We start from the raw sequence: 71571 nt of genomic DNA on the forward strand, positions 1-71571 counted from the left end.
AATTTGCAAATTTAATTTCAAATTTTGATTTTCCTAATATTACCCTTATACTAAAAAAGAGGTGGTTAGCACGAGTCTCTAACTGGTTGGTTTTGGTGGCAATAGATAAGCTTAGACTCTTAAGACCTGGTTTGGTACTGAGGTGATTCTGAAAAAAGCTGCTATAAAAAAAAGCTGGGGGCTGTTTTTGTGTTTGGTAAACACTCAGCTTCAGTTTTTTTTCACAGTTTTGGGTGAAAAAAAGCCAAAAACAAGAAACTGCAAAACCCAGCTTTGAAAAACCGGCTTTTTTTCACATCTATTTTACATAAAAGTTTACCAAACACTCTAATACTGCTTTTTTTTTTTTTTTTTTTCAAAAGCACTTTTACAAAAAAGTTTACCAAACACTCTGCTGCTTTATTTCACAGCTGCTTATTCTCACAGCACAGCAATACCAAACCAGCCTTAAATCTGATGATTAACTATTTGCATGCATCAAAATAACTGAAAGCAAAATAATTATTAATGAGAGCGTTAATAAAAAAAATATCCTGTCAACTAATTACCGTCTCACTATTATGTTATTACAGAAGCACATTAGTATATTGCAAATATTTGATTTTCATTATTGTTGGGTGATCAACGATGCACGAACTTTTCTTAAAATGCAAATGTGGCTTAACCTCAAATGTTATGCAGATAAAAATTAACACATAAAATGATACTAAATTATATCAAAATCTGGAAAGAACATGTAACATTCTGTTTTCATATAACATTTAACATAAGGTGTTAGTACCAATCAAATAAACATAAGATGTTAGAAAATATTTTGTAAAAAGTAGAAGGTCGTCGCATGAGACTCAAATTTTATATTTAAGTCTAAACATAAATACAAACTTTTCAACGCACCCAAAAATTGTGAAATATTTTAATAAAAAAAAAATTAAAAGATTAAGTTTCTAAAACCTTCTAATCTTTTAGTGTTATTCTAAATTGAACTCAAACTTTTTTAACATTCCAAGCAAGTACCTGATCTTTTGAAAATGTAACATCTATTAAGCCTCAATTAATTTTCTTCATCAAATGTACATGTGGCAATAATATGGGTCTCACTTTTTAGCATACGTGATCACTAAAATAATTTCCAAAAAGAAACAAAGATGAAAAAAAAAAAATCACAGAGAAAATGAAAAACAAAAATGAAGATCGAGAAATATCAAACACTCGCCATTTCCTAACTCAACCTACGACCACTGAAACCCTATCCCAACCTTTATATTCAAAACCCACCAACTAGGTATATCATGGTCAATATGAATATTAGTTGTCTCCAAATTTCAAATATAGATTGTATAATATAGAACCGAATGATCAAATATGTATTGAATTGAATCATAAATTGACCCAAATTAAAATGACACCATAAGGGCAATCTTCTAACAAAGAAGAGGGTTAAGAAGTTATATAAGGCTTCAAGGAGCTTGGCTCTGTTTAATATAGAACCAAATGATCAAATGTGTATTGAATTGAATCAAAAATTGAGCCAAATCAAAATTGCACCATGAGGGCAATCTCCTAACAAAAAAGAGGGTTAAGAAGTTAGATAACGCTTCAAGGAGCTTCGTTCTGCTTATGTGATTTCCTCATTCGCCGATTTTCGACTCGTAAACCTTCCAGTTATTTTTTGTGGGTGGTAAAGATCGTGGTGGCCGCAAATGGCAATCCATACCATTTTAGCAACTTTCATGACTTTCTTTTCAATGTTGGCGGCTTGAGTTGTAGAGTGGAGTTGGTTGTTGTATGTTGGGTTTGGAGGCGATGACTTGATGGGGTGGTGGTGACTGTTTGTTGGTGGAGACCATAATTCTATGCCCTAGCGAATATAATAGAAATTGAACTGGGCTTATCTGATGTAACATTTTCAATAGATTAAGGCTTGTTTAAAATCTTTAAAAAGATCGACAACAAAAGTAAAAACAAAGGATATTACATTTTTTTTAGTGAAGTGTTATTGGCACTCCAAAAATCTCATTCTACACTCCTTACAAGTGTATTTTTCTTTCTAAATATAGAAAGTTTGGAGTGTAGAATGTGAAATTTGGAGTGCTAATAACAATTCCTTTTTTTTTATTGGAAAAATAATCTTTTGTAATGAAGAAAATGTGGTATAGAATACCCAGGAGGATCCTCCCCCGATCCTTTTTGTGAAAATTCTGAAAATTTTTCAATTATATTCGTTCATCGTACATCGTGCGGTTAAAAATCATTTTAAATTTTTTTATTTAAAATTAAATATAAACAGTATTTGACAAAAACTGGTTTCACGATGTACAATGAACTAATGTGATTTTTCAGTGTGACTGTCACACGAGATGGTACACCACGTGTTCCTATATAAATAGTGAGTTATGTGTGTTAAAAGGTTAATAACTTAAAAATTAAAATTTTGCACCACTTGCATAAAAACACATGATATAACATATGTCCATTACAACTAAAAATTTCTTCCCAAAGAGAATCATGCGAGAATTCTCTGTCATAGAATACCTTACTCCTATAAAATCTGATTCAGCAGTTCACTGTACCAACCACCAAGGGAGTGAGGTTTTTCCTCTCCCTCTTGTTCTCGCTTCTGTATCTCTCTCCCCCACCATTGTTGGCTGCACCTGTTCGCTCTCCTTTATATACATCTGTATCACCTTTTTCAGCTCCTAATTTGTTAAAGCCATAAACATGCTTCTGAGAAGCTCCTCGACACCCATCCTGAACTCATGGATGTCCCACTGCAAAGACTCCTCGCCGGAGCCGGAGCCACTCCTCTCTAGAACCAGGTCTGTCTCCCTATCATTGTGCACCTTTCACTCACCTACAACTGACGCAACAAAAACCCAAGTCTCCCTAGAATCCGACATCAAAATCCAACAGAAACCCAGAAACAAGAAGCTTAACCTCCCCATACCTCGAAGCCTCCGGGAGAAATCGAAAACCAAGGCCGAGAAACCAGAGGAACCGGAAGAGGAGATAAAACCCAGTTCGAGATTGTCGTTCGAAGCTGAAAGGCTGTTTTCTAGCTCTGGTTTGGGGGAGGAAATCATGGATGGTGAGGACTGTGGTGGGGGGAAGAAGAAAGAGAGTGTTTTGCAGACGCTGGTGATGGGGGGCGGTGTGGGGAATAATGGCGGGAAGATTTGCGGCGGCGGAGGTGGCGGGAAAGGATCGGACGGCGGAGAAGGAAGTGGGTTTGGTTTCTTTGAGGGTAATAATCGTGGGAGTGGGAGTACTGATGCTTATTATCAGAAGATGATTGAAGCTGACCCGGGAAATGCTCTCTTACTTGGAAACTATGCAAAGTTTCTAAAAGAGGTAAACTTGTAAACTAAACAACACTTTCTTGGATTATTGTTTTCTGTTTGGTTGCTGAGAAAATTTATGAAAAGAATGGAGATTGTCATCTTTAATTAATTGACTATTTTATAACGGGAAGTGATTTTCGCGCATATAAAGAAAACAACAAAGGTAGATTACTCTGCAAATTCTAGATATTCATGACACTAGGAATGTTCACACAATTGGTCTAAATATTTTACGTGAAGATTTGCTGTTTGATAAATCAGGAGTGTTTCTGATTAGTTGTGACTAATGCGAATAGGTCCGAGGAGATTATGAGAAAGCAGAGGAGTATTGTGGAAGATCAATCTTGGCGAACCCGAGTGATGCGAATACCTTATCACTATACGGTGATCTAATATGGAATGCTCACAAGGATGCTGAACGAGCTGAGAATTATTTTGATCAAGCAGTTAAAACTTCCCCAGACGACTGGTAAGAAATAGAACAAGCTCCCCTTTGATCAAACTTCCTCGCAGTGGTGGAGCCAGGATTTCGGATTAGGAAGCGCCTCTCACAAATATTAAAAAAAATTAAATCAATAGTGGTTACAAAACTATTAACCAAAACATCATAATATATATATATATATATATATATATATATATGAAATGTAACCAAAATTCAAAATAACATAGCATTAATAATATTACATATCCCCAATAATTAAAATAATTATTCTCGACAAGTTTTTATATTTTTTATATATGAAATGTAACCAAAATTCAAAATAACATAGCATTAATAATATTACATATCCCCAATAATTAAAATAATTATTCTCGACAAGTTTTTATATTTTGAAACCATTGCATAGTATTTATATGTTAATTTTACAAACTAAAACAACTTAGGCAATAGTTAAGAGAAATTGCAAGACATCAATTTAATTATAATTTATAAACAAAAAATTGTAAGAGAAATTGAGAGTAAAATACGTACTTTGGGTTGTTGACCAATTAACTAAACTTCAATGTCTTTCTTTGATGGAATGATGGAATAATGGAAATCTTTAATCTGCAAAAAAAATATTATTTGTTAAATTAATTTACAATTGTAGATGACAACATATATGAATTAGCAAATTTCAAAAAAATTGAAAATGACAACTTTGGAGATTCGAAGTTCATACCCTTGAGGATCATGGAAATTGAAGATTGATCGAAAAACGAAAAACAACCCTAACCCAAACTGGTAGACTGCAGTAAGCTAGAAACTTGGAGAATAATAAAATACTAATTTTTAGTATTGGGAAAAGGAATAGAAGTGTTCGAAATTGGAATAGGTAGGCTTTAGGGTCAGACTAGATTACATAAATATCTTTAAAATATGGGAGTTTTAATGAAAAACCAACAATACTGTTCACTTTAACGAAAAACTACATTTTTACACTAAAAATTCAATTCTAATACTATTCACTTTATCATTTATTTTGTTCTTATCATTAAAACTCAAAGTTTTCAAGTCATTTTCATTAATTTTCCTTTAAAATATTTAAAGTGGGCCGAATCTTTTGTCTATGAAATTGGAATGGTTTAAGTGAAAAAGTCTGTGGAAAAATGATTAAAAAAATAAAAAAAATAAGTAGTACTAATTTTTTTTTTTTATAAACAAAAGCAGGGTGGGCCTACGACTACTGTGATCCTATGGTCACTCCGCCCCTACTTCCTCGTTCATGTCTTAGACCAACTCCAATGATGGGCTAAAAGCCAAATTACCCCCTAAAATTTCCCTCCAAACCAAGGGGAAATTTTGGGTTAAATGCTAAATGCTAAGCCAATGCCAAATTCCCCCCAAAATTTAGCCCAGAAATCAGAGAGGACTCCACCTAATATTTATCGGAATTTAAATTTTTTTAGATTAAAATTTTTATAAAATTAATTTACGATGGTCTACATATTTTTTTTTTTTTAAATTTAATTTAACAAAAAAAAAGCCTAAGTTTATTATTTAATAATCCTGAGCTAAAATTTTAGGCTATAACGGTTTGAGCAGAAAAACTATTTATGAGCTAAAAGCTAAATTTTCTGAGCTAAAAGCTAAATTTTCTGGGCTAAAAAATTTAGTTTTTAGCCCAACCATTGGAGATGGTCTTAGTATATAATATATTGCTTGAATCGGAAAATCGGAAATAGTTACAGCTCTTATTGCAATTATCCTGTTTAGTTTGTTTTCTTCCTTGGCTTATAGTACTCGACGATTCGTGTTTGATCAAATTTGATCAAATCGTTATACAAGCACAACTTCTCCAACCATTTATACTTTTTGGGACGGTGTTCAAATAGATGCTCCTCTTTAAATCCTTGATTCTATGATCAACTGTGTTCTCATGGTTTCCGCTATGGAACAACTCAATTGGTGCTTTCGAGTATGTATTACTGCAGCATTAGCGAATCTAAGTTCGATGTTTTTGAGTTCCTAATGTTTATAATCTCGGTCGATTACAAACTAGTGTTGCATATCTCAATATGCTCGATTTGCTCAAATTTTTTCTGTCCAGATATATTTTGAGTATACTCTCTCCCTCTGTCTTTCACACACACACACATATTTTGATTAGTAATGAAATATTTATAGGAGATCTTTGTTGATCTGTTTTTCTGGGTTAATTATTGTTTAAAGTTTAAACTGATGTCTCAACTCCACTCATTTTGCAGTTATGTCCTGGCTTCATATGCTCATTTCCTTTGGGATGCTGAAGGCGACGAAGATGATGAAGAAAATCAAGGGATTCAACGTGAAACCGACCGGAGCCACACATCCTCGTCGAATTTCTTCCATGGATCTCCTCACCACTCTCCCTTAACTGCAGCCTCTTAATAAATTAATAATAGATATTAGCTGTGACTTTGTATGATAATTAAAATAACAAATTAGCTGATATATCATATGTAACTTCTACCTTTTGTCCTCTTATTCCATATATATTTACATACATATACATATATACATTATATATTACATGCTGTGGTGGTCATCTTCCTGGGTGTTGCTTTCTGTTAATATGCTCCGTCCAAATAAGAACAGTCTGGGCAGACTTTGTGAACTTCCTTTTGTATTATTATTCAAATAATTTAAGGGTTTATGTGATTAGAGAGTAAGAAAAGACTATGCATGATGTGTAAGCCTCTGTGAAATATCTATCTCCACTTTATGAGCTTAAGAAATGACAGTCCCTCTTATCCTCTGCTATGCCTGTGATTCTATTTCTAATTTCGTGCATACAAGGAAGAAAAGGAAAGAATCCCTTTTTGGGGTCTAATCATTTGTCTTTTTCATCCACTTGAGAGAAATTTGGTCTCTTTGGTTAGGAAAGTTCTCACATTGTGTAAAACTAATATGGGGTCGAGTGGAGTTGAGACGTCGCATGGATGATGTAATTGACACATCAACTCATACCAAGTTTTCTCCCCACCCCCCCGCCCTTTAGTATTTTATAACTCTAATGCATTGGGACTATAATTTTACATGGATTTTAACAGAAGGCAGCACAAGTGGATCAAACGCGTGAAAAGATTGCTCTTTACTTAATCATCCAAAATTATAGGGTGACAATTAGCAAAGAAAGTAAGGTCATTTCTTCTCCGGTTTTCATCCTATGCCTTTCAATACTTTGAGTTGTTGGATTTTGAGTACTAATGAACCGTATGCAAGTGATTCGGATCACTTATGGGAAGAAACGCATCTGATATGTTTTTTTTTTCTTTCTAAAAGTGATTATGACCTTCTCAAAATCACTTTCAAAGAGAAATTTGATCATGCGTCGAAATGAAAAAGATGAAAAACTAAAAGATTTGTAGAAGGATCAAGGTATTGTGATTTGTGATCAGGTAGATTGATCCAAAACGAAATTTATTCTCTTTGTGTGGGTATTCTGATATCTTCATTCTTCGTGGTTCGTAGGGTTTTGTATTTCAGCCTAAGTTATGTTATGTAGGTCGGCTGATAAATACAACTTTGGCTTTTCATCTGTTGGTGATAAGCTGATGTCATTCTCCACATTTTTATTTTATTGATTCATTTCATTGGTCTGCTAGTTCATGTTTTTTTCTTTGTGAATGTATTATTTTGATGTGATGTGATTTCTAAGTAATTATTGTGTGGAGCTGCACTGAGGGAATACTGTCATTATTAGGCATACTTTGGTGGTTCCATGGCCAGATAATGCTTCAAAAGTTTATTTTTACTTTATTGGTACGAAGCATTGAAAGATACAAAAGATGAACGGTTGTGAATAAAATTAGAAGATTTAAAATATTGTGAAAATCAAACAAAGAAATGTTAAAGGGATTTTCTTAAAGCGAGACTTTTCATGGATCATCTACTACCTCATAGTTTATTGTCAATTTTCATACTAATATTTATAAAATATTGTGACAAAAATATGAGATAACAAAAAATTCACAAAAAGTCTCATTTTTGAAAGAGTTTTCCCAGCATTTCTCAACCAAACGTAATAGAAAACACCCATTGGCTGTTCAGCGTTCACATCTTGCATTCTGCACTTGCTTTGTGTTAATTATTTTCATTCACAAGTTGGTTGTTCAGTGTCCACGTCTTTCAGCAATTTGGCCCATTTGGTGGGTTGGCCATTTTTTCTCGTCTCCAAGTGGGAAATATCAAAAGGTTTTGTTGGTATTGAAGCATTCCCATTGGCTGGCTATTTTGGTGCCTTGTGTTGGTTGCTGATGGTAAAGAAAAAGAAGTATAGCCATCATGAATGAAGGCAATAAGGTTTGTGGACCAGGAAAGCCTTGAATATAAACCTACACCTCAGACTTTTTAGATATTTTTGTTACATATAATCTTTTTACAAGATTATTGTATATGTGACCAGAAAAACTTTTATGCACCTATTGCATAATACACGTTTCTCACATCTATAGTCTTGCAGTAATCACATCTAGTAGCAAATGTGAGTCAGTTGTAGTTTATGATAAGCCCAAGATAGTAAAATCATGAACATTACCGATAGTCCTACAAATAAAAAAATTTGGATGCCACCGACTAAACTGGAATATATGCTTGATATCTAGTGTTGAGAATAAATCATATATTGATGCGAAAAAGACCTTACATGCCCTTATAAGTTGGGCTACTCCTTATGAGTTTATAGTGAAACCTCAACTTTCTTCGTCTGGTGATAGGACAGAGTCTCTCGTCCATCGTAAACAAGGACGTGTAGCCTGAAGTTTATCTAATATGGAATAGTTTCAAACCACTATGGCGGTATGCATTATGTTGTGAGACTTAATAAGCAAAAAAATCATTACAAAAGTATTGTTTAGAAAATCATACAGTTAGATTCAAAGGTTGGCCATGTTCAAGTGTTCAAATTCTGGTGCTAGATTCACCTTAGTTATCTCTTACTTTATATGAAATCTTCTAGCTGGACGGACTTGAGACTAATGCTGCAATTTTAGACTGCTAATTAGTTAGGCAAACTTTATAGGACTGCTTAAATTTTCCTGCAGAACAAGAGTCATTGATCTGGCATGGGGAAGAAAATGGTGATGGCTCGGTTTCTCTCGAGGCTGAAAACGAAGATTGATCCGCAGATGTTTGCCAAAACAAATGTATACTTCTGTAGATTGGTTGGTCTCTCTTCTTTCCAATAAGCCTCAGCTCTCATTAGAGGCATGGATTGCAGGGTTTCGGAAAAAGGCTGCTTTCGACTGTTTTTACACAGCTTAAAGGGTTTTGTGTTTAGGGTTTAGGGTGTATAAAACGATACTGGAACATACATTGGCTTCAGAATTTTAACTGACCATACAAAGGTTGATACACTATACCTTTTATCCTTGAAACTAAACCGCCACACGTACATCACAATTTATATAGCTTGCTTCCATCATCTTGGCCCCGAAAGTTGAATGTCCGACAGGAGTCTATCACTGTTGTAATTAGTGAGTCCTGACGACGAACTAGGTTCCTTGCCGCTCCATTGTAAGAAACTCACATGACGACCTGACAGAGAGGAGGAGGAAATCTGTGGTGGTGGTAAAGCAGAAAGATCTTCAAGCATTTGGACTACTTTCGTCATCGGAGGCCTCATATGCATCTCATCTTGAATGCACCACAATGCAACATTGATTGCAGTCACAATCCTTTCATCATTTTCATCAACATCTAGCTTTGGATCGAGGAATTGTTTCAGATTTCCCTCTTCCAACAGCTTAAATGCATAAGAAGGAAAGTGACCTTTCTCAGAGCTGTTCACTGGATCAAAATTCCTCTTCCCACCAATGATCTCAAGCAACACCATGCCGTAACTGTACACATCACTCTTCTCTGATATGGCATGATTGGTAACCCATTCCGGAGCAAGGTACCCTCTTGTACCCCTCACCGTTGTATGTACAAGGTTTTCCTCCCGGTTCATCATCTTTGCCAAACCAAAATCTGAAACTTTGGCAACAAAATTATCATCAAGAAGAACATTTTCGGGTTTTATATCGCAGTGGACAATCTTCTCTTCACATTCTTCATGTAGATACGCCAACCCCTTTGCAGTGCCCAGTGCAATATTGAATCTTGTGTTCCAATCCAAGACGGCCTCCTTTTTGTTGCTATTGAATATCCACTTATCTAAAGACCCTTTTCCCATGTACTCATAAACAAGAAGCCGGTGAGGCCCTTCTGCACAGAAACCTCTGAGCTTGACCAGATGGACGTGACGAATTTTCCCAATAATAGTGACCTCAGCCCTAAACTCTTTCTTCCCCTGGCCAACGCCCTCCAGTTTTTTCACAGCCAGTTGGATGCCGTCTGGGAGCTCGCCTATGTAGACTGAACCAAACCCTCCTTGGCCAATTTTGTTGGAGAAATTTTTAGTTGCTCTGCTAAGATCACCGTACTTGAAGCGAATAGGCATCCCAGAAAGACTGTCCAAGAACTTATCCTCTTCCAAGATTTCTTGAGAATAATCAAGTAGTCTCTTCCTGCGGTAGTACACGAATCCCACATAAACTAGACCAGCAATAACAAAAATTGTTGCAATCAAAATGACCATGATTAACAAGATGTGTTTGCTTCTGTTTCCATTTCCTTGTCCGGCATTGATTCCTCCATCACTTAAAATCTTCATATAAGAGATGTACCCGGTAGAATTTGCACCGGAGCGTTCAAAACTCCCTACCCGGTCAAACATATAACAATGTCCAGAGCTGCTTTCAAAGAAGAGCGCAAGGCAAGAACAATTGCTAATGCAAGCTTCTTTGCAGGAACTCAGATTGGATTTCAGCAGGGAGGGTTTGGTAAACTGAAGGGCAAAGTAATCAAGCTTCTCACCAACATATAAAAGCTCCGTTGAGCTTCTGGAGCTATTACAAGTTGGGAGTGCTTGAGGTCTGCAATTAAAGCGGGAAGTGAGAAGCGAAGGACATTGGCACCAATTGTCAAAGTAGCACACAAAATAAGGTTCACAAGGCTCAGGAGTGCTGCACGAATTTTGCGGGATCTTAGTTGCTTCAGAAGTAACAGACTTTCCCTTCTGAAGATCGTAAAAGGAGATCACGGCGTCAGCTCCTAAAGCCGCAGACCAGAATGCATTTGGGTCCTTGTTATCAGAGAAGACAAATTGCCAAAGCAAGGATTTATTTGCATCATAGAAATTCAACGCATTGGACACCAGAGACAAAGAGTGAATATTGCCAATGACATTGTTGTTGCGCATCCTGCTGTCAATCGCCGAGGACCAATAGATTTGAGGAGGTTCGTATCCTGTATACAAGACCAGATCCCCTGACTGAATTTCAAGATAGTGAAACACGTTATTGGGATTGCGAAAACTTTTGAGCTGCATTCCTTGCAAGAACTCCTGGCCAGGTAAGAGAGTGTCCGTGGGATGGCTAAAACTCTGCCAAAGAATGCTTCCTTTGTCTCCAAGCAACACCAGGTTTCCAGAATCCTGTAATTCCATGGCTGAAGCTACCTGTCCTGTTGTATTTGTAGACCAGGCCACGCTATCACTGCCTGTCAAGTAGGCACTCCCATTTTTATCAAAAACGAACTTATCGGACTTGGAAATCAGTTTGCCTCTGTTAGCAGTCCAGACCACTTTACCAGTACCCAAGTGAATAATCACAAGTAAATACAACTTGACATCCAGGGCTTGGTAGAACCCTAAGGCGAACGCCGAGTTGTTCGATAGCAGGAACAGCCCCACATGATTACTCCAGTCCACCTGAGATGCCTGGAACCCGGGAAAGATTCGATCTTTGTGTTGTTCGTCGGCTATGCAGGTTTTGAACACAAGTAGGAGGAGGAGACAGAAACACAAGGCTCTAATCTGAAACCGACCCATAATCGACTTCACCAATTCCCTGGACCTGGTTTCTTTACAAGAATTTCCGGGTTTTCGAGTGAACTATTTCTTTGTATTTTGCTATATGGCCTCTAAGATAGAATTTCCGGGAACTGCTACACCGGAATAGAAGGGCAAATGATGGATCGATCTCAAGTTAAAAACTGGTTCAAAAAGCTACGAACACAAAGTAGTACAATTTCATGAAGTTCATCAAACAAACTAGAAAAGTAGGAGGAAATCAGTGGTGAAATATAGTTGGTGGGGTTGTTTTTGGCCTGCCGACAGATTGAAAATCTACGGGCAGGTTAAACAAATAGTGCTTCACAAAGCAAAACAAAGCAGGAAATAAATGGAAAAGAAGAAGTGAGAGAAGAGATCACAAATTTATAAAGAAAATGACTGACCACATTTCGTTGCGAATGGATTCGCAGATTCTTGGAAGGAACAAGATTGCTTGAATCTATGTGCTTCTACTGATCTGCAAGAGAATGGAGGAAGGAGGAAATGACAGGCCAGATTGTACCATAAATTTGTCCAAAAGTTGTAAAGGAGGGCCGCGGATTCATGATAGAGTGCATGTGTTCAACGTCTTTATTCGTGTGAACACTTATGTAAAATGGTCTCCGCTCTCGTGGGGGAAGAGATCTGGTCCGGATCTCTCCTGTTAAAGGTTTAGGATCAAGTGATCCGGACCGTTGAAATTTGATTCAACAGTTATAATTAATGTAATTTTAGAGGGATCATCTACTTGTAACCGTTGGATCAAATTTCAACAGCTCAAACCACTTAATTTTAGGTCTTTGATAGAAGAGATCAGGACCGGATCTCTTCCCCACTCGTGGAAATATGAACAAAAATTGTCTTTGTATTGGTGTCCTCACGTGTTGTGTGTTTTTGTCTAAAGTTGTGATTCCGTGTTCACCAAAAAAAAGTTGTGATTAGGTTATGTAGGTACACTCTTTTTGTTTTATTTTATTTGTTTTTGTTTTACTGGATGGAGTGATATTTTTATTTTAGAAGGAAGGAGATTGACTTAAACCACACAATCGGCCAACTATAATTAGGTGTTGAGCCACATAAATATCATATGTCTCAATCCATGAGAATCAAACTTGAGGATTCTCACTTACAAGTGAAGATGAATATACTACTAAATTATAGTAATAGTTGGTTATATGGTTTTATCTTTAAATGTTAGTGTTATTCTTTACGGAAATGATTTTAAATAGCGTTACTATGGTAGTAGCAATGTCCTCACATATCACTATTATTTAACAAATCCACAATATCAACATTTTATCAAACCTTTAAGGAAACTTAAAAAATTCAAGGAGTCAATCCCAAAACCTTCAATGGAGGACTTTACAAATCCTTTTACCTCCTAATGGATCCGTCCCTGAAAATCGATAAAGAATGGTGTTATTCAAGAATGCTACAATAATGCAGTTGTTCGAACACATTTTCCTATTTCTGTATTTAGAAGAGGAAAAATGAGAGAAGATAGTAATATTTTTCTTCACTTGTAAGTGAGAAGTTTTAGGTTCAAATTTCGTGGATGGCAAGTTGAAAAGCAATTTATTCTCCCACTCATTTAATGTAAATATATCGTTGTATTAAAATTAAAAAAAAAAAAAAAAACTAGATACCCTTTGAAACAAGTTTTAACTTTTATTTTAAACCATTTCAACTTATGTCACCTCTCATCTAGCCTAAGTCATTTTTATGCGAAATTGGAGCATTAATCTCTAGACCTTTGCATAATTGGAGATTTGGCCACTAAACTAAAAGTTCGTAATTGGTGTCTGAACTTGTCACAATCTTGGATTAATTGTTCTTTTGGGAATCTCAATTTCTCAAAAAAGGACAAATAAATGATGAAAGTTTTAATGGAATTATACAAAAATGACCATTTCTCTGTATTACAATAAATCTAAATACCAATACTCGTAGGATTTTTAATTCTAATACTAAAGCTCCAATTGTCTCTTACCTTCTTACCCTCACCTCCTCTCTTCTCTCTTTCTTTAATTTTTTTTTTGAAAAGAATAAGAACAGATGATAAAAATTACCCTTCCCTCTCTTTCTCTCCGTTTACATTTTGAAAGGAACAAGATAAAAAAAAAATAAAACCAGGACCTATATTCATCCATTGTCCCTTTACTTTTCTTTTTCCTTTTCCTTTTCCTTTTCTTTTCTTTTCCATGGCGGATGCGGCTGTTAATTATTTGGATTATTACCGTAGCAGTTTTTGTGTTTTGTTAGATAAGAGTAATTAGCATGTTGATAGAGTTGTTTAGTGTAAATTATAACTTAATAAAAACAAGGGTCCAACATGTTACAAGAGAAAGAGATGGTAACAATTAAAGTAAAAAACAATGAAGTACAACTGGCATTGATTTTTAGACGAGAGTATGATTCTCTTTCTTTTTATTCTTATTATTTTCTCTCCCCTCCTGTCACACTTTATTTTCTATCTTTTTGTCCTTATAAAGAAAACAATTTAAAATATTGACGTAACTTAATCGTAACTGTTTAAGTAGGATGAAAATAAAAATGAGAGAAAATCCTCCTCCTTTTAGAGGACTATCCTCCTCTCTCTCTCTCTCTCTCTCTCTCTCTCTCTCTCTCTCTCTCTCTCTCTCTCTCTCTCTCTTCTTTTTGGCTATGAGATTATCATCTTCCATTAATTTGCTTCAAGCTTTAACAATACTATTAAGACATTTTTATACAATTATATTTATCCTGCATTTCCATCCGTAGAGTACTTTTGAAAGATGTGCTAATTACATGAGTTATATAAAGAAGGGAAACATATTGTATAATCTTAATAAGTTGAAACCTTTTGGCAAAGTGTAATACTCAATTGGCGGAGCAGGTAGTAGTTAAAGTTGAAGAAATCAATTATTGGCAATGTGTAGAGTGTGTGGATTAATCAACCTCCAAATATATCTTATGAGATTCGAATTTAAAATCTTTCATATAATGTGTGCCTCAACAAATGAATTTTTTTATAAGTCAATCTTGAGCCTGTGCAAAATGTCCAGACGTACACCTATCTATCTATTTATATATACATGCCCTTTATTTAAAGGAATTCTCATTTTTAGGTTAAAAAATGGGACTAGTTGTAGGTCCACTTCACGTCGAATTTCAACGATCCGAACCGTTTATTTTGTAATTCTCGATTCATAGATCATTTTTACAAAAATTCAATTAAATCCAAAATCATTTGCCTATTTAATTATCACAATGAAATTTCATTATTTCTTATAGAACAAAGTGTTCATCAATTTCTTTGAACTCAATTAGATGTCTCCAATATCTTCGATTTGGCTAATATTTAGCAAGGATGATCTATGATGTCCAACTTGAAAAATAGACGATTCGGATCGTTGAAGTTCGATGTGATGTGGGTCCAACAACTAATCCCTATTTTTAAGCAACAACTAATCCCCATTTATAAAAAAATTGGAATCGCTTCCCTTTTTTTCTTGAAAAAAATGATATTATTTACACTAAGGAGGAGAGGGTGGACTTAGTCTCACAATGAGGTAGCAATAATGTGGTTCAAATTCGTTTTTTGAGATAATCGAACTTAAGATTTCTGACTTACAAGTGAAAAACAATATCACTAAATCATAATACTAAATGGTGGAATCTATTTCTTTAAACAATCTATACATAGACATATATATGGACTTTAAAGAGTGATGTTAGTTGAAAATGACAAAGAGGTCAATCTAGCATCGCCGACTGTTGAAAGAATTCGTATTGGAGTTGTATTACGTAACTGTCTTTGAAATTTGGCTGAAATGTTTCCCACATCAATGCCGCCTTATTCTCTTTAGGCTTCTGCTGTTCTATTTTATTCCCACATTGGAAAATTACACTTACGACAGTTGAGTTAGGTAGGTCGCCATTACCAGTACGTAAGCGGTGCCTAAATCAGCTCCACATGAGTCGAGGTGAATGATTGAGCGAGTTCGTAGCCTTCCATGTGAGACCATGTAGTTTTAATTTTGTTTCTATTTAGTGTTTGGTTTAGTAAAGTTGAAAGGAGCAAACTTTGAATTCAAAACGTTTACTAGGTATCACTCAGTACTATGGTCTAGTGATATTTCTCTTTACTTGTAAATGAGAGGTATTAGGTTTGATTCATGTTAAAGAAGAATTCGAACCACATTATTGCTAACCTATTGTGAGACTAACTCACTTCTCCACCTCCTTAGTGTAAATCGTTTGTTAAAAAAAAAAAAAAAAAAAAAACGTTTACCAGGTATTCTGAGTGCCATACTTAGAGTTAGATCTTTACCTTCACCATTTGTTTCCACACACATCACTTGATCGTCTCTGAAGTTTTCTTTGTTCTGTGTCCTTTAGTTGGCAAGAGAAAATTGACTATAGGGATGCACCCACAATCCAGCTGCTAATCAAGTTTATCATTTATTTACGTAATGTGGTGTTAGGTTAAAAGTTTCAATGACTTGCATCCCATACCCTTTTTGGTAGTTGGTAAACAATAATATTAGAGGCACTCCACCACCAACTCTATTTAACAAGCGATTTTTATCCCCAATTGTCCTTAAAATTGACTCCATCAATCATGATGGTTCCTAAAATTAAAAATCAATCAATGTAGTCCTTGAATTTTAACCTCACGAATCAATATTGTCATTCCATCAGTGTTCCGTCCAAATTAACTTTAAAAAAAATGAGACAACCAATTTTTCATGGTAAAATGACCAAAATAACCCTGTTACTTATAATTTGACTTGCTACTTCTCTTTTCCTTTCTCCATCTTCACTTTTTCCTCCATTTTTTTCATGGATTTGGCGATAAACCTAATTAAAAAAAATTAAAATTAAAAAAGTGGGAAATATTAGTTTTTTTTAATATCAAGTAAAAAGAATTCTAACTAAAACTAAAAGAATAAAATAATCAACAGATGAACTCGTCATTTCCAACAGAAATTGAAGCTACAACTTTAATGTTATTCTTTCATTATATTGGAAGACTTTTCTCTTTTGAAATCTTCGTCAATTCATTTACAATCTTATCCATCCCCTTTTTTTTTTTTTTTTTTTTTTTTTAAAAAAAAAAAAAAAAGAAATTGGGTTAGCTCCAAAAGCTACTGCCAAAGTCCACCTTTGATCATTTTTCTTGTCAAAGAAATTGGGTACCATCACCTGCCAATTTCTTCATTTCCTTGTTTTTTCTATGTGTGAAAAAACTGAAAGTAATAAATGATAGTGTAACAATTGTTCTGTCCACGAAGCTATCAAATACAATTGAGAACATGGGAGCAATGCTTTCGTTTTAAGCAAAACTATCAGCTACAATGAACTTGTAACAATGTAAAGTTGTCCAATCCCAAAATTCCCAAACTCATCATCCCAATTCAAACTATATGTTATCTTCAACTCTTCATCTAAGTTCACGATCACATCAAATAATTCGTTTCTTGTCATTATTTGCTTGTCAACTTGAGTGGAAGATTGAACCTCATATATTTCCCTCTTCCAATTGTCATTTGAACGTCGGACCATGTACAAATCAACAATTTTGTTCACAGGCAAGTCTTCAATCAAATTCATTACATCTGCATCGCATTTCATCTCTTCAAAAGTCCCATCACGAAGCTTCTTATATTGTACTAACTCCTCCTCATATTTTAGGTCCTTTTCAATATTGTGACATTCTACCAACGATTGTATTTCACAATCAACCCAATCGAGAAATATAACCTCACCCCCATTATACTTCCTTGCGTCCTTTTTTAATCAACTGACCTCCATGGTGATTTTGTTAAGTGAAAAAGTTGGGATTAGCTACAAGACATACAGATTCAAGTCAAAATTATGTCACACTTACAATGAATAGGTAACATGCATCGAAATCTACTATGTTTCGTTCCTTGTATTTATGCAACACAAAATTCTTCTCCTATAATTAATCACGCAAATGCAATTCTTTCTTAGTAGTTCTCAAAACTACATTTTTAGCGACGAGTTAATCAAATGTGGTAGTTAAATGTACAGTGAGAGAAGACACTTACATATTAATATTGAACTAATATTAAAGCATTACAACTAGAATATTTTCAAGTTAAATCATCAATTTATTTAATCTAAAAGAGAGAGAAGCCAATAAATTAGGAAAAGGAAATTGAGAGCAAGGTTTTGTCAAATCTATAAAAAAAAAAAATGATATGGATACTCTAAGCTTGAGAGGAATGCGAAGAACATGCTAATTAGTCATTCCCCATCAACTTTATTAAGTTCCTTCAATTTTATTATCATAAATTGTTTGCATAATTAATTTATTGGGTGTGGCTAGTGATGGAAGGAAGCATGTTGTTCCTGATTGGAGGACTAGCAAGGTGTTCAAGGTGCAACAAATGAGGTGATGTGTAGAAGACACAACCCGACCTTGATCGAGGCATGCTAGTTGTCACGTGAGGGTGACGTAGCCATGTGCACAGTGCGAAAGCAATAATAATATAAGAAATGCGAATAAACAAAAACAACCAAACCAACCAGAGCACTAGATAAGAATAAGTGCAAGACAAAATTAAGTGTGAGTTCACAACCAGAGCATAAGTAGCCTAGGTGCAGTCCGGTAGGACGAATACTAATTATACAACACCAAAGGTGATCCTACAATGGTGATAATCTGTCAGAGCTGCCGTGGATTCCTCGCAAGCCACCAACAAGCACTCCTAACTAGAACCTAGAGGGGCGCAAAACAGAAAGTGTGAGTGAGGCAAAAACAAAGCTTTTCAAAACTGTTTCAATTATCAAAGATAGTAACCCCTCACCGTAACACCTGTATAATTTCCCATAAAATAGAATACATATTTATACCACAACCATGCTCAGAATAGCAAAATCCTCATATATGCCATGTCGAACATCTTAGCATAAAAATATATAAGCTAAGTGATATAAATCAATGCAAAATGATATGTCAACCAGAGTCACCTAACGTGACATGTACGGCTGAATCTAGAACTCATCCATCTAGCTGGAGTCACTTAACGTGACCTGCCGGGGTCACCTAACGTGACCTGTACGGCTCAAATCCACATCCCAACAAATATACCTGCACACGAGTCGGAACCACCTAAAGTGGTCTATACGACAGGACTAGGTGTAAATAAAGACGCTTAAGTGCTACAATCACGTGAAGACTGTGCGAATAATCACGGGTGACCTACGAGTCAAAACCACCTATAGTGGTCTGTACGACAGGACTGTGCACCTAACTTGGATCCAAGGTGAGCGTATGATGCGGAAGGGGAACATCACGTGAAGGACTATGCTCTAACCACGGGCGGGAGCACTAACACCGGGGTGCAGGTTTATGAGCTCAAAATACATCTCAACATAATCGTGCAACTCACATCCACAATCAATAAACTCACCTGGTACTTACCTGAGCGTTCGCAGCGTCAACGACAATATATGCAACTACTAAATGCATATTCTAAGTATAAGACATTTGGCATGGCATTTCAAAACATATGTATCATTTAAATCAATTTTCTGGGAAAAATACCAAGCATATATATATATATATATATATATATATATATATATATATATATATATACTGAAAACTAAAAGTCCACTCACTGATATGTGGAAGGGTCGTAGCCCCCGAGTCTCGCTTAACTGCGCTCGTCCTTAGGATAGCTCTCATCTATATGCGAAACAACTATATAAACGTTATTTTAAAGCACATAAACAAAACTAGGTAATAACTTCTCACACATTGCTCAAATATACCAACATGATCTACTCAACCCCACAAACATCTCCATATTTTTAGAAAAATTTTCTGATCACCCGCTCGCCGACAACGTGTAAGCACGTGCCTGGTACACGTACGGAAACCCTAACGGCGTTAGGGAATATTTCGTCCAAAAATGGAATATATCGTTAAATATACCTGACGCCGTTAGTAACGCCGTTAGTATATTTTGTCAAAGTTGATTGAATATTCTTCATCTTCCCAGTGATCCTCACCAGAGTCGCGTCGTCGGAAACTGGAAAAACTTATAATCGTCATATCTTCTTCATTCTTCAACCAAACTTCACAAAATTTTAACCAAAATGAAGCTTAGGATGAGAGGAACAAAACCTTACCTTTTAGGTCCTAAACCTCGCGGGATCTCGCCAGAAAAATCACGTTACTCCGGCCACCTCTGCAACTTGACAAACCCAAGCTTCCTAACATCTAAAACCTTCCAAAATTCTTCCCTAAGCTTCGTGAAGAAGTTCTAAGGCTCTCTAATACCTCCAAACTCGACAAAACCTCCTCGATCATGATGGATGAACAGTGTACCTCATCGGGGTTTTCTGGTTCTCGAGTAAATGAAGTCTTCACGTCGAACTAACTATATGGATGATCTCTTGGGCTCACAAGGAACACAAAAACAACATCCTCGACATCGATCCGTGCATGCAAGGGTTAGTTTGAGAGTTGTCAGTACAGTTGTACGGAAATGGAAAGAAATCCGAGAGGGAGGAGAGAGAGTCAACGGGAGAGTGGTATGGATATGTGTGTGTGGTCCAGATGGCAGCCAACCACAACAAAAGAAAATAAAATAAAACCTAAGTTCTAATTGGTTCCAAAAACTAAGGAAAACATGAATTGGACCATAACCAAAATGCATGTCACACAACACCATATAATGTCCAAGGGTATAAAAGTCATTTCACTCTATCGAGGATAAAATAATATACATATTCGGGACGGGCTGTCACAGTAGAGGCTTCAGAAACTATGGGGAGGGGAGCAGGAGAAACTAGTTCACGAAAGAGAAAGCCCATTTCTATTTAAACCCTACACCTAAGTCAATGCCATAACAACCAAACCAAAACTATTAAACAATGAAACAATTTAACACAAAGTGACAAACATATACATTGGGAGATCAGAAAAATCTAAACCCACTTCAAACCTTCAAACACCGACATTACAAAACAGCCCACTGATAATTTCACAAGAAAACAACACCCACTTATCAAACTGAACAAAAAGCCATATTGGGACTACTAAAAGTGCAAACAAACTCAAAAACTAAAGGAGATTTGATTTACTCACCATACTGTGGAGGCTTTCTAATTTTTTTTGATATATTTATGGCATCGCAATCAACCTAAATCATCCTCGCAAACAACCAAACTTGAATTATTCCTGACAATTCTCTAATTTAGTCGAATCTAACATGTTTCATTGAATCTCATGTAAAAAATACCCAATATTTTTTCAAACCCTAAGTCTTATAGTAGAAAAGAATTCACAGAAGAATGAGGAATGGGGAAGAGTGAGGAAAAGTAAGAGATTCGGTGGGAGAAGTGAAAAAGTGGGAAGGGAGGAATAGGATTAGTAGGGTATTATTGTCATTTACCATGAAAAAGCTGTCACGTGTCATTTTTTAACGTTGATTTGGATGGAACAATAACGAAATGACGACATTGATTCGCAAGGTTAAAATTCAGGGGCTACATTAATCGATTTTCAATTTCAAGGACCATCATCATTGATGTGGTCAATTTCAAGGACCATTTGTGATAAAAAAAAACCCTTCAACAAATGATGTCTCTGTAATTTTTCGTTTACTTTCCTTTTATTTATTAATAAAAGTGGTGGAGAAGGAACGAGCGGGGGATTTCTAGGTGTAGTGGTTCTCATCCCTATGGGGGTTGGGGAAGGGTATGTGTCTCGCAAGCGACTGTGAGACCATGATTTTTCAAGGTCAAAGTAAAGCTGATCCAAATACAATTACCTTAGAAGTCCGGTCATGGACTCATCAGCTCCAGGCGGAATCGTATCAGACGAAGTAGCGGTGCTACCCTCACTCTACTTTGGGATAATAAGTCCTAAGTGACTCCGCTTGATGACAATGTTTGTTTTGCAAGCCACATGATCTGACACGGATATGGACACAATCAAATCTTATAAGTCTTGGAGTTCCTACAATCTAGGAATCTAGGAATTGGCGTGCGCTGCAAATAATCATAATTCCTAAGAGGATACAATCTCTACTTCTAAATACCTCTAGGATTCTCCCGGCTTTGAACGAAGATTCTATTCTAAAAAGGTTTCTCTCCCCACGGTATAGATACACCCATTAAGGGTTCATCTATGGTAACCCAATCTAAACACTTCAATTCTCTTGCTCACTGCTTGAGTTTAAAATCATTCATTAACTTGACCGTCCGAGAGTCTTTAGCCGGCACATTCCCGGTCTCAGGCTTGCTTACGGTTGTTTACTATTTTGCAGGTTGCTCAAGTTTGTACTCAACCACCACTCATGGCAGTGCGCGAATTTGACTTCAACAACGGTTATTGCTGAAAAGCTGATATCGCCTAATCTTTCTCCATTAAACTTATTAAAAAAAAAATGTCTCTATATATATGTTAGAGTCGTACTTGTTAAAAATAAATGAGATTTAAAAGTCGGGCTTTGTTGTGACGAATAATTAATGTAGAAATTTGGTACCTATAAACATTACTCGTTTGCAAAAGCATTAACAATGTTGTGGTAGGTAATATTTGCATCAACTAGTGTTGTGTGTTATAATGTAAAAATGTAAAGGTCAGGCCATAAAGTTGCAGTGCAGCATCAACGATTACAAGAACATAAAAAAGTTTGTCACATAGAATTGTTGGGTATTTGCACTAACTATGCATATATATATATATATATATATATATATATATTTTTTTTTTTTATTTATTTATTTTTTAAAATGATAGTTTATGGGATCACAACGACGGTGATATGTTCTAATTGTCAATTAGTTGAGGACTGTTTTGGCCTTTACATAACCATACTTGATTTGAGACAATACTAACACGTGAAATTATTATCTGGTACTATAATATTGTCTTATGGTATAATGTTATACACATATTTTAACACGTATTTTATATATTGATATGTGAATTGATATATTACATGAAAACCACCATACCAACTTATGCTTGCCAATGAATGTATGGTAGCAGAGGTGGTTGGAATTTGATAGAGCATAGTCTACATGACAGCAACCACATCAAACCACACAAAACAAGAATAATTCCATGAAAAATTATTAATTTCTTGAGGTACAAGGAAGATTATGGAAAGTTTGGAGGCCTTCTGGATTTGGTGTGACAATTTGAAATTTTTTATTCTAAGCGATATTACTATTTTAAACTACACTAATCACAAAGTATGAAACCAGTTTAAATTTGATACAGAATAAGTTGAACAGGAGGCTTTATCTGCTGGACAATTTACCACTTGTGAGCAAATTGAGATTAAATACTGAAGAAAACAGAAAGGGTAGACTTGGTTCCTACTGTAGGGGGCTTGCTTGAGTGAGAGTAGCAAATCCATCTTTAAGTAAAACCATATTCTTCTGGCAACTAATTAACAATTAAAGCATATCACCATCATTGTAATTACTTTTTGTCACATCCCGGTCCAGGGGGGACCATTTTCTAGGTCCGCTCCACCACTGTAGCACGATATTGTCCGCTTTGGGTCCCGACCACGCCCTTACGGTTTTGTTTTTGGGAACTCACACGAGAACTTCCTGATGGGTCACCCATCCTGGGAATGCTCTCGCGCTACTCGATTAACTTCGAAGTTCCCATGGAACCCGAAGCTAGTGAGCTCCCAAAAGGCCTCGTGCTAGGTAGGGATGAGAATATACATTTAAGGATCACTCCCCTGGGCGATGTGGGATGTCACAATCCACCCCCCTCAGGGGCCCAATGTCTTCGTCGGCACACCACGGCCAGGGTTAGGCTTTGATACCAAATTGTCACATCCCGGCCCGGGGAGGACTACTTCCCGGGCCCGCTCCACACCGTAGCACGATATTGTCCGCTTTGGGCCCCGACCACTCTCTCACGGTTTTGTTTCTGGGAACTCACACGAGAACTACCCGATAGGTCACCCATCCTGAGAATGCTCTCGCGCGCTACTCGCTTAACTTCGGAGTTTCCATGGAACCCGAAGCCAGTGAGCTCCCAAAAGGCCTCGTGCTAGGTAGGGATGAGAATATACATTTAAAGATCACTCCCCTGGGTGATGTGGGATGTCACACTTTTAGTTTTCAATTTTCGAAAAAAAAGAAAATTGAAAACTAAAAGTAATTATCATGGCTAGCGTTTCTATTTCTTGGGTTCAAGATTCGATATACAAAATTGAGTTCCTCGGATCAGACTAATCAGAGTTATAGGTCCACATTCGAAATCCCACATTTCCGTTGCTTGTAATCCCTCATTCCTTTGTATTCTCATTTTCAGTTTTGTATTCCACATGGCATATTTTGGGTTCGATTTCTAATGTTGGTAAATCGCACGATGGTGATCAATGGGAGGTTAAAATACCTCATTTGCCTTTTTCAACAAATGATTTATTTTTTTTCTTTTTTTGAGGGGGTGGAGTTGAAATCCGATTAACAAATGGTCTTTCTAGGGTTTATCGTCTTCTTCAATGAAAATTTATATGAAGATGAAATTCGAAGGAGATGGCTGAATCTAAAAAACATGGGGCTTTGCCTAAGATTGGGTGGTCATATGGGCCTTGTCTTGCATTCCATTTCAGCCCATTATTACTTATTTTTTTGTTAGAAAGCCCATCTAGTTTTAAAGACAAATAGGTTTTAAATTACATTATTTTTTCTCTGTCTTGATAAAAGGGTAGCTTCTGGAAGCAAAAGCGTAGGTAGGTCAGTTTAAAAACGTTATCCGTAACGTAAGCATCACGAACACGTGACTAGTCGCCCCTCGCCACGTTAGTTAAATCCAAAACGAGAGATTATTAAAATAAATTAAAATTATAAAAAAATAATCATATTTATCCAAAAAAATCCAGAAAAAAGTTAACCGATTTTGATGGGAACAGGAAATTAATAAAGCATCACTTATCTAAGGCCAGGAAAAATTTATACGAAAAGCTTACACAACGATACATTATTGAATCAAAATGCTATTTAACGGTAATTTCCTTTTTTGTTGGGGCTGGATTTTCTGACAGTTTCCTTTTTCTCGTTAAAATTTTTGTGACGGTTTTAATACCGAAAAGAGCAAAATAAATAAATAATTAGAAAAAAAGGGAAAGAGGAGGGACAAAGGAGCTCCAACCGGTTTTTCTCAGAGCTTCTAAAGTCTAAAGACACACGTCCATAGTCCGCACAATACACGAACAAACTGCACAACTTCAAGCGTTTTAGAGAGAGAAAGTGTGTATTTAGAGAGAGAAAGCGAGGGAGAGGAGAGGGGTTGAGTAATTGGGCGAATTCTTGGTTTAGGGTAGAGCAGCAGCAGCAGACATGGAGAGCAAAGTGGATGAGGTTTCTGTTGAGCTCTCAGCTCCTCCTGCTTGGAAGAAGAAGGTCTCTCTCTCCTCTCTCTCTCTTCTCTCTCTCTCAAATTTTATGTGTAGCTCTATTTGAATGCTGTATAATTTTGTTGTAGCTCTTGTTTGCTTCGAATCTTAGGGTTCTGCCTCTGGTTCTGCTGGAGCTGCTTCAATTTTTAGCTTTAGTCAGAACTTTGTTTTTTAATTGCTTGGTTTTCAAAGTTAGGGTTTTCACTTTTGCATTTGAATTTTAATTCATGGAAGTAAAATTTGTGTGCCCAAATACGTGCAGTAACTTCAATTGTTAAGATTTCCTTTGAAGTGCTCTGCTTTCAACTTGGTCTGTGCTGATTGTTGTGGTATAATTTTGCTCTTGTTAGTGTAAATTAGTAGCTAATTTTGGTGCTTACCCAACAATTATATGTTCAAATATAGGAATTAGGAATATATAATTTTATTCTGTAAGATGAAAGAATATTTTTGTTGGCGGTTTGTGGGAATCTCTGTTAATTTGTTGGAAAACTTACTCTTGTAGAAGTAAAAATCGAGCGATTTCCAGATAAAGGAAATGTAACTCTGTAAGTTCACTAATCTAAAAAGCTAGGAGAAATTAATAATAGCTGAATGTTATTAGCTGCTAATAGATCCTGCCGGTTTCCTTCACCGTTGCAAATTGCAAGTGTGATAGACTTGCTAGAGGTGGTCCTGAACTTAAGAGTTGTTAGTTTTTCGTATGATGAAGGAACCCCTATGACCCATTCCCTTGTCGGGTACAAGGTTTGAGGGAAATTATCCAAAAACCACGTATCCTTCAAACTATAATTTTTTCTTCAAATTTAGGACCCTCCTGATATTACTGAACTCAAGAATGTTCTTCAACATTTGCACCCTGGTGATTCCATTTATATCGATAGGTGCTGTGAAAGTTTCCAAAAGAAAGTTTAAACTATTTCCCACTCCGACGGGTTTCTTTTTGTTATTTTTAGGTAGTTTGATTCCACTAGGTCATAACTGATTTTTCAATCTGTTAACTGTCGTCCGTTAATGAATAAACTAGTGAGGTAATCTAATCACATCAAATCTTGTTCAGTTACTTTCGACAAAAAGAAAAAAATCTTGTTCAGTTACAGTTGGCTCACTTAAGTCATGAATGGCGTTTCCACACGTCTCTGTTTTTTTCTTAGTCATTCTTGTCTATGAATCATGTACAATGATCATGTATGGTAATAATTTGTAGCCCCCCTTTGTAGAAACCGTTCTAACCCTACAAACCTAATGTTGCACTATCACTGGTTATTTTACAAATTTTAGGCTTGGGGCAATTCCAATTTTTGTACACATCTCTATACTCTGGGTTGTTTAACTGCAAGGTCAGATAGAACCTGAACCTGGTCAGACATGCTTTGATGAGGAATCCCATTTTATTAGTGCACTAATTTAGTTTTTCAGTTGTATGCTACACTAACTTCAAAAGCGGTTTTGATTAGGACTCCCATCTGGGAGCCCTGGCTAGCAGCTTTAGCTTAACCTAATATCTGCCTTACGTTACAATCGCTTCTGTTAAATTTGTATTAGTATTAGTAGACATTTGATGTGTGCCCTTTAGGTTGTGGACCTGAAATTTGTCTACCAGTGTTCAGTGAACCACCAATACTTGATGATTTGGGTCCTATAAAAATAGGTCGTGTACCCTTTGCGTATATCAGAACTTGATTTATAATCAACTTCATATAGGATGTTTTAAAGGCAATATCCTGTAAGCATGGGAAAATCACATTATACCTAATTTATGACAGTGTTTTGTTTTGAACTAGCTGTGTGTTCAACTTTCTGCTGCAACCATCGGCTATTACAACTTTGCTAAAGATGATAAATATTGATTTTGGCTGAGCCTTTTCCTTCTGCCTTTCATTTACTTGTTTAAAAGTAAACACGTGGAATTCAAAATTTCTTCCTTCAAACTGCATTCCCAGCATGCTATTTTATTTCTAATATTGATAACTTATGCTGCTGCATGACCAATTTTCTCTTGATTTACTTTCGGTAAAAAATATTTTGTTGTCAAAAAGTAATCAATTTTTCAAACGTTTAGCAGTTGGTAGTAAAGGGTCCTGAGTTGTGATTCCTAGTCTACTCTTCCTCTTCCTAAGGACAAGGAATGGGTAATATTGACATGGGGCAGAATGTGTCTAGATGCGGAAATTCTGGTTTTTTTTTCTTTGGGTGACCAACCATATATTTCATTAAATTTGAGATCTATAACAGACAAACCGCTGTTACGTTCTAACCATCTGGCAAAGAGTATTTTCTGGTTGGAAATGACAGTGCTTATACCCAGCACTGACCATTTAAAATAGGAATTTCATCTTGAACACCACTTAATTATTTACGATGTTGGAGAATGGGTTCAGTTGAATTTTTTTTTTTCCTTTTGGGTTAGAAAATGGGCACAAAGCGCAAACAACCACAACACAAAAAAGAAAAACTCAACCCCTAGAGCTAGATCATACAACTCTTGTCCAAGACACTCCAACTAAATCATCCAAAACAGCAGCAGAAACTTCAGGACGAGAATCCTTAAAGAAAGAACAACCCAGTGTGGTAACCTGAATTTGAAATGAATACTGTTCTAATGTGCTGATATTTCCTGTTCTTTTCTTTCCTTTATATGTTTTCAATATTTACTTTACACTTGCACATAGATGCACATGTTTGATACAATAAGAAGATGTCAAAAGTATAGCAAGTTATTTTAGTGCTAGATAAAGTGTGTGTCTATATATATATATATGTTTGGGGAAGACTAAAAGTGAATGGTTTTCAGTTTACTGACATTTTTATCCTATAAACTGCAAGCTTTATCGTCATTGTTCTAGTTCTTATGATCTCAGAAATTCCCCCATACCTTTATCCATATCATTCTTGAAAGTATAAAAAAATACATGTACAAACTAATCCAAACCTAAAATGGCTATGAATTCTTAAAACATAGAGAAGAAAGATGCAGATAACCTTTGAAATTATTGAAGTTTATCCCGGTAAAGTTTGCAGACAACCTACTCAAAACAGCTTGTGAAAATTGAATGATATTCTGGTGACAATAACGATGTTCTGTTTCACATAATCACTTATATTGCATTCCGCAGAACTATTTGCCTTGAGATGTGGGCTTCTCTGAATCATTTAATATGGTCCATGCAAATATTGTTGGTAATATCAAGGACGGTCAATTGAATTGAGTCCATGTGGTTATTTTACATAATTCTTGGATATGGTCTCTGACAATTTTCTCTCTTTGTTCTGCAGTTTTTGCCCAAGAAGGGAGGCACACCAAGGAAAAATGAGATCATATTCATTTCTCCGACAGGAGAGGAGTTTAATAGTAAAAAACAATTGGAGAAATACCTAAAAGCCCATCCTGGTAACCCCGCAATATCGGAGTTTGATTGGAGCACTGGTGAAACCCCTAGGAGATCAGCTAGGATCAGTGAAAAGGTCAAGGTTGCTCCATCACCAGAGAGCGAGCCTCCAAAAAAGAGAGGCCGAAAATCATCAGGTTCAAAGGACAAAGTGGAAGCTTCCGGTGGAGAAGCTGATGCTACAAATGAAATTCAAATGAAGGATGCAGAGGTAGATGAGAAGAAAGATGCAGAATGTGAGAAACAGAAGGATGCAGAAGCTGAGAAAGAGAAAGATGCTTCGAAGGAAAATCAGGTTGGCAATGGAGGAAAAACTGAGGAAGAAACTGACCAGACTAAGCCAGGGGATGGTAAGGATAAGACCCCGACTGATGCTAAGGAAACTCTAGGTGAGGAGATAAAGGAAGATGCAGTAGAGGAAAAACCTGCAGAGGAAGCAGCTGAAAACAACAAAGAAGATGTACCGCAAGCTGAGGGAGGACAAGCAGATGGAACTAGTGACAAGAAACAGGATGACACAGCTACTGTGACTGTTGAAGCAAATGGGGCAGCAGAGAAAGAGAATCTGGATGGAACCGCACCTTCTATGGACGGAGAGATCAAAATGAAACACGATGCAGCAGAGAACGATGGGAAATGCAATGCTCAAGCTGAAGAGAAAGTCAAGCCCAAGGATGGGGGGGTTGTTGAAAATGGTAAGGTTGAGCAAGTGGCGCAACCGGATGCCCCTCTATAATTGAGCAGCTGAACATACTTTACCACCTCTCCGGTGAGCTGTTGAATGTTCTGTACCATTTATTGCAGTTGGGATTCTGTTACATCCATTGAACTTTGTTTCGCCCCCTTTGTTACAGTGACGCCGGGAGTTATGGATGATTGTAATGTTAATGTTAATGTTAGACTTAACTGTATCTAGGGAACCTACCGGTCTGGTAGACTAGGTCTTATTTGTAGATTCTGCAACTATGGTTAGATTGTAGAATGTAAGAGGTACTTATTGGACCGGTTGCGTTTTAGTCGTCGGTAGATGGTCACTTGGTACATTTTGTTTGTTAACTTGTTCCTTTGTTAATGCGACTAAAGTTTTAATTATCTTGTTCTGCTTGTGTTCTGAAAATTGAAAATGTTCGGCCGCCAGAGCTTTTGTTTGAGGACACAAGCAGTTTGTAGCGGTTCTGAGAACCACATTCACCCTAGATTGGATATTGTACAAGTTTATGAGATCGCATAAGGAGGGCAGAGGTAAAAAAAAGGTGTATCGGACTTTTTATCCAGTCTGACATTTCTGGTACAATGGACATGGACTTACATGAATGTGCAAGTCCATTTCCATTAGACGAGAAAATGTTAGACCCAAAACACGGTGAGGGTCAAATGTAACACAACATTATGCGTTTTGTAACGCAAGACTTGTACACAAATTAGTTTTGCTATTTGAATATGTGCAAATATGTGCATTGGAGGACAAAACAAGAAAACTCAAAACAGACCAGTTTTTTTAACTCGTACGAGTTTGATTCGATTTGGAAAACCAGGACCACCATGAAAAGTGGCATTATTGTTTTTCCTTCCCTGCTCGTTATTGTCCAGATCTTTTATCTTTCTATTAACCACTTTTTCTTCTATATTTTCTACCAGCTTGTGCTTCAGTTGAGTAAAGTGAGCAGTCTTAAATTCAACACACATAGATGATGATGGCATATTAGAGCTTGTGTTGAGTTAATACCCAATTAGTGAATGACCGTATTGTGTGACCTAACGGTCCTAACCTAATCTCATTCCCTTACACTTGATTATTCCCTCCTCTTAAGGTAGAATATTGTTGTAGTGAAACAAAGCCTCGATTTGTAATACATTTCCTATATTTTTGTTTCACTCTATCCGCAATATAATTTTGGAGTACGGACACCTCCAATTTAGAGAAATGTCTTTCGTACTCTTTTTTCTTCATCCACACTCATATTTGTTTCTGGCCTTTAATTTCAATAAATTACAAGAAAATCGATTAAAAGTATACATGGTTGTGCAGGAGGAGAAAATGAATTTGAAAAAAAAAAGATCATTTTCCCAATTTATGGTTATGCTCCTTTCCCACGAAAGGTACTACCATTCATCCCAAAGCATAACAAACAAAGAAAGATCCTTTAGAGAGAGACAAAAGCACTCCGATGGAAACAAGACCAGAAAGGGGAAAAGGCATACTTTGAATTTGAGATAGACAGTTTAAAACTCGAAAAAAAGTGAGAGTAAAGTAAGAATCTATTCCATGCCCGCCCCCCACCCCCAAGAAAACATTTGTCACCTTTGTAGTAAAATTAAGGTTAAGAATCTTGGTATTCTTGTTCACACGAATCACAGCATTGTTTGGACGTCATCTCTGGACCTAGAGAAGGCTAAGAATCTACCCTCTTATGGCATGCCTGAAGCAAAAGTATTGCATCATCCAAAGGATCGCTTACGGGCGGGGCGGTTTCTTGACTGAGGTTGCCGTCGTTGTTGGGTTACAAGATATTTTTATTAGGTCATCTCCAACATTCCTTTTCCACAGAAGGAATGCTTTCATTGTTAATAGATCATTCACAAATCAAATGGAGCTCTCTTTCTTCTGCTTCCTTCTTCTCTTCTCCACCACTACGTTTCTCAATGGTAATTTCTTCTTCATCTTCTGCATGAATTTAATGTATACTCTGGTCTTTCATGAACTATATGGTCGCATAGAAATTATTGTGTGATAATGCAACACGATCACGTAGTGTAACCAGTTCGCTTGTTATAATACAGGTTCCTCATTTTATATGAAACTCTTGATCTTATGTGCTTCAAAGATAAATCTTGTAGTGGTTAATAAAATGGAATTTACATTCTTCGAATTATTTTTTGGATTCCAGTGCTATATTGAACTTACATGCTTTGGTTCAAAGATCTTGTTTTCATGTCTCATGTCTGTTAAATGATGTGTGTGACCTTCTCTGGATCATGAATTTTTCTTTGTGTTTAGTGGATGCATCTTTTACTGGAACATACGGAGTAAACTATGGCAGGATCGCTGACAATATACCTTCGCCTCACAGCGTGGTGACGCTTCTCAAAGCGGCAAAGATAAAAAACGTCAGGATATATGACGCTGATCACGAAGTCCTCACCGCCTTCAAGGGATCGGGAATTGAAATAATTGTAGGGCTTGGAAATCAGTTCCTGAAAGATATCAGCGTGAACGAGGATCGCGCCACGGATTGGATAAAAGAAAATGTACAGCCATACATTCCGGGAACGCACATTGCTGGAATAGCAGTGGGGAATGAGATATTGGGGGGAACTGATATAGAACTCTCGGAGGTCTTATTGCCTTCCGTGAAGAACGTTTACAATGCGCTTAGCAGGCTTAATCTGGCGACCTCCATTCAGGTCTCGAGTCCACATTCGGAGGCTGTGTTCGCGAATTCCTACCCGCCATCTGCCTGCATTTTCAAGGAAGATGTTGCTCAATTCATGAACCCGCTTTTGGAATTTTTCTCACAGATTAATTCCCCTTTTTACATAAATGCATATCCATTTCTGGCATATAAGAGCGACCCTGAGCACATTGACCTCAACTATGCTCTCTTCAAGAAAAATGCTGGGATTCATGATACAAAAACCAACCTACATTACGACAACATGTTTGACGCAATGGTTGATGCGGCGTATTTTGCTCTGGAGAAGGCTGGATTTGACAAGACAGAGGTCATAGTTTCCGAAACTGGTTGGGCGTCTCGCGGGGACGAAAGTGAAGCAGGAGCCAATGTCCAAAATGCCAGGACGTACAACTACAACTTGCGCAAACGGCTGTTGAAGAAGAAGGGGACGCCACATAGGCCAAAGATGGTTGTGAGAGCTTACATTTTTGCTTTGTTCAACGAGAATTTGAAGCCAGGGCCGACGTCTGAGAGGAACTTCGGATTGTTCAAAGCTGATGGGAGCATTTCATATGACATTGGCTTCACTGGACTTGTTGGACCTTCTGCAGCATCATCATCTCTTCTTAACTACAAGGTATGAGTTTCAAGACTACTCCTATCTTTAGTAATTCAAGCTTTATTTTTAAATTTTGTTTCTCATCTGCCTGAAAATTTGGTTGTTTTTCAGGTTTTCACAAGTTGTGCAGCTCTTCTGCTTCTATTGTTAACTTCATAATTAGTCTTTTAGGGTTCGCCGATTAACACATAATTAATGTTGTAACATGATGTCCATGTATAGCCAATTCCATTATTTTTACGTTATGATTCCATTATCAAGTTAGATAACAGCCAATTTGCTCACGGTTTTCTAATAATATTCCAGCTGTTTACAATACCTTGTCTCTCTTTTCGTTTCTATTTTTTTATATATATTTTTTCATAAAATAACTTAATGATTGAAAAATTCAACGATTGCATGCAAAAGCAAGAAAGCCACGCTTGGCATGCCGTATAAAGTATCGAATAAGACTAATAGTAAGAAGCCAGTTGTTTGGTTCATTTTTGTATTAAATAGCCACCTGGCTAAATAATTCGAATTCACTCGTTTTGTCCGATCCACACCTGCTACTCCAAAAGGCAAGACTCATCGAATTCAAATGTGAGATCTTTTAGCAATCCATTGTTAAATAGCCCAGCCTCGGCTTGTCTTTCTCAAATCCCTTCGTTTGAGTTTCTAGCTTCACCATGAAACTCTTCTATCCCTTTCATGCCTTAATTCCCAAACTCAATTTCCACTTTGAGCCTTTGATGATTAGGATTTGTAACCAAAAAAGTTACCATATCCATATCTATCATTACAAACAAAGTCAAGTGAAATAGGGAACCCTTCAATAGTCACCTTTATTTCCTTTAATGTGTTCCATAGCATTCATCCCTTACTGAACCATCGACAACATTCTCTCCTTGCAATTTTAGCATATGTGTTCAACTTTAGGAGAGTGTTGAGATTCTTCAATGGGTTCTTCTTCATTGGTGCCCTCTTCGCTCTTCTTTCGAATAGAGCTTCTGATGACAAATTAACCCTCATTAGAGTTGATGATCCTAGTTGAATCAACTGCATAGTATCCTTAAGAAAATTTGCATGCTAAAGAGTGGGGGTTTGTCTCCCCCCAAAGAATTGTACTCATTTTGCCTGTTCACGGAAGTTTGATAATTTACATGTTTTACGAGAAATTATAATTTTATTCAAGTCATTAATCTTGTTAGAATAAAGCACTTGAAACTTTTCATTCTTTGCTTCCTGATCATGGAATAATATTTAATTGGACAAAATCTTTCCAAAATAAATCTAACCCTGTAGTAATGAGTAATAGACTAAAACACGAACAAATTTGCAGGCCTGGGACAGAGCTCAAAGCTCCCCTAGGTAATATTGATTTGAAAAAAATATTACCTCCTAGGCTTGGTGTTCATAAGGGTTTTCATTGTGATAATCGAAGAACCACATTTCTTTGACACCAGGTCTAAGCCCATGAAAATGTTTTACTCCATACTCACCATTGTGCATTGGTCAGATTAAGGATGAGAAATTATGAAACCTTGTTTGGAATGTTCTTTGGAGCTTTGACTTAGATGAGCCTTCCTTCTTCCGAATGACATGTTGCTTTGTTCGTTCAGCTTACCCCATTCTAGAGATGAAGATTTTAAAGATTACAATGTGTTGTTGAGAAAGGGCTTCCTTCCAGTTTGAATTGCATGTCCGTCATTAGTGAATTTTAAACAAAAGTTTGTTAAGGACTTGGTCGCTTGCATGTGGGTTTGAAACACCTTTGGAATGCATCAAAGTTGAACGTTTCCGATTGGACTATACTTAGCTGGCTTGGCTAAGGCACTTTCAAGTACGAAGCTTCATTGGAATAAAATTCCTCTTGAGGATTTCCTAGTTTGGGTGCCTCTTTCGGACCTTGTCATGGTGTTGCATAATGCACTTGACTTAGTACATTCGTCCGAGATAAAAGTAATCGTACTCAAGGTTGGGACTCAGAGCCACCCCTCGGATAATTCCCGATTGCCATTTCCATCATTCGCTCGAATGGTGTAGAGCTCAGGTTGAATGTTAGAACCCACAACCCTTAGGTTGTATAATCTTTCTGAAAGCCGGATGGTGCATTGGACTTTCGAGTTAGGAGGTCATATCCCCGTGCCTGTAGCCCACCAATCGTAATCGCACTTAATATGACTCGAGCCTCCTAAGCTGCTAACCGAACGCTACATAGTGGGCTAAAGGAGACACCTGTGACCCTATCAGTTTGAATTTTAAACTTGCAGTTACGCGAAGTTTCAAAGTTGTGTGTTATTCAAGGAATTTTAGGGTATTCCATTCACTGTGAAAGAGAAGAATGAACAAACATATAGCATATGCGAGTAGCTCTGAAAACTCTTTCATTGAATAAAAATGGGTGTTGACAAATAGGGCGTGATTGAATCCAAGCGAAAAGGAAAATCAAATCATTGGTGTAGTTTCAAAAAAGATGAGACAAAGTAAAAAATTGTCATGAGGTGATAAAGAGATAAGGGGAATCAAATCGCAGGGCTTATTCTAGAACGGTTTGGCTCTGCTTTTTATGAAAACAACTTTCAAATGCAAATACATGTTGCTTTTAAAAATTATTGTATGGAAGCCATTGTGTTAAAAAATAAGCATGATATTTTATTTTCATCAAACACTTTTTACTTCTAACTTATGTATAAAGCACCTTTTTAGCTTACCCCAAAAAAAAAAAAAAAAAAAAAAAAAAAAAAAATCCAAACGGGGTTTAAGCCAAGAATAAAAGTTTTGAAATCTTGGGAACTTTTTGAAGTTTTAGGCGGTTCACCAAAATTTTAGTGACGTTGAATTATACCCTGTACATAAATGGAATTCTTCAAACCAATAATTAATTAGGATTTATTACTTAAAGGAACCCTTAATGTTGACCTACTAATTAGAGAGAGTCAAGCATCATTAAACAGAAACAAAGAAAAAGAAAAAGTAGGAACTTTCCACTTTGTGTCTGTTCCACACGGAAGACCGACATGGACCAAGCAAACAAGCAAAGATGACCGCCTTCACAATATGCATGTTCTGATTGTTCTTTCTCAAGGCAGCCGCGTAGACTACAACAAGTCTAACTCGCTTTTTCTTTACTCGTCAGCTTTTCCTTCTCTATTTATAGGCTTCAATTCGAGTATCCTTGCCACACACTCTCATCAGTGATCATCTACAACAACAATACACAATTTTCGTAGAAGTAAAGAAATTTAGTCGATGGAGAGCAAGATGGTGATTGTCTTTGGCTTTGTAGTTGCAGTATTTTTGCAGACTGCGGCAGCGCAGACAGGACATGTGGTGGGAGACAGCATAGGTTGGACCATCCCTCAATCTGGTGCACAAGAGTATGTCACTTGGGCTGCAAGTAACAAGTTCGTAGTTGGTGATACTCTGGGTATTTTCTCTTCTCATCTATTTTCCATCTCCGTGTTCATTAAATTAATAACTTCATGAACTCATTAGTGTAACATTCAAAATTCAAATAAATGAGCTGGACCAACCAGTTGGTACTCAATAGTGTGCAACTGTGATTGTTTCGAGGTAACTATCCATCACTTTCTCACATTTGATGATTCTTAATAATTTTCCAGTTTTCAACTTCGCCACCAACGCGCACGATGTACTAGAAGTACCCAAAGCATCTTTCGACTCATGCAGTTCCGAAAACCCAATTGGCACAGCCATCACAACTGGCCCAGCAAACATCACTCTCACCTCCGCAGGCGACCACTACTACATCTGCACTTATGGCCACCATTGCCAGTCGGGCCAGAAACTTGCCATCACAGTCACAGCTGCCTCCCCAGGTGCCGCACCTTCTGTGCCGCCACCGCCCTCTACAACTAACACCCCTCCCGCTACCCCTTCCCCCACATCAAACGGCCCTGCTGCTTGTGAACCTGTCCCGGCTCCATCGCCTTCCATGAGTGGAGTACCCACCGTGAACACCACCCCCGGGTCGCTGCCTCCGTTGGGTTCTTCTTCACATGTTGTTTTAGCTAGCTTCGTTTTATCCTCCTTGGCTCTTGTCGTGGGTTTGTTCTTTTAGGCGCAGTACGAAGAGACATCGGCATTCTTACTTACCATATTGGTCATCCAAGATTTTTTTTAGGTAGACTTTGGATACAGTCCTTAGTTATGAATATTTTTTTATTGAAACCTTGTTAGTTTTTAATTTTTGATCACGGTCCCTGAAATAAATATGATAATTTATTTCTATGTACGTTACTATATTTTTTTAATTAAAAATTAGAAATTTTAGTTGTTTATATAAATGAGATTTTAAATAAAAAACCATAATTTGTGGGATTAAAAATATTAAAATATAAATATACCATTGAGTGTGTGTATGTATATAAACATAGGTGCATTCATCAAAATTAACCAAAAAAATTAATTGTATCGAAACACGGGTACATTCTTCAAAATCACAAAAAAAAAAAAAAAGAAAAAAAAGAAAAAAAAAAGAGATATTGTATCCATATAAGTTTAAAAATGGATTAGAAAAAACTTGAATAGATTTTATATAAAAAAAATTGTACATTTTACATATAACAAATTGGTATATTTAAGAATGAGTACATTTTAAGATTAAAAAGTTTTCCATGAATGGGTACATTTAGCAAAATAAAAAGTACAAATAAAAAAAATATATGGATACAAATACAAATAAACTTTAAAAAATATGGGCACAAAAAGAAATTAATATATGGGTACAAATTTAAATTGAAAAGAAAATTGGTACAAATTAAAAATGGGTACAAACTCAAACTAAAAATATATGATAAAAAAATTTAGTCATAAATATAAATATACTAATTGTAACATTTAACATTAAATGAATATATGTAGAAATAAAAAATATTTTATTATTGAAATAATTAATGATGTTATTAATATCCAAGGACTTTGATAAAAAATTGAAAATAAATAGGATTTTAATCAATGGAATAGTAAAAAAAAGGATGAGAACTTAATTTCTCTTTTTTTTTTAATATATTTTCTTTCTTGATAGGGCAGGGTAAATGGTTATTTATTTTAATCTCTTTTTTATTTTTTGTATCGGTTTTGTATAACAAAACCGTGATGATTTTTTGGAGTGTGCTATCAATAAAGGAATTCTTGTAGTTGAAAATAATGTTATGCACTAAGTTGGAACTTTGAACGTTAAACTTGTGTGTGGTGACACACCCCGATCAAGATCAGGACATGCTGGCCGTCACGTGGAAGTGACGTAATCATGTGCACAGTGCAGAAGCTAATAAAATAATAATAAAAGTAGTACGAATAAATAAAGTCCAGCTTTACACAAGGTAAGAACATACATGTGCAAGCGTAAGTGTGAAAACAAAGTTCAGAGCACGAAGACCTAATGCAGTCCAGGAGAAAACGATACTACAAAAGCACACCCGAAGGTGGTCCTACATTGGTAATAGTCTGTCAGATATGCCGGGGAAATCCTCTGGGAAGCCACCAAACGTGCTAGCCAACTAGAACCTGGAGGGGTGCAAAACAAAAGCGTGAGTGGGCAAAAACAAAGCTTTTCAAAAATCATTTCATAAACAAAGTTCTAACCCTCACCGTAAAACCTGTATACTTCCCAGAAAATAGAATATATATATATATATATATATATATATATATATATATATATAAGTCATGCTCGGAAATATGCCATGCCAAATGCCTCGAAATAAAATACAAGTGCTCAGGTAATGTCAAATCTAATGCCATGAAATCTGTCAGCCGGAGTCACCTAACGTGACCTGTACGGCTGAATCTAGAGCTCAAATCACAAACTCACTAATTGTACCTGCACACGAGTCGGAACCACCTAAAGTGGTCTGTACGACAGGACTGGGTGTAATATAAGTACGCTCAAGTGTTACGATCACGTGAAGGCTAGGCGAATAATTGCGGGTCACCTACGAGTCGGAACCACCTAAAGTGGTCTGTACGACAAGACTGTGCACCTAACTTGGATCCAAGATGAGCGTGTGGTGCGGGAGGTGAACATCACGTGAAGGACTGTGCCTAACTCTGGGCGGGAGCACTAACACCGGGGGTGCAGGTTATGAGCTCTCTATGTATCTCAAATCACTACTGAATGTAAACATAAACCATAACTTACCTAACACTTACCTGTGCGTCCACAGCACCAATACACACACACAATATATATATATATATATATGCAACTAATAATGCGTAAATAAATGGCAAACAATAAGCATGGCATATAAACGAATAAACGTTTCATTTCACTTTCTGGGAAAAGTATAAGTATATAGGTATATACGGAAAACCAAAAGCCCACTCACTGGTATGTAGAAGGGTCGTAACCCCCTTGCCTCGAGTGACCGCGCTCGTCCTCGGGATAGGTCTCACCTATATGCGAAACAACTACAAAAACGTTAATTTTAAAGCACATAACCAACCTTATGAAATAACTTCTCAAATGGGGTGTATGAATACACCAACGTGATCTACTCAACCTCAGGAACATCCCCTATTTTTAGAAAATATTTCCACCGTCGCACACGCCCCCACGCGCATGCACGTGCTTGGCACACTAACGGCGTCAGTTAACGCCGTCAGGAATATTCCGTTAACTTTAACGGATTCCATTAACGCCGTTAGGAATATTCCGTCCAAACTGACGGAATATTCCGTCGTCTTCTCCGGCGCCCGCGACGACGCCGGAAAATCGGGTAATTTTCAAAACCTCATATCTTCTTCGTTTTTCAACCAAATTTCACAAGATTAGTACCAAAATGAAGCTTACAACAAGAGGAACAAATCCATACCACTTTCAAGCACTAAAATCCACAGAATCTCGTCGGGAAAACACCACCAACTCCGGCCAACCTTGTAACTCACGATCCCGACGTCCAAAACCTTCAAACGAACCACCCCGAGCCTCCTAAGGACCTCACCCAGCTTCCTACAAGCTTGAAATTCCCAAAAAACACAAGAATTAATGTGTGCATGAACAGTGACAAAATCGGGGTATCCCGAGTTCGATGTGAAAACGAAGGTATCCTTACCTGAAATGGGTATGGTTGAACTCCTACGGACCTCACGAGCATGAATATATACTTTGTTTCCTCGATCTGTGAAGATTTGGAGGGTTTTGGGATATGTCCGTACAAATGGGGATGGAAATGGGAGAGAGAGAGGGCTCGGGACAGGGTGCAGGGCAGGGAAAGGGTGAGGGAAATGTGGGGGAGTGTGTGTGGTCCAAATCCTACCAACAAAAATCCCAAAAACACACACACAACGAAACAACCATGCTAGGGCAAAATCGTCATTTCACCTCCGCAGGCGACCACTACTACATCTGCACTTATGGCCGCCATTGCCAGTCGGGCCAGAAACTTGCCATCACAGTCACAACTAACACCCCTCCCACTACCCCTTCCCCCACATCAAACGGCCCTGCTGCTTGTGAACCTGTCCCGGCTCCATCGCCTTCCATGAGTGGAGTACCCACCGTGAACACCACCCCCGGGTCGCTGCCTCCGTTGGGTTCTTCTTCACATGTTGTTTTAGCTAGCTTCGTTTTATCCTCCTTGGCTCTTGTCGTGGGTTTGTTCTTTTAGGTGCAGTACGAAGAGACATCGGCATTCTTACTTACCATATTGGTCATCCAATATTTTTTTTAGGGAGACTTTGGATACGGTCCTTAGTTATGAATATTCTTTGATTGAAACTTTGTTAGTTTTTAATTTTTGATCACGGTCCCTGAAATAAATATGATAATTTATTTCTATGTACGTTACTATATTTTTTTAATTAAAAATTAGAAATTTTAGTTGTTTATATAAATGAGGTTTTAAATAAAAAAACCATAATTTGTGGGATTAAAAATATTAAAATATAAATATACCATTGAGTGTGTGTATATAATAAACATAGGTGCATTCATCAAAATTAACCAAAAAATTAATTGTATCGAAACACGGGTACATTCTTCAAAATCACAAAAAAAAAAAAAAAAAAAAAAAAGGGATATTGTATCCATATAAGTTTACAAATGGATTAGAAAAAACTTGAATAGATTTTATATAAAAAAAATTGTACATTTTACATATAACAAATTGGTATATTTAATAATGAGTACATTTTAAGATTAAAAAGTTTTCCATGAATGGGTACATATAATTAGCATGGGTACAGTTAGCAAAATAAAAAGTACAAATAAAAAAAATATATGGATACAAATACAAATAAACTTTAAAAAATATGGGCACAAAAAGAAATTAATATATGGGTACAAATTAAAACTGAAAAGAAAATTGGTACAAATTAAGAAAGAATTACAAATTAAAAATGGGTACAAACTCAAACTAAAAATATATGATAAAAAAATTTAGTCATAAATATAAATATACTAATTGTAACATTTAACATTAAATGAATATATGTAGAAATAAAAAAATATTTTATTATTGAAATAATTAATGATGTTATTAATACCCAAGGACTTTGATCAAAAATTAAAAATAAATAGGATTTTAATCAATGGAATAGTAAAAAAAAAGGATGAGAACCTAATTTCTCTCTTTTTTTTAATATATTTTCTTTCTTGATAGGGCAGGGTAAATGGTTATTTATTTTAATCTCTTTTTTATTTTTGTATCGGTTTTGTATAACAGAACCGTGATGATTTTTTGGAGTGTGCTATCAATAAAGGAATTCTTGTAGTTGAAAATAATGTTATGCACTAAGTTGGAACTTTGAACGTTAAACTTGTGTGTGGTGTTTAAAATAAAATAAAAAATCATTATACAAACTACCAAAAAAAAAAAACGAGTGTGAAATGTCTTTGATACCTTGGTTTTTAAGAACAAACTCATAAAATAAGCTGATAAATCCACTCTATTGTCCTATTTTTTCACCCACATTTTAATGAAAATATTGGTGACATGTTTATCCTTATAGAAAAAAACTTTTAAACCCTACCCCTTTTCTCTCCCCCCCACCGTCTCTCTGTGCGTCCCCTATGGTTTTCTCTCTCTTCCATTTCATCTCTGTCACATCCCGGCTCAGGGCGGATCACTTCCCGGGCCCGCTCCACCACCGTAGCACAATATTGTCCGCTTTGGGCTTACCATTCCCTCACGGTTTTATTTTTGGGAACTCACGAGCAACTTCCTAATGGGTCACCCATCATGGGATTGCTCAAGCCCCATTCTCACTTAACTTCGGAGTTCCTACGGAACCCGAAGCCAGTGAGCTCCCAAAAGGCCTCGTGCTAGGTAGGGATGAGAATATACATTTAAGGATCACTCTCCTGGGCGATGTGGGATGTCACAATCCACCCCCCCTTAGGGGCCCGACGTCCTCGTCGGCACACCACGACCAGGGTTAGGCTCTGATACCAAATTGTCACATCCCGGCCCAAATTCTCCCTTAGCTTCAACCGCCACAACCAAAAGTTGTTGTTGGTCTAAAACTTTCTTGTAGCCTAGGCCGCAATAGTTACCTATTGCTGGAGAAGGCAAGAGACTAATGACCATCCAAATTTCAAAGGAAACTCGTCTGAGATTTTGCCCTTGTATCATTTCAATACCAAGATTGGGGATTTTGGGTTGAAAACTAACATTTGAGACTATTTTCTGGTCATCTTCAGCAACCATTGGGCTTCCAAATAGGTATAATCTTGTTCTACACTTTTCTATCTTCATTTTGATATATTATGGGTCGAATTTGGTTAAGAAACAATTGAGTTACGAAGCTTTAAAAATTACCTAAAGAGTTTTTAACGGAAGAACCAAAATAATGGATGGTGGACAATCTCATGGATCATTTCTATTGATTTTCAATCTTCAGGGACCAAAGTGATGAGTTATGCAAATTTCAGAGACCATTTTGGCTATTTAGCCTTTTTTTTTTTTTTCTTTTCTCACTAAGCTTAGCTGCCTCCAGTGAGCCTTAGCTGCCACCATTCATATCCCCAACCTGCTATTATCACCACTCATATTCCATCATTATTGTTACCACCACCACTGTTTCTACTTGCACCACCCTTGTTGCAATCATCTCCACCACCACCCCACCATCTTAAAATATATATTACAAAACATTATTATCAAACACGAATTTCATTTATTGACATTTATATATCGATAAAGAAAGATGTCTAATGTCTTCCTTGTCAAAATATAATTCCCAGATTAAACTCGTAGACGAATTCTTGATGTCTTTTTACTGCTACATTTTCAGCTGGCTGGACGTGAGCTGGGCCATGTTACCTACTACTTTAACGGGCCTTGTTTGGGTTTGAATTTTTTTCGGGTAAGCTGAATGGAAAGACACGATATGAGGTGTTAAAATAATGAGTTAACACGAACAAACATCACAACCCATTTGTCAGGTCCATGTAAAGGAAAATGTGATTTGACCAAATTTATTGTTGTTAAAAATTAAAATCACCAAGCTTTTGAAGATTACAATATTGAAATAGGAATGTAAGTTTTCCTAGTTATGGAATCCCTTTCTATTGAGTGATTATTTGATGAGCATAGGTACATTTTGAAGAAATTTAATTAGTTTTATGATGGAACTTTAACTTTTTCATGATATCAGAGTATGTTGTCTTGTGTGAGAAAGCCCAGCAGCCTAGCGTGCTTCAAGTCATCCGATTTGTGTTGCCCACGTGTTAGATTTGAAAATTTGCCACCTATGAGGTGTTAATCCCACATCGGAAAAAAAAAAAAAGACCTTGCATGTGCTTATAAGTAAGTTAGGCTATTCCCATACACCTATTCATTTTACCTCAACTTCTTCACATTCTACATTGTATTTCAATGATTCAAACAAATTATTTTTCAAATTGTTGTTGAAAGTTTGTTAGTTTGTTCAGTGAGCGTGGAGGGCCAAAATTGTTAGTTTAAAACTCGGTAGAAGTTGGTTAAAAGGGAAGCATTGTATCATAAAGCTTGTTCATTTGTTGTAGATTGATCTTTCATAATAATATTTTTTTTACATAAGAGTGAAAATTGAAGCCAAGTATTGAGAGTTACCAACCCTTGACAGATTATGCAATTCCAGAAATCATGGGTGTGGCTGCACGACACCTTCTGTTTTTCCTGACAGATTATGTGCAAATCTCTTCTTAGTCTTGTAGTTGGTTTCCTCCAATTATGGATCCAATTAAGGAGTATGGCTAATATCTAGTGTTTGTTGTAATCTCCTTTAATTAAAGAGTATAGCTGGTCTCAGGGGTTTAGTCTAAGGACCGTTGGATGTAACTGGTCCTTCTTTTCTTTTATATATGTGTATCCTTGTACATTCATATTATCTAGAAATACAAGAAAACTTAAGCCAAAACTGCAACACCAAGGAAATTTCCAAAATCCTGGAATTTGGAAGTTTAGGCGTGTCCCCCAAGTCTATCACGTTAGACTATACGACATGTACATCACAAGAATTCTTCAACCCGATAATAATTTGGTTTTATTACTTTAAGAACCCTTAATGTTGACCTACTAATGAGAGAAAGTCAAGCATCTTTAAACCGAAAAAAGAAAAAGAGAACAAGTCTTTTCATGAAATGTAGTATGATATGAAAGAAGGTTGGAACTTTCCACTTTGGGTCTCGGTACAACATGATAGACTAGAATAGTCTAAACATGCACCAGAAAACAAAGTTAAGATGACCGACGTCCCATGCATCTTCTCATTGTTGTTCAAGGCAGCCGCGTCTTAGACTCTACCAAGTCTGTCTTGCATTTTCATTATACTCTTCAGCTTTCCCTACTTCTCTATTTATAGGCTTCAATTCATGTACCATACACTCTTACCAGCGATTACCTAAAACAAAACAATTTGCTTTAGTAATCACAGCCTACTACACAATTTTCCTAGAGAGATATAGAGAGAAACAGAGCTAGATAGATGGAGAGCAAGATGGTGATTGTTTTCTGTGTAGTTGTGGCTGTGTTCCTGCAATATGTTGCAGCACAGACGGGACATGTGGTGGGAGGAAGCATAGGTTGGACCATCCCTCAATCTGGTGCACAAGAGTATGTCACTTGGGCTGCAAGTAACAAGTTCGTTGTTGGTGATACTCTCAGTAAGATTCACTTCTCTTCCGATTTCCATCGTCTTCTTATTAAGTTAATAACTTCGTCAACTCATTAGTGTAACACTATCTTCTTCAAATGAACCAGCTAGACAAACCCAGTTAGGACTCCACATTTACTGATCACATTAATAATAATAATAATATATATATATATATATATATATAGAGAGAGAGAGAGAGAGAGAGAGAGAGAGAGAGAGAGAGAGAGTATATTTGAAGTGAATCCACGAGTATTTCCGTAAAATAAGAGCACATGATCGACAATAATTATCAAATGAAGTTTCAATTAATTTCCGCTAGCCTTGAAATTATTCCAAGGTAAACTATCCATCACTCATGTTTCTCACATTTGATGTTTCTTAATTATTTCTCCAGCTTTCAACTTCGCCACCAACGCACACGATGTACAAGAAGTACCCAAAGCATCATTCGACTCATGCAGTTCGGAAAACCCAATTGGCACGGCCATCACAACTGGCCCAGCAAACATCACTCTCATCTCTTCAGGCGACCACTACTACATCTGCACTTATGGCCGTCATTGCCAGTCGGGCCAGAAACTAGCCATCACCGTCTCAGCTGCCTCCCCAGGTGCCGCACCTTCTGTACCACCACCACCCTCTACCACTAACACCCCTCCAACTACCCCTTCCCCTACATCAAATGACCCTGCCGCTTGCGCGCCAGTCCCAGCTTCATCACCATCCATGAATGGGGGAGTACCCACCGGGAACAACACCCCGGGGTCGCCGCCCCCGCTGGGCTCTTCTTCACCTGCTGTTTTGGCTAGTTTCTCTTTGTCGGCTGCGGCTCTTATCGTGGGTTTGCTCTTTTAGTTACCATGAAGATATCCACAGTCCTAATTAATTACTATATCGGTGATCCAACCTTTTTGACATTGTCTATCTTGATAGTACAAAAGTAAATGGAATTTGATCTTAGTCTCTCTCTTTTGCTCTAAATAATTTTGTTTCTGTTTCGTATAACGAACCCGTACAGGGTGGTGTTTTTTTAGTATACTATCAATAAAGGAATTCGTTTGATCAAAATTCTGTTCTGCAATGAAGAAAGAAGGAATGTTTTTCTGCCAAATGGTCCTATAGTCAATGCTAACCTTATGGCACATGTAACTCTTAGAACTTTTTTGTGAACGTCTGTCCTCTCAATTTCGTATCCATAACATACATGCACAAAAGAGCACATGTTCGACACTGAAGGCGTCACGCTGGAGGCGGAGGTGGAAGAGTTGGATGGGGGTTTTGTTAAGCGCCATGGTGTCGATGTGATGTAACTGTACGGAGAGAGAGTTTGGGGTTGTGGGGATGGCGGAAGAGGAGGATTGTGGGGCTGTTTGGTTACAGATTTAAATTTGGTGAGGGTGATGAATTTGTAGGGGGTAAAAATATTATTTAATTATTTAATATTTTATTAATTTTTTAATCCAGTTGGACTAAGGAGTGGAGCCCATCTTAAGCCACGTCAGCATTTAACAGAAAAACTGACGGAAGTCTGTCATTGACACAAATTCGTAAGATGAGGTATGACATTGTCAATTTTAAAAGATGAGGTATGAAAGTGTCGTGACACCAATAGTTAAGGTAATTTTTTGTACTTTCCCCTTTTTATTATTACTGATAAATTGTTGAAATTCTTGTGAAAAATCTTTTGAAGTGTCTTCTAGTGAAAGAAGTTGTCCTTCACAAGTGGTCATTTACCAAAATGGTGGAAAGGTGTTGAGTCCTTGCATAACAGGGTAGGTTTAAACATTGTCGGTGACTAATCTAACATCTAATATAACAAAACCAATTATTTGACCCCAAAAAAAAAAAAAAAAAAAAAAAAAAAAAAAAACAGAAGTTGTCATTCACGTAGCACCCAAAAGTAACATTTGGATTTTATTTTAATGTGGTATAAGTAGTAGTTTAATTAAATTAATTAATAAATTCAAAGAATAAACTTAAAATCAATAAATTATTGACGAGCTATGTTTAACTTATTCAGTTAGAGATGGTATATGAATATGACCTGATACTATTCATTAAAAATAATTTTTTACAAAGCTATAATTCTAGACAGGGCTATATTTAGTCATTTTAATTGAAGATGGCTTAAGAAGGGGCTACATTTAGTCAGCCTGAAGAAAGCATAATTCATCACCTTATTATTTGAATTAAACAAAATAATTCTTATATTCAAATCTGAAATTCAAAGTGTGATCCTTTTCCCATAAATGTTGACCTACCAGTCATAAAAAGTCAATCACGATGGGATAGACTCGTTCGTTTCACGTCAAGGAGGCCGGGCCGATGCGTCAAAGACTCCATGCCAACATGTCCTTAATTTGTTGCCCCTTCTTTACTCTTGAGCTTTGGCCTTCTCTATTTGTAGGCTTCAGTTCTTGGTATATCCTACAACAATAACACAATCCGGTAGAAAGACAGAGAGATGGAGAGCAAGGTGGTGATTGTTTTTGGTGTGATTGTGGCAGTGTTTTTGCACAGTGTGGCAGGGCAGAAAGTACATGTGGTCGGAGGTAGCATAGGAAGTGAATCCACTGTGAACATCACCCCGGGGTCTCAGCCTCCCCCGGATTCTTCTTCACCTGCTGTTTTGGCTAGTTTCACTTTGTCGGTCGCGGCTCTTGTCGTGGGCTTGTTCTTTTAGTTACCGTGAAGACATCGACAGACTTAATTAATTACTATATTGATGGTCCCAGTTAAATTGTAGGGATGTGCTATCCACATATCCTATTTTACTTCTCACACATCTCTTGATAATTTTTATCCGTAGATCTTCTTCAATTCTTCCAAAAATTAAAAAGGTGTGTGGTTATCACACCCCAAATTGAATTTGATTAGTCTTTTTTCGGTTGTGTATAAGAATCCCCGTGATGATTCTTTTTAGTGTACTATCAATAAAGAAATTCTTCTATTCAAAATTCTGTTATGCAGTAAAGAAAGAAGCAATGTTTCTTTGCCAAATGGTCCCATAGTCAATGCTAATCTTATGACACGTGTAATATGGCTTGGAATTCTGTGGAGATTTCTAAAATGGAACATGAATAACTTTTTTCATTTTAGTTAGAATACAATGATGCCTAAAACCCAAAAGGTTACAAAGAAGTGACAAACCCTACTAAAATGTAACACCTCGAATACATAAGTTACAAGTTGGCCTTAGATGGATGTTTTGGATCGTTAAGTATGGATTCATTGTCTTCTTGTTAAACTTATAAAAACAAAATGTTCAAATCTTTTTTCTTTAAAAAAGAAGAAAGAGTAACAAAATTGTTAAGCTTAATTGACCATGGTATTAGTGGCACATGTTCACTACATCAACATAAGACTACTCATGTGGAATGACATTCAACTTCGGCCAAACTAAATAGGTTTCCACCTCTTATGCTTAGCTTAGGTAGCTATGACATATTGCTAGGTGTCACTCATGATTTGTGGAAGTCTTAAAAATAAGCAATCATTAATCTTCACTAAAAGAAGAATTGAAAATAAGTTAAAATTTACAATCGATTAGTAAGAATTCTAATCGCCTACTGCCTCACTAATTAGAACTCAATGGAACGTACACCACTTAAGGTAAAGATTGAAGAATAATATGGAGTTGAGTAAGGAAAATTAAATGGTTGGGTAAAGTACAAAAAACTACCTCAACTATTGGTGTCACGACACTTTCATATCTCATCTTTTAAAATTGACAATGTCATACCTCATCTTTAGAATTTGGTCTAATGTTATACCTTCCGTTACTTGGCCGTTTACTTTTCAGTTAAATGCTGACGTAGCTTGATTCGGGACCCACTTTTTATTAAATTAATCATTAAAATATTATTAAAAACAAAAAAACAATTAATATTTTTTAAATATTAAAATAATAATAAAAAGTAAATAAATAAATAAATAACCCTCAGTTCGTCCCTCCCCTCCACCTCCCCCCTTCTCTCTCTTCTCCCCATCTTCGTCTTCTTCCCCCGACCTGCAAACCCCAAAAAAAAAAATTAAATAAAAATTTGAAAACCCATCAACCCCACCCTGCGGAAGAAGAAGGAGAAGGACAAGGAGAAGGATAAGGAGAAGGAGCAGGAGGAAGAAGGAGAAGAAGAGGAAAAAAATTAGGAGGAAGAAAAAAAAAAATATATATATACACACACACACACACACACACACACACACACACATATATATATATTTTTTTTGAAAACCCATCAAATGACACACCTTGACCGAGATCAGGGCATGCTGACCGTCACGTGGAAGTGACGTAACCATGTGCACAGTGCGAAAGCTAATAAATAATAATAAAAGTACGAATAAATATAAACCCAACTATACACGAGGAAAATAGCATACATGTGCAAGCGTAAGTGTGAAAAACAAAGTTCAGAGCACGAAAGACCTAGTGCAGTCCGGGAGAAACAACACTAAATAAACACACCCAAAGGTTATCCTACACTGGTGATAATCTGTCAGATAAGCCGAGAAATCCTTTGGGGAGCCACCAAAAATGCTAGCCAACTAGAACCTGGAGGGGCGCAAAACAGAAAGCGTGAGTGGGCAAAAACAAAGCTTTTCAAAAAATCATTTCATAAACAAAGTTCTAACCCCTCGCCGTAAAACCAGTATACTTCCCAGAAAAATAGAATATACATATATATAAGTCATGCTCATAAATATGCCATGCCAAATGGCTCGAAATAAAATGTAAGTACTCAGGTAATGCCAAACAATGCCATGTAATCTGTCAGCCGGAGTCACCTAACGTGACCTGTACGGCTGAATCTAGAGTTCAAATCTCCAACTCACTAACTATACCTGCACACGAGTCGGAACCACCTAAAATGGTTTGTACGACAGGACTGGGTGTATAATAAGTACGCTCAAGTGCTATGATCACGTGAAGACTGGGCGAATAATCGCAGGTCACCTACGAGTCAGAACCACCTATAGTGGTCTGTACAACAAGACTGTGCACCTAACTTGGATCCAAGATGAGCGTGTGGTGCGGGAGGTGAACATCACGTGAAGGACTGTGCCCTACTTTGGGCGAGAACACTAACACCGGGGGTGCATGTTATGAGCTCTCTATGCATCTCAAATCACTACTGAACATAAACATAAACCATAACTTACCTGGCACTTACCTGTGCGTCCGCAACACCAAAACACACATATATATATATATATATATATGCAACTAATAATGTATAATTAAATGGGCAAACATAAAGCATGGCATATAAACGTATAAACATTTCATTTCACTTTCTGGGAAAAACATAAGTATATAGGTATATACAGAAAACCAAAAGTCCACTCACTAGTATGTAGAAGTGTACCCCCTTGTCTCGAGTGACCGCGCTCGTCCTCGGGATAGGTCTCACCTATATGCGAAACAACTATAAAAACATAAATTTTAAAGCACATAACCAACATTACGAAATAACTTCTCATACAATGCTCAAATGGGATGTATGAATACACCAACGTGATCTACTCAACCTCACGAACATCGCCATATTTTTAAAATAATTTTTCGACACCGCACGCGCCCCCACACGCCGGCCAAGGCACTGTCACATGCTCCTGGCACACTGACGGTGTCAGTTAACGCCGTCACACACGCCTACGCGCAGGCACGTGCCTGGCACACTGACGGTGTCAGTTAACGCCGTTAGGAATATTCCGTTAAATCTAACTGATTCCGTTAACGCTGTTAGGAATATTCCGTCCAAACTGACGGAATATTCCGTCATCTTTTCCGGCCAAACTCCGACGCCGTCGCTGGTGCCGGAAAACCGGGAAATTTTCTAAACTTGATATCTCACTCATTTTTCAACCAAATTTCACAAAATTGGTACCAAAATGAAGCTTACATCAAGAGGAACAAATCCATACCACCAACTCCGGCCAAACCTGCAACTTACGATCTTGACGTCCAAAACCTTCCAACGAACCACCCTGAGCCTCCTAAGAACCTCACCAAGCTTCCTATAAGCTTGAAATTCCCAAAAACACAAGAATTAACGTGTGCATGAACAGTGACCAAAATCGGGGATCTCGAGTTCGACGTGAAAACGAAGGTATCCTTACCTGAAATGGCTATGGTTAAACTCTTAAGGACCTCACGAGCACAAATATGTAGTTTGTTTCCTCGATCCGTGACGATTTCAAGGGTTTGTGGTGTTGTCCGTACGAAAAGGATAGGAAAGGGAGAGAGAGAGAGTCTCGGGACAGGGCAAAGACAGAGGAAATGAGTGTGGGTATGTGTGTGGTCCAAAATCAACCAATCAAAACCCAAAAACGACCACACAATGAAACAAACATACTAGGGGCAAAACCGTCATTTCACCCATACGATACGAAAAGTCCAGGACGGGCTGTCACAACCTACCCACCTTAATAAAATTTCGTCCCCAAATTCAAAACAACCACTCACAGCAACCACTAGCAATCAAAGAACAACCGAGGATACAAATCTCTCATCCGATCTTTAGTTTCCCAAGTAGCCTTTTCCAGGGAATGATTCATCCACAAAACTTTCACCAAATTCACTGTCTTGTTCCTCAGAACCTTTTCTTTCCAATCTAGAATCGTCACTGGTTCCTTATCATAAGTCAAATCCGGATTAATTTCCAAGGGTTGAAAAGGTATCACATGAGACGGATCCGCAACATAATGTCAAAGCATAGACACGTAAAAAATGTTATGTACTTTAGCCAGCTCAAGAGGCAATCTAAGCTTGTAAGCCACCTCACCAACTTACTCAGTGATCATGTACGGTCTAATATACCTAGGACTCAACTTACCTTTCTTTCCAAACCGTACAATGCCTCTCCACGGTGAAAGCTTCAGAAATACCCAATCGCCAACCTTATACACTCTGTCAGTAGCATGCCGATCCGCTAAACTCTTTTTGCCGATCCTGGGCCGTCCTCAGGTTAGACTTGATTACCTGAACATTTTGAGTAGTCTCCTCAACAATCTCCAGGCCCACCAAAACTCTTTCTCCGACCTCTGACCAACACAAGGGTGTGCGACAAGATTTACCATACAACGCCTCAAATGGTGCCATGCCAATATTCGAATGAAAGCTGTTGTTGTAGGCAAATTCCATTAATCGCTTGTGCCAAGCATCACCAAACTGTAACACCGAAGATCGCAACATATCCTCTAACATCTGAATGGTTCTCTCTGACTATCCGTCCGTCTGAGGATGATATGCCGAACTATAAAGTAGTCTCGTACCCAAAGCTTCTTGAAAGGCCACCCAAAATTTAGATGTAAATCTTGGGTCACGATCCGAGACAATACTCACAGGGATACCATGGTACTTCACGATCTTCGAGATGAACAACTCAGCTAATCGGCCCAAAGAATACTTCTCCCTCACTGGAATGAAATGTGCTGACTTAGTAAGCCGATCAACAATCACCCAAATACAGTCAAAACCATTATGTGTACGTGGAAGCTTGTAGACAAAATCCATAGTAATATTTTCCCATTTCCACTCTGGAACGGGAAGCGGCTACAACAACCCAAACGACTTCTTCCTTTCCATTTTAACTTGCTGACAAACAGCACACCTACTCACATACTCAGCTATCTCCCTCTACATACCCGACCAATAATAAAATGGTCGAATGGTATGATAAATTTTAGTAGCTCCTGGATGCATAACATAAGCCGAGATATGTGCTTCGTCGAGAATTGCTTTCTTTAAATCCAAATTATTAGGCACAAACATCCTACCCTCCTGCATAAGCATGTCATCCGATTCACGAACTCTAAGGTCTCTCCTCATCCCTTGATCTCGAGCTTGGATTATTTCTTAAGTTTCCTGATCAGCTACCTGAGCTTCAAGCACCCGATCAACTAAAATTGGCATAACTTAAAAATTAGCAAGTAAAGCCACCTCTCGATCTTCTGCCTCCAACCTCACTCCCGTGGATCTTAAATCTGCCAGAAGAGGAACGCGACTAGTGTACAACGCATTGATACGGCTCTGAGACTTCTTGCTAAGTGCATCAGCTACCACATTTGCACGACCAGGGTGATAATCAATTGTGCAGTCATAATCACTAAGCAGTTCCAACCACCTCCACTGACGAAGATTAAGATCCCTTTGCGTAAAAAGATACTGAAGACTCTTATGATCTATAAAAATCTTGCATTTCTCTCCATAAAGGTAATGTCTCCACAACTTCAACGCAAAAATAATGGCAGCTAACTCCAAATCATGCGTAGGGTAATTTAACTCATGAGGTTTCAATTGTTGTGAAGCATAAGCAATTACCCTACCATGCTGCATCAACACACATCCCAGACCATTCAAAGAAGCATCACTATAGACCTCGAAATCACCATTATCGTCCGGGAGTGCCAAAACAGGTGCATAAGTGAGACAATACTTCAACTACTGGAAACTCTGCTCATACTTATCATCCCACTAAAATTTAACATCTTTCCTCGTTAACCTCGTCAGTGGTAAAGCAATCACAGAAAAATCCTGAAAAATCCTTAACAAACCGTTGATAATACCCTGCTAAACCAAAGAAACTCCTCACCTCAATGACGATTCGCGGTTGCTCCCACTTCTCCACAACTGCCACCTTTTGAGGATCCACCAAGATACCCTGAGTTGAAATGACGTGCCCCAAAAATGCTACTTGGTCTAACCAAAACTGGCACTTGCTAAACTTAGCATACAATTGGTGTTCCCTCAACCTTTTCAACACCAAAGTAAGATGTCGAACATGCTCCGATTTAGATTTAGAGTACACCGGAATATCGTCGATGAAAACAATAACAAACATATCCAAATATGGCTGGAATACTCGGTTCATCAAATCCATAAAAGTAGCTGGTGCATTCGTCAATCCAAATGGTATAACCAGAAACTCGTAATGACCATAACGAGTCTTGAAAGCCGTCTTAGGACCATCATCTCTACTAATCTTCAACTGATAATATCCAGACCTTAAGTCAATCTTGGAGAATACATAAGCGCCTCGAAGCTGATCAAATAAATCATCAATACACGGCAACGGATAACGGTTCTTAATCGTTACCCGATTCAATTGCCGGTAATCAATACATAGCCTCATAGTTTCGTCTTTCTTTCTCACAAATAACACTGGGGTTCCCCAAGGTGATGTACTAGGCTGAATAAAAACCTTATCCACCAATTCCTGCAACTGAATTTTCAATTGCCTCAATTCAGCAGGAACCATACTATAAGGAGTCAAAGATATAGGATTAGTACTTGAAAACAAATCAATGGTGAACTCCATGTCTCGGTCTGGCGGCAAACCAGGCAAATCCTCAGGGAAAACATCAGGAAAATGCCTGACTACCCTTACATCCTCCACACTACTAGGAGCAGCATCGTCCAACACCACATGAGCTAAGTACCCCTGGCAACCTTTAGATAACAACCTTTTCGCTCGCACAGCAAAAATAACGCCATGTCTCACCCCACTCTGCTCACCCACAAAAGTAACCACAGATAATCTAGGACGATGGAAAGTAACTATTTTCCCATAATAATCAATATTGGCACGTTTGAAATGCAACCAATCCGTGCCCAGAATCACATCAAAGTCAACAATATCCAACGGGATAAGATCAGCTGGCATAATAACATCATCCACCATCACTGGACATCCTGGGTACACACGATTTACAATACATTTTTCCCTTCTAGGCATAGCAAACTCTAAATCATACCCTAGAGGTGTAGGGTGAGGTTGCGTCACTTGAGCAAATGTATGAGAAATCACAGAATGTGTAGCACCACAGTCAATTAATACTCTAGCAAAATAACCAAGGATATTTAACGTACCCATGATTAAGTCTGGATTGTTTTGAGCGTCCTGCAGAGAGATGTTGTGAATACGCCCCTGGGTCTGCTGCTGTCTACCACGACCTCTACTCGTCTGGCCACCACGACTCTATGCACCACGCCCCTGACTGGGCTGACCAGACTGCCTCGAAGACCCCGCACTACTCTTAGCAATCTCCCCCTGCTGAGACTGTCCTCCCTGAAACCACTGAGACCCGCTTGCTGGAACTAGAGGATATGGCATATAGCCATTAGAATACTGGGGATAACCACCCTGAGAATATGGATCCTGGGGATATGGATATTGTCTCGGGACATAAGGAACAACATCACCCTGATAGTAATAGGCACCACCTCGACCCGTCTGCCCATAACTACCAGGTCCAAGAACCTGCTGGATTGGTGCAGGTGGTGGCAATAAAGTCTTATGGGGCCTCTGCTGACTCTGGGGACAATTTGCAGCCCGATGTCCCATCTGCCCACAAGTAAAGCAACCGCCGCTGCCTCGCCTACACTCACCACAATGTCGATTATTACATCTGCGGCAAACTGGGGCCCTACCTCTACCAGCATCACCCTTCCTCTGGCTTCTAGCACCACCAGCAAACCTACCACCACGACCCTGACCAGTGGCGCTAAAACCATTGCTAAAAGAGCTAGAACTAGTGTCACCCCTCTTGAAGCTCTGGGTCTTGCGAGGTTCGAGCGACGCCTAACCCTTGCCCTTGTCATATTTCTTCTGGACTCCTGGTAGATGTCACAAGGGGTAGTGGTCGCCATCGAACGCCCGTTCTTCTTAGTGCCCAAACGGAAACGACGAAGCATCTCTGCCGGATTGCCAGGAACATCCGGATGATAGCGAGACAGATCAATAAACCTTCGGTAATACTCGTTTGCCGTCAACTTCCCCTGTCTCAACTCAGTGAATTCCTGCTTTTTGCGGTCAATATACTCAGGAGACACAAATCTTCTCCTGAACAACTCTCTCAATACATCCCAATCAGTCTTCTCCTTTGGGGATAAACGACGAACCTCCTGCTCCCACCAGGATGCAGAATCCTTACCCAAAAACCACGATGTCGTCTCAACCCACTTCTCAACAAGGAGATTCCCTTGATTATGCAGAACACGAAAGGTCTTCTCAATATGTTCTAGCCACCGCTCCGCTCCCTCAAAGTCCTCGTGGACCTTGAATTTATCCAGCTTTAGATTGTACATAGTCTCTAGAGGAGTCCTCTGGGGAGGGCGGAGTGCTGACTGAATAGCTGTAGCGATAGCTTCCCCCAGCTGAGCTACATCGGAGAAATTAGGCCCAGCCGAGCGACGTGGTTCCATACGAAGCGACATAGTTCTGACAGAAGACACCAAAACCATTAGAATACTCACAAAAGTACATGACTTCCAAACCTAGGCTCTTATACCAAATTGACACACCCCGACCGAGATCAGGGCATGCTGGCCGTCACATGGAAGTGACGTAACCATGTGTACAATGCGGAAGCTAATAAACAATAATAAAAGTACGAATAAATATAAACCCAGCTATACACGAGGAAAATAACATACATGTGCAAGCATAAGTCTGAAAAACAAAGTTCAGAGCACGAAAGACCTAGTGTAGTCCGAGAGAAACAACTCTAAATAAACACACCCAAAGGTGGTCCTACACTGGTGATAATCTGTCAGATAAGCCGAGAAATCCTCTGGGGAGCCACCAAAAGTGCTAGCCAACTAGAACCTGTAGGGGTGCAAAACAGATTGCGTGAGTGGGCAAAAACAAAGCTTTTCAAAAAATCATTTCATAAACAAAGTTCTAATCCCTCGCGTTAAAACCTGTATACTTCCCAGAAAAATAGAATATACATATACATATATATATATATATATATATAAGTCATGCTCAGAAATATGCCATGCCAAACGCCTCGAAATAAAATGCAAGTACTCAGGTAATGCCAAACAATGCCATGTAATCTGTCAGCCGGAGTCACCTAACGTGACCTGTACGGCTGAATCTAGAGCTCAAATCTCCAACTCACTAACTATACCTGCACACAAGTCGGAACCACCTAAAATGGTCTATACGACAGGACTGGGTGTATAATAAGTACGCTCAAGTGCTACGATTACGTGAAGACTGGGCGAATAATCGCAGGTCACCTACGAGTCGGAACCACCTATAATGGTTTGTACGACAAGACTGTGCACCTAACTTGGATCCAAGATGAGCATGTGGTGCGGGAGGTGAACATCACGTGAAGGACTGTGCCCTACTCTGCGCGGGAGCACTAACACCGGGGGTGCAAGTTATGATCTCTCTATGCATCTCAAATCACTACTGAACATAAACATAAACCATAACTTACCTGACACTTACATGTGCGTCCGCAGCACCAACACACATGTATATATGCAACTAATAATGCATAATTAAATGGGCAAACATAAAGCATGGCATATAAACGTATAAACATTTCATTTCACTTTCTGGGAAAAACATAAATATATAGGTATATACAGAAAACCAAAAGCCCACTCACTGGTATGTAGAAGGGTCGTAACCCTCTTGCCTCGAGTGACCGCGCTCGTCCATAAGGATAGGTCTCACCTATATGCGAAACAACTATAAAAACGTAAATTTTAAAGCACATAACCAACATTACGAAATAACTTCTTATACAATGCTCGAATGGGGGGTATGAATACACCAACGTGGTCTACTCAACCTCACGAACATCCCTATATTTTTAAAATAATTTTCCGATGCCGCACGGGCCCCCACGGGCTGGCCAAGGCACGGCCACGCTTGCCGCCCACGCGCAGGCACGTGCCTGGCATACTAACGGCGTCAGTTAACGCCGTCAAGAATATTCCGTTAAATCTAACGAATTCCGTTAACGCCGTTAAGAATATTCCATCCAAACTGATGGAATATTCTGTCATCTTCTCCGGCCAAACTCTGGTGCCGGCCGAGAAATTTTCTAAACTTGATATCTCACTCGTTTTTCAACCAAATTTCACAAAATTGGTACCAAAATGAAGCTTACAACAAGAGGAACAAATCCATACCACTTTCAAGCACTAAACCCACGGAATCTCGTCGGGAAAACACCACTAACTCCGGCCAAACCTGCAACTCACGATCCCGACGTCCAAAACCTTCAAACGAACCACCCCGAGCCTCCTAAGAACCTCACCAAGCTTCCTACAAGCTTGAAATTCCCAAAAACACAAGAATCAACGTGTGCATGAACAGTGACCAAAATTCGGGATCTCGAGTTCGACGTGAATACGAAGGTATCCTTACCTGAAATGGGTATGGTTGAACTCCTAAGGACCTTACGAGCACAAATATGTAGTTTGTTTCCTCGATCCGTGACGATTTCAAGGGTTTGTGATGTTGTTCATACGAAAAGGATAGGAAAGGGAGAGAGAGAGTCTCGGGATAGGGCAGAGAGAGAGAGGAAATGAGTGTGGGTACGTGTGTGGTCCAAAATCAACCAATCAAAACCCAAAAACGACCACACAACGAAACAAACATACTAAGGGCAAAACCGTCATTTCACCCCTACGGTACGAAAAGTTCAGGACGGGCTGTCACATTAAACCCCAAATCCACCACTCTTATCCATTCTTCACATCCTCTTCCGCACCCATCCTCCACCTTCTCTGCACACCCATCTTCCCATCGACGGGATCTGGGTTTTTTTTTTTTTTTTTTTTTTTTTTTTTTGGGTTTGCAGGTGGGGGAAGAAGATGAAGATGGGAAGAAGAGAGAGGAGGGGGGAGAGGAGGGCAGGGATGAAATGAGGGTTTTTTTTTTAATTAACTTTTTATTATTAGTTTAATATTTAAAAAATATTAAAAAAATTTTTAATAGAAAGTGGGCCCCAAATCAAGCCACGTCAGCATTTAATTGAAAAGTAAATGGCCAAGTAACGGAAGGTATAATATTGGATCAAATTGTAAAGATGAGGTATGACATTGTCAATTTTAAAAGATAAGGTATGAAAGTGTCCTGACACCAATAGTTGAGGTAGTTTTTTGTACTTTAACCTAAATGGTGTAATTGTTTATGACGATTAAGTGTAAAACGATTATGTAAACTCATCAGTTTTTGCACCGTTACATTTATCCTATGACTCGTATAAAAAAGGTCTTCACATGTCCTAAAAAAGAAGACCTTAAGAGAGCATGCTCTCCTAATGTTCTCATTTTGAAGACATGTAAGGTCCTCTTTTATATGAGCCATTAGATTGATCTAAGATGGATTAACGTTTGTTATACCATTACAATATATCAAATAGATTAAATAAAGAACAAAAAAAAAAGTTCACGGGTGAAAATTCCTTCCAGTTGGCGGAGAGGTCTTTCCCCATATTTCTCACATGTTTCAGATTTCGAACCGCCATTGACGGCGGGTCCAAACAAGCGGCCTTGCAGATATTATCAAAAGCCCTAAGTTTATTGGAGACAATCCCGTATTTTGCCATCCACTTTGCAGGGAATTCACATCAAACAGTGGCCACCGGCCCACCACCACGTTTGTTGTGCTTCTTTGATCTAATTCAAATAGTCAAAAGGATTGTGCTGAGTTGATGTGCATCATCCTCTCCCCCTTATGATTACAAAGCCATTAGGGCACGATTTGATTACAAATCTTGAAAGAGAATTCAAATTTTAGGAGGATTGCAGAGGGAAGAGAGGGCTTGGGAAGAAGACGAGACGAATTGCAATCCTGGTGGAAGAGATTATTTTTAAAAATTTTGTTAATTTAATTCATTTGCTACATATAGTTTGTTAAGGTAAAACAATGATAAGTTAAGCTTATAGGTTAATCTACTCTTATATCAATCTAATAGCTCAGATAAAAGAAAATCTCACAGGTCTTCAAAATGAGAACCTAAGAGAGCATTCTTGTATAAAGCTAATATAATGATATGTCATACAATCCTAGTATTAAACCCTAATATCACATTCCTATTTCAATTGTAGGACTATTTATAGTTGATTTACATTCAATGAAAATCAAACATATAACCTTGATTAATACATTTCTTACCTCCAAATTAGCTAAAAAGAAATTCATTTCTCCTTCTAACATACCTTAAAATAGTAACTTATCCATTTTAATCTAATCTTTTGTATCAAACACGACGTATAATTTTAGTAAAACTTCGACCAGTTAAAGTACATTTTCTCGAGTTCGAGTATAATTTGCATTCCAATGAACCCATGTGTTGTATGGAATGTGCAGTTCCACTATCCCATTATGCACTGTGAATGTTCTGGTCACACACTATACTACTTCTCTCATTTTGTCCGCTTTTAAGTTCTCTTTATATGCCGGCCCAATATAGTTTTGACACGTATAAGATTCCAACCAGCATCCATCCAACCTTTAAAAAAGTTAACACTTTCATCGGGCCGGGGTTCTGAAATTAGAGATACGCTATTCACATATTTTATTTTATTTTTCATATATCTTCTTTAATTTATCTAATTCGAAGGTTGAAAATTAAAAAAATATATAAAAAATAAAATGAGAGGTGTAGATATCACTCTTTGAAATTAAAGTGAATTATCCTTTGTCTTTCAACGGTTGTGATATCAACGGATTGGTTACGGTTGAAAGTGAATTTCATAAGTTGGGGAGGCAGCTCTTTATTTGGCAGATTTGACAAGACGTTGGTATAAAATGTAGCATGCAAACATAAAGAACGTAAACTTAGAGACTTCAGGGATCCAGCCCTGAGGAGCCCTTCAATACTTAAAGTTAATAACAAATATTTTATCTGTAGATTGTTTTGAAGTTGTACATGTGATTCTACCTTCTTTTGTTTTTTTTTTTTTTTTTTATTTTTTATTTTATTTTTTTTAATATAAGCGATAATATTATGTTAATTACACTAAAAGAAGGGAAGAGTTTGAACTTAGTTGAAGTTAACTGGTGAGTAAAACTATAACCACTAGGAAACTTCACACGATGTATATGTGATTATAGCTTGATGTAAGGTTGTCGATCTCTTCATATAACCACTAGGAAATTATCAAGCTATGTGTGCTTATTTGAGAATCGAGAGTTTGAGGGTAATTTTTTTATTGGAACCATAGGCTCATTTGAAAGTGTTTTTAAAATGATTGAAAGCCTATCTGATGAAAATGTTTTTGAAATTAATCTTTAGTAAAAATCCAAGTACATATCTAGTGCTTCTTCCAAAGAAGCACTTAATGTGTTTTTGGAACCCATAATTAATTTCACAAAAAATGTTTTCAATCATTTTAAAAGCACTTTTAAACAAGCCCTACATCAGCTCTTCACAGCTGAACCAAGATCTTGAGTTGTTCTCGCACTCCAATTGATTTTGGCTATCTATGCACGTAGTAACACTACTTTGAACCAAAAAAAAACAAAATGGAAGGAACCGTTGAAAATTGAGTTGGGACTCAAATTTTTTTTATAGGCATGCTACAGTATTGCTATATTTTCAGAATTAATATATATTACACCAAGTTGTACATAATTGTTTAATGAAGCGACATATAACGTGAATCACACTTGATCATAAAAAATACAGTGCATTATCATTGAAGTTTTCTTAGTCACACCCCACTACACATCTAAGTTTACCTCATAAGTGTTTAAATCCAATTCGACCCTTACTCAAAAAATTGAAAATCCAAGATTTTGTGAAAAGAAAAAAACTCGTCGTACCACCACGCCAGAGTCGTCCACCAGCCTGAATTCTGGCCTCCTCGCTCTCACTAAAGCATTCAAAGTAGGGCATAAATGCCATTGAGGAGCTGTTTGATTTTCCTTTTCACTCAAGTAGTGGTATAAAGGTTGGTGTTAGATAAAATGCTAAACCCACCACAGTACCACACGACATAAACAAGAAAACAGAAAATTTAAATAAAGGAGGCAGCAAGAGGGAATACAATTGAAGAACCCCTGATTCTAATTTCAAATTAAAGAACTGGAGGGAGAGAGAGACGGGTGCGAACGAGAAGTCGACGGCGGGGCTTGTAGGGATTGCAGCTGATGGTTGGAAACAAGGGCGAAGGTGGTGGGTTTCTTATCCTGGCCGTCCTCTCTTTTGTGGTCAAATTATCTTGGTCTTCCTTGACTTTTGATTAATTCTAACTCATATACTACAGTTTTATAATTATAACGACTATGCATGATACATTTCCAAAATGTCCGCATTGTCAAATCTATAAGTTCACACATATACGACTGCCTACTCAGCCTAGTGAAAATATATGATACTGTATGGGATTCATGCATACTCTAGCGTGTATAATTTATAAATATATTCTTATATAGTAAACTGTAACTTAATTAGAAATATTATGAGCATCATAACTGAAACGTCAGCAGCATCGTGTAAATTTCAAGTTTGTGGTTCGAATTCAAGGATATATGGGGTATGACTTTTGGAAAATATCTGCATGAGTCAACTCATTTGGTGGCCCATATTTCGTAAGTAGGCGTATAATAGTCGTATAATATTGATACAAGTCAGTTCTCTACCGATGAAAAAATAACCTCAATTAGGCAAAGAGGGAAAATTTGTTAGAAAAGTCATTGTGTCCTAAGTAGTGGCAGTTAAAAGTATACATATTCAAGAAATAGTACATAGGGTATATTGAAGTATTTGATCTAAATATCAAATTTACCTTTGGTATATCTGTTGACCCTAAAAATTACAAAACCTACGTGGCGCGCAGGCCGAGTAACTAATAAGCTAACTACGTCCTTCGGTCGAATGCGGGGCGTGCCAACTCGTCGGCCGAGCTCGGCCGAGGAGTAAAATTTGTTGATGTCGCTTGGAGCGCGTCGTTGACTTCTTTATCTTGCGATTACGACCGAGGAAGGAACGCTCTCGGTCTCTGAGTTCTACAGCCTGAAGACAAGGCTGCTAATTCTGCGGAGTTCAATAATCGTCGGAGCCCGATTCGGTCACTGTGATTATATTCGTAAGAGTATAAGCACGTCGAATCGAGACCAAACTGTATGGGCACAGGTACTCGAACGTGATGTATGTTTTAATGGTAAACGTAGTTCGGCCGTCGGAATGCTGAACCCTGAAACCTACTTGCGAGTATCCAATCATAAAATAACTCGGCGTCCTGTACGTCGAGCAATGCAATTCGTAACACCTGACTATGCCGAAAAGGCTAGCAAGGTGACCTCTGCCAATAAAGGTTCGAAAACCCTTCTCGGCCGAGACTTAGATAGATAACCGGTCGACCTCGACGCAGTGCTGTTTATCCAAACTGAAGGTGCTTCTCGGTCGGCTGATTCTGCGGCAGCAGTGCTGTTTATCCAAACTGAAGATGCTCGCCGGGTGCTTCCACAATGCTGTTTATCCAAACTGAAGGTGTGTCGGCGGGGAAAAGAAAAGGAAAAATCTCAAGGTGTTTGAGAGGTTTTGCGTAGGGCAATTGTATGCTGGTTCTGAAGGTCCTTTCTGTTTGCATGATTTCTTGTATTTATAGTGCCCCATTCCTTGAAACCGACTCCGATTTGGATTGGGAGTCCTTGTCCCATTTCGCTTCTTCCTCGAACAAACCTACTCCTACTGGGATTCTGAATTTTCCTTCTTTTCGGGACTTCATTCCTTACTGGTCGAGAATCCTAGTTGCACCAGGACTCCCTCGACCTTTCTATTTATCCGGACTACTTATGATAGGATTTGGCCGACCCTGTTAGCTGGCCCGGGCCCTATTATTCGGCCCATAGTCTTTATCATCTCCTTGGGCCGAGCACATCCTGCTACTCGGCCCAGCAATAATATTTTGGGCCCAAACATTGCCCCCTCGCTTCTGAGGTCGCCGACCGTTAACTCTTGGTCGGGCCTCGACCTTGAAGAAGCGAAAACGTTTATTGCTTTTTTGAACTTTACTTAATGACCGTTATTCCTGCGCATTTATGAGGCATGATTGCACTTTCCTCGTTGCCCCCAAAGCGTGGCCACGTGTCGATCCTCCGCTGCTCTTAAAACTTTCAATCGTGGGCCTCGAAACCGTGCACTAACTGGAACGTCTTATCCTCATTAATGCCTTAAAACTGGCGTCGCACGTAATCGTGCGTCCTGGATTTTCGACTCCTCGATCCCCTCTTCGCAGGTTCCCAAAATATCTGAAATGATTGAGCCTTTCCCGGTTAAATTTCCCCCCAATTTGAACTAATACTTTTCGAATCCCAGACGTTTGATATTCATCCTGAAAGGCCTATAAATACCCATATTTCTGCCATTCGCCTTTTACGCTTTCAGAAATTCTAAAATCTCAATTCCCTCATCCTTGTTCGTTCAAATCAAACCTTCCAGTTCTTCCTTCTGCAATACCTTCTTTTTCCAGAAACATCTCTTCTCCACAAATGGCCTCCTTCATTTCAAAGCTCTCTGATGAGATCAACAAGTGCAAGGATTTCATCGATCGGAGCGCCGTCAAGACGCTACGATTTGAAGAAGACATGGCCACGACCCACCAAATTCTGGGTCCCCTCTTCAGAGACGCAGTGCCGTCGTCTGTCACTAACCTGCTCAAGGAGCAGTGCTTAACACCCCTGCTGCAGGGGTTCGACTGGTCGAAATGGACTCTGGCGCGGCCTCAGGGAGCCTGGCCCTCGACTACTGCGGCTTGGGCTGCCTGGGTCGACCGAATGAGCACCTTCTTCTCTAAGGAATGGAAGGCTCTCGGTATCTATGATGCCATTGTTCTATCAACCATGGAGATTGCCATGGATAAGGAGTTGCTCCTGGCGGCCCTGAGTTTATGGTGTTCGGCCACCAACACCATGGTCCTGCCTTTCGGCCCCCTCGGCCCCACTATCCTCGACATTTCGGCCATCCTTGGGACTTCCCCGGCCGGCCTTCCTATTGACGCCGCCCTTTCCGGATACCCTTCTCCTCTTGACCTGAAGGTACTATTCGACGAAAGGGCCGTCGAGACGCTAAGCCGAGGCGATCGGGAGCCTTCAAGGGAAGAAGTTCAGAAGCTCCACAAGAACTTCTTCAACTACAACACGCTCATCCTTCATTTCGCCGCCCGAGGCGAGGAAGGCCTTAGGAAGGGCGAGCACGAGGCCTTCCTCTTCTACTGGTATAACAAGTTCATCTGTTGTACCAGGTCAAACAAGTGCCTGGTGGAGAACATGCCGGTGGCCCAGGCACTGGCCAATGGTCGCTTGCTGGCGCTCAGTCCAGCCATACTCGCCAACCTCTACCGTTGCCTGGCTGAGGCGACTATTGGCAAAATTGACCCGCACCAGAACGGACCCCTCTGGGTGTTCCAACTCTGGTTGCAGGTCTACTTCTCCACCCTTCGACCGGAGGTTCCTACCTTTGAACGAACGGCCGCCATCGGCCTTCAACTGGCTTCTCGACCGGCACCACCTCACCGAGCCGATGAGGTCTTTAAACACTTCCTCAGCCTCGACGTCCTCTCGGATGATGAGTTCCTGGTGTGCCGGCGCCAGGAATATCCTTCCTCGCTCAGGCTTCCCACGGCAGCATGGGCCGAGTCCAAGGATGCGGACATCCGTCGGTGCTGGGGGTCGTTTGTTCTGGCCCGCGACTTTCCTTTGGGTTGCGATGCCCGCCGAGCCGGCTGGGAGGTCTATCACCCCCACTTCCTCGCCCGGCAGCTTGGCTATCTTCAAGGCTGTCCCGTCCCTCTGCTTGCCTCTCGGTCTCTCCTGAGTCGGGGGCGTCTTACCGGTTCCTCCGAAAGGGAATGTAAGACGTCGGACCAGGAGTTCCAGGAGAAATGCAGGAAGTTTCGGCTTCGGCCGACGGTTCCTGAATCTCTGGGAACCGATACCTTCGGGGACTGGTGGGAGGAGTATACCGGCGACTTCTTTGGCGCCCCGGCCGAAGATCTGGTGAGGAAGATCTTTGGCGACCGTCCCAGGTCAACATCCTCGACTCAAGCCAAGGAGTCGGCCCAAGGTATTCTCTCCGTTTTTCTCCTCTTTTTGTTTTATTTATTCTCTGTTATTAATTACTTCGCTCTTCAGGGGGTCGTGGGTCGAAGACGGTCGAAGTGGTCGCTGCGGTGGCCAGGACGAAGAAGCTGGTGCCCAAGAAGAGGACCCTTGTCACCGAGCGAACGGTCCCTTCCAAGCGCCCCCATTGAGAGGCCGAGCGGGAGGATGATGCCCCTCGCCCTTCTAAGCGCGTCAAGAAATTGGCGAAGAAGGGCGACCGGGAGATTCATGTCGTTCCTAGTGATACCACTGGGACGCCTATTCCTGCCGGCTCTTCTCCTGAGACCACGGCCAATCCCATCGCCGCACCAGCCCCTGCTTCGAAGCCGGTCGTGGCGCCTGAAATGGGGAAGTCGGCTGCACCTGCCGAAGCACCCTCGACTCCAACGGTCGTCTTGGAGGTATAATTCGGCTTCCACTTGTTTCTTTAGGTCTCTGGTCGTAATGCTGACTGTTCTCTTTTTGTTCAGGATGTCGAGAGCGAGAGTGACGAAGTCCCGCTGCAACGCCGCCGTCAACCAGTCAACTCTCCTCCCGTCCATCCTCCTGTAGTCGAAGCGACCGCTCGACCACGTCCTACTACGGCGGATCGTGGCAAGAGACCCATGGTCGATCCTGAGGCCACGGCCGAGTCACCGATCCACCCGCAGGACGAAGACCCTCCCATTCCTCCACAGGAAGTCTCTTCGGCCTTTGTAAGTCTCGCTTTTTGTTGTATTGATTTTTTGTTACATGTTTTTCTTAAAAAAAAACTATTAAATGTCAGGTGCCCGAACATTCATTTCACCGGCAGTTTTATGCGCCGAGGGGCGTTGTCTATATTTCCTGGCCGCCGTCGTGGCCATCAAATGTAGATAACCTCCATCGGCCGCGTGAATTGCGTAGCGGTCTAAGGCACTAGGCTCGGCCATTAAGCTCCCTGGGTTCGAGCAATGACCCAGAGGGCATGGCCGAAGTCTCCTCTCAGCAGGTCTAAAACAATCCCCTTTTTCTTTATGCACTATATCACGTCTTACTTTCCCTCACACAGTTTTCCTTTTATGTACACAGCCATCGTGGGAAGTGGAGCTCGACGCTCTTCTTCAGAGCACGACCGGTGAGGTCGGCTCCTCTGCAGCTCCGGCCGAATCGGCGGGAGCCACGCCCGCCGAAGTCTTCATGAAGCTGCACGAAGTCCTGTCTCTGACTGCTTCCCAAGCTCTCCGGTGCAAGGGCCTTGACTCTGTTGGAGAGTGTCTCAATGACCTCGCCAGCGGTGGTCACCTGAGCCCGGAGGGCATCTCTTTCGTAACCGACCTCCTGGAGCGGACTCGGCAACACTTTCTTATCTTTGAGCGTGCCCTACAGGCCGAGGACGATTTGAAGGTGGCCAAGGTCGCGCATGAGGCTGGCCGAGTAGAGATGGAGGCTTTCAAGGCAAAGAAAGCAAAGCTGACCGAGTTTGATCTCCAGATCTCTGACCTCCAGCGTCAGATTTCTGACCTTCAACGTCAAAGGTCGGCTGCTGCTTCCGAGCTTGAGAAAGATTTTGAGGCTAACAAGGCTCGGCTGACGGCCTTCGCTGCCGGCGCACGGCGTATCCAGCAACTGCAGTGCAACAAGAAGACGCGGCAGGCTGAGATAATTTTGAGCGAGGCGAAGTGGCTGGAGCTGAAAGCTGCCCTTGAGACTTGGCGCGTAGATTGCTCGAGTCGGATATTCAAACTTGCCGCGTATTCCCTAAACCTATTGGCCGTAAATATAGTGCCATTATCAGTTATGATCGTTTCTGGCACGCCGAATCTGGTCACAATATTCTCCTCTACGAAGTTGCATACCTCTTTAGCCGTTAATTCGGCGTATGACCTTGCCTCGACCCACTTAGTGAAATAGTCAGTTGCTACAATTATCCATGCGTGTTTCGCTGCCCCCGATGATGGCGTAATTTTTCCAATTACATCCATTGCCCAACCCCTGAACGGCCACGGTTTAGTAACCGAGTGTAGCAATTCGGCCGGGGCTCTCTGAACGGGTCCATGAATCTGGCATGATACGCATCTCCGCGCATATTCGATGCAATCCTTTAATATATTGGGCCAAAAATAACCGTGTCGTCGGAGCAACCAGCGCATCTTTCGTCCAGATTGGTGCGCTCCGCAAATTCCTTCATGTACCTCGGCCATTACTTGGGCAGCCTCGTGTGGGCCGACGCACAATAGTAGTAAACCATCTTCACCCTTGCGATATAATTCATTTTGATACGACATGTAATTCGTCGCGAGCACCTTCGTTCTTCGGTCGTGTTTCCCATTGGGGTTATTGAGGTACCGTAACATCGTCTTTCTCCAATCATCCGGTTCTACTTCGACGGCACATACTTCTATGGGATCTCCTCGTTCTAATAGGGATGGGAGCGACATCACCCTTGTACGTATTACGTGCGCGCGTTGGAGAGTTTGCTGATTAATCAAAACGGGGTACGAGCGTTGACCCGTGTTCGCAATTTCCACAATTCGACTTAGTTTGCCCCCCATGAGTTGTGCTCCGGAGGCGATCTGGGCGAGTTCGTCGGCGTCAGTATTGTGGATACGTGAAATGTGTTCAAATGTGATTTGGTCGAATGACTCGGCCAGGTAAGTGGCGACCATGTGATAGGGAGCTAAAGTACAACTCATGCAACGAAACACGCCGTTCAGTTGGTTAATCACAAGTTTGGAATCACCAAGGACGAGAACGCGGGGGGCCCGCAGATCGTGTAAAACATGGAGGCCGATAATGAGGGCTTCATACTCGGCCTGATTATTGGTGCAGCTGAAATCTAACTTGAGAGAAAAATACCATCAGCAGTGGTCAGGCGACTGAATTGCGATACCGACACCTGCCGAGGTCAAAGTACTGGAACCATCAAAATGCATAGTCCAATGGTTATCGCGTGTGGTGACGAAACCGATGTCGACGTCGCCTCCCTCAAGACCATAAGGGGATGGGTGTTGTGCCAGGAAGTCGGCGAGGGCTTGCCCCTTGACGGCCTTTTGTGGTACATACTGAAGGCTGAACTCGGATAAGGCGAGTGTTCATTTCCCAATTCGGCCTTTGACCATAGGCCGAGTCAGCATGTAACGAATTACGTCGGTTTGGGCGATGACCTGCGTAACTGTGGGGAGCATGTAATGTCGAAGCTTGGATGCGGCGAAAAACAACGCTAAGCAAAGTTTTTCGACAGGGGAATAATTAAGTTCTGGTGAATTCAGGTTTCGGCTAAGGTAAAAGATAGCTTGTTCGCGGCCAACGTTGTTATCTTGTGCGAGTAGGCACCCAATGGATTCAGCAGCTGCCGAAATGTACAATTTAAGGGGTTTGTTGCGACAAGGTGGAACGAGCACAGGTGGGGTGGAAAGGGCCACCTTGATTTGCGTAAATGCAGCTTGATGCTCTTCGCGCCATTCAAATCGGTCGGTCTCCTTCAGTTTAAGGAGAGTAAAGAATGCTTTCATTTTACCGGCCGAATTGGCGATGAAACGACGGAGGAAATTGATCTGCCCGAGTAACGACTGGAGCTGTTTCTTTGTCGTCGGCGGTGGGGCGCTAATGATGGCGCGGGCTTTATTTTCGTCGACCTCGATGCCGCGATGGTGCACCAAAAATCCTAAGAAATTACCGGCCGAAACACCGAAAGCACACTTGGCCGGGTTCATCTTGAGGTTGTTTTTGCGCATGCGAAGGAACGTTTGCCTCAGGTCGTCCAGGTGTGTTTGACGACGTTTGGATTTTACGACCACATCATCGATATAAACTTCGACGATTGTACCGATTAAGTCGTGGAAGATCATATTCATGGCTCGTTGGTATGTCGCGCCAGCATTCTTGAGGCCGAAAGGCATGACTACCCATTCGTAAGTACCAAGTGCCCCCGGGCAACGGAAAGCCGTCTTGTGGACGTCAGCTTCGGCGATGAAAATCTGGTTATAACCCGCATGACCGTCCATAAAAGATAGCAGTTCATGATTAGCTGCGGCATCAATTAATAAATCTGAGATCGGCATCGTATATTCATCCTTGGGAGTAGCCAGATTTAGATTACGGAAATCGATGCAAATGCGAAGGGCACCGTTTTTCTTTAATACGGGGACGATATTGGCCAACCATTCGACATACCGAGCGGTCCTAATAAACCCGGCTTTTAGAAGCCGAACTAATTCTTCCTTAATGCCGAGTTGTACTTCGTTTGAAAATCGGCGAGGAGGCTGTCGAAAAGGTTTACACCCCTCCTTGATGCGTAGCTCATGCTCTACAAGGTTTCGGTCGAGGCCTGGCATTTCATGATAACTCCACGCAAAGCAATCTTTAAATTCGTGGAGTAGTTTACGGAGTTCGACCTTCATGGACGGTGGGAGTAACGCACTAATAAACAATGTTCGAGGATCCTCGGCCGTGCCGACGTTCACTTCCTCTAACGGGTCCTTGACTTGAGGTCGATGGTCTTCGAGTTCGGCCGGCGCAGCCTGAACTTTATCGAAAGATAGAACGGGGCCGTTATCTGCTTCGGCCAGAAATTCGATTAAATTGACGCCAGAATGTGGTTGCTTGGTAATGGCGTACCAATGGGCCAGCAGACGTTCCATTGTAGATGAAACCACGGCCTGACGCCGTTCTTGTGTGGTGTGCTCAATCATCAGCATTGATAACCAAGTTCGCCAAGCCAAGTCTCGCCGAATCCTGTTGGACAGTCTCGGCGCCGACCTCAATCACTTTTTGTACTGAAATTCTCGTCGGCCGTCCATCCTCGTTAAGGCCTTGGAGGGTGATGTAGCCGACGTGATCATCATAATAGCGAGCCTGAATCATGTTGGTTTCAAATGGTTGGTTATCGGCCGGGTGAACTACGACCGATTTGCCATCCCAAAAGATGAGGACTTGGTATAATGATGAAGGAATGCAACTGGTTTGGTGGATCCAGTCGCGGCCAAGTAATGCGTTATAATCCGTCTTGGAATCAATGACAAAGAATGTCGTCATGTGTTGACGACCGGCAATGCTAACTTCCAACGGGAGCACCCCTTTGGTCTGAGATTTGTCACCAACAAAGCTGCTCATAGTGATCCCTGACGGAATGAGTTCATTATCAGAACGGCGTAAAGCCTTCATGACGGATATTGGCATAATGTTGACCGTGGCTCCACAGTCGACAAATACTTTAGAAATGGGAAATCCTTCGATGTGAGCCGTGACGTACAACGGCTTCAGGTGTTGGAGATTAACCGAGGAGGAGCGGGGAAATAGCTCGGCCAAAGTTGCCTTGAGGTTATCTCAGCTTTGGTTTTCTCGGTCGTCGTCGTTTGCGATGAAGTCTACTTGTGTAGCTTCTTCGGCAACTACGTCCCCGTCCAAGAAACTTGACTGGTGGGTACTCGGTTGGAATTCAGCTGGTAAAACGTGTACCATACTAATCTCCATCTGTTCGAGGACCGAGGGGCCCATTGGGTCATGGTCGTCGTCTTCCGGAGAACTATCCTCTGTAGCAGTCGTCGGAAAATCCTCGATCAAACTTTTGAGTTCCTCAGTAAGAGCCGGTATCCGAGACGTGGGAACCAAATCGAGTGCGGGTGAGCCATTTCCTTCGACGATGTGGACTGCCGAAGATTTACGTTGGTCCTTTGTTACACGGGTTCGTTCTTCATATGCAATACGGGCGTTCCTCGTGTCCAGATAGGTATCCAATCGTGTTATCCGTTTTTCCTCATCGGCCGTGAGGCCGAAGAGCGATACAGCCGAGAAGACTTCAAAATGATAGCGTAAATGCTGAAGGTCTTCGAGCGAAAAGGGTAATTCGGCGGCGTCGATATCTGTATAAGGATCGACCTCAAAACCAAGGACCCGAGCCTCCCGTATATGTTGAAACCTAGCTTTAATGGCTGGATCAGAAGTTTTCTGGATAATTTGCTCGGCATCAGGGCAAGTTAGCTCTAAGTCGAGGGCTTCCTGACATGCCTTGAGGAGTCCGTACAAGTCATTTGCGGAGTATTTCTTATGAAATTCTCGCATGTATTCCATGGATGCACCGAGGAATGGAGGGTGTAAGTTACGCCGTATTTTGATAAACGGCTCGCGCGGTGGTAACGGAGAAAGTTTCCTTTCGGCCTCTTGTGTAAAGTACT

The 71571-nt window shown here is 39.4% G+C and overlaps 6 protein-coding genes across 7 annotated transcripts; 5 read left to right on the forward strand and 1 right to left on the reverse strand.

Moving 5' to 3' along the window:
* The first annotated feature begins 2475 nt into the window (after positions 1 to 2475).
* On the forward strand, positions 2476 to 6478 carry LOC137708836 (uncharacterized). Its single transcript, XM_068447991.2, has 3 exons — positions 2476 to 3348; positions 3635 to 3807; positions 6030 to 6478. The coding sequence occupies exons 1-3, from the start codon at positions 2719 to 2721 to the stop codon at positions 6190 to 6192; spliced, it is 966 nt and encodes a 321-aa protein (XP_068304092.2). The 5' UTR covers positions 2476 to 2718; the 3' UTR covers positions 6193 to 6478.
* Positions 6479 to 9093: 2615 nt separating this feature from the next.
* LOC137707976 (G-type lectin S-receptor-like serine/threonine-protein kinase SD2-5) lies at positions 9094 to 12267 on the reverse strand. 2 transcript variants are annotated; one of them, XM_088689462.1, is made up of 2 exons: positions 12085 to 12267; positions 9094 to 11828 (listed from the first exon to the last, which is right to left on the reverse strand). In XM_088689462.1, exon 2 carries the CDS (start codon positions 11675 to 11677, stop codon positions 9224 to 9226), a length of 2454 nt encoding a protein of 817 aa, XP_088545588.1. In that variant the 5' UTR covers positions 11678 to 11828; positions 12085 to 12267; the 3' UTR covers positions 9094 to 9223. The 2 variants fall into 2 exon arrangements, with proteins under 2 accessions (XP_088545588.1, XP_088545587.1); XM_088689461.1 differs by having other exon boundaries at positions 9094 to 11854.
* Positions 12268 to 24709: 12442 nt separating this feature from the next.
* LOC137709362 (uncharacterized) lies at positions 24710 to 29558 on the forward strand. The gene is made up of 2 exons (XM_068448453.2): positions 24710 to 25081; positions 28354 to 29558. Exons 1-2 carry the CDS (start codon positions 25019 to 25021, stop codon positions 29200 to 29202), a joined length of 912 nt encoding a protein of 303 aa, XP_068304554.2. The 5' UTR covers positions 24710 to 25018; the 3' UTR covers positions 29203 to 29558.
* Positions 29559 to 30862: 1304 nt separating this feature from the next.
* On the forward strand, positions 30863 to 32796 carry LOC137749153 (glucan endo-1,3-beta-glucosidase 14). The gene is made up of 3 exons (XM_068489267.2): positions 30863 to 31112; positions 31465 to 32498; positions 32592 to 32796. The coding sequence occupies exons 1-3, from the start codon at positions 30878 to 30880 to the stop codon at positions 32637 to 32639; spliced, it is 1317 nt and encodes a 438-aa protein (XP_068345368.1). The 5' UTR covers positions 30863 to 30877; the 3' UTR covers positions 32640 to 32796.
* Positions 32797 to 35622: 2826 nt separating this feature from the next.
* Positions 35623 to 36711, forward strand: LOC137709529 (cucumber peeling cupredoxin). Its single transcript, XM_088689678.1, has 2 exons — positions 35623 to 35889; positions 36086 to 36711. Exons 1-2 carry the CDS (start codon positions 35712 to 35714, stop codon positions 36541 to 36543), a joined length of 636 nt encoding a protein of 211 aa, XP_088545804.1. The 5' UTR covers positions 35623 to 35711; the 3' UTR covers positions 36544 to 36711.
* A 7586-nt stretch (positions 36712 to 44297) lies between these two features.
* Positions 44298 to 45622, forward strand: LOC137709412 (cucumber peeling cupredoxin). Its single transcript, XM_068448504.2, has 2 exons — positions 44298 to 44574; positions 44962 to 45622. Exons 1-2 carry the CDS (start codon positions 44397 to 44399, stop codon positions 45420 to 45422), a joined length of 639 nt encoding a protein of 212 aa, XP_068304605.2. The 5' UTR covers positions 44298 to 44396; the 3' UTR covers positions 45423 to 45622.
* Positions 45623 to 71571: the final 25949 nt, after the last annotated feature.

The sequence above is a fragment of the Pyrus communis genome, chromosome 17 (genome assembly GCF_041283825.1).
Source record: "Pyrus communis isolate YQ-2024b chromosome 17, ASM4128382v1, whole genome shotgun sequence".
In the NCBI taxonomy this organism is placed as follows: Eukaryota; Viridiplantae; Streptophyta; class Magnoliopsida; order Rosales; family Rosaceae; genus Pyrus; species Pyrus communis.

Bases quoted from the DNA above. Each gene is read 5' to 3' on its own strand.
- LOC137749153 (XM_068489267.2), top strand. From the start codon at position 30,878: ATGGCATGCCTGAAGCAAAAGTATTGCATCATCCAAAGGATCGCTTAC. The intron at 31,113-31,464 runs GTAATTTCTTCT...CTTTGTGTTTAG, and splicing joins CACCACTACGTTTCTCAATG to TGGATGCATCTTTTACTGGA. The intron at 32,499-32,591 runs GTATGAGTTTCA...GTTGTTTTTCAG, and splicing joins CATCTCTTCTTAACTACAAG to GTTTTCACAAGTTGTGCAGC.
- LOC137709362 (XM_068448453.2), top strand. From the start codon at position 25,019: ATGGAGAGCAAAGTGGATGAGGTTTCTGTTGAGCTCTCAGCTCCTCCT. The intron at 25,082-28,353 runs GTCTCTCTCTCC...TTTGTTCTGCAG, and splicing joins CTCCTGCTTGGAAGAAGAAG to TTTTTGCCCAAGAAGGGAGG.
- LOC137709412 (XM_068448504.2), top strand. From the start codon at position 44,397: ATGGAGAGCAAGATGGTGATTGTTTTCTGTGTAGTTGTGGCTGTGTTC. The intron at 44,575-44,961 runs GTAAGATTCACT...TTATTTCTCCAG, and splicing joins CGTTGTTGGTGATACTCTCA to CTTTCAACTTCGCCACCAAC.
- LOC137707976 (XM_088689462.1), bottom strand. From the start codon at position 11,677: ATGGGTCGGTTTCAGATTAGAGCCTTGTGTTTCTGTCTCCTCCTCCTA.
- LOC137709529 (XM_088689678.1), top strand. From the start codon at position 35,712: ATGGAGAGCAAGATGGTGATTGTCTTTGGCTTTGTAGTTGCAGTATTT. The intron at 35,890-36,085 runs GTATTTTCTCTT...ATAATTTTCCAG, and splicing joins CGTAGTTGGTGATACTCTGG to TTTTCAACTTCGCCACCAAC.
- LOC137708836 (XM_068447991.2), top strand. From the start codon at position 2,719: ATGCTTCTGAGAAGCTCCTCGACACCCATCCTGAACTCATGGATGTCC. The intron at 3,349-3,634 runs GTAAACTTGTAA...TAATGCGAATAG, and splicing joins ATGCAAAGTTTCTAAAAGAG to GTCCGAGGAGATTATGAGAA. The intron at 3,808-6,029 runs GTAAGAAATAGA...CTCATTTTGCAG, and splicing joins AAAACTTCCCCAGACGACTG to TTATGTCCTGGCTTCATATG.